We start from the raw sequence: 58,251 nt of genomic DNA on the forward strand, positions 1-58,251 counted from the left end.
TGCTCACACTGGCCTCGCCCCCTAAGGGACACCCACCCCCTCACTGCTCACACTGGCCTCACCCCCTAAGGGACACCCGCCCCCTCACTGCTCACACTGGTCTCGCCCCCTAAGGGACACCCGCCCCCTCACTGCTCACACTGGTCTCGCCCCCTAAGGGACACCCACCCCCTCACTGCTCACACTGGTCTCGCCCCCTAAGGGACACCCACCCCCTCACTGCTCACACTGGTCTCGCCCCCTAAGGGACACCCACCCCCTCATTGTTCACACTGGTCTCACCCCCTAAGGGACACCCACCCCCTCACTGCTCACACTGGCCTCACCCCCTAAGGGACACCCGCTCCCTCACTGCTCACACTGGTCTCGCCCCCTAAGGGACACCCACCCCCTCATTGTTCACACTGGTCTCACCCCCTAAGGGACACCCACCCCCTCACTGCTCACACTGGCCTCACCCCCTAAGGGACACCCACCCCCTCACTGCTCACACTGGTCTCGCCCCCTATGGGACACCCACCCCCTCATTGTTCACACTAGCAGTCTTCCTGTGATACAGGGGAACACAGAGGTTTCCAACCTGCTGCTGTCAGGCACTACAATGCGTCACCCCAGCGTGCCCCTCCCCCCCAGCGTGCCCCTCCCCCTAGTGTGCCCCTCCCACCAGCGTGCCCCTCCCCCCAGTGTGCCCCTCCCCTCAGCGTGCCCCCCCCCCAGCTATAACATGTCAGGAAGCAGCACCTCTTTGTAATTGTATTAAAAGGGGCTGTCTGTCTGTTCAATTTTCCAAACCACTGATGATTTATTATTTTTATTCTTAATATAAAATATTTCCTACATATTGTAATTCTCTGTATTTTAGGACAGTGGTTCTCAGCCTTTTTTCGCTCCACAACCCAATCTTTACCATGCGGCCCTATATAAAGTAGAGGTCTAAATTAACGCTAAGATCAAGCACGCAGTGCGCTCTGCAATTTACACCAATCAATGCCTATTTCACAAATCTGATTGGACGTGCCAGTGAATTTTAAATTAAGCGTCTGTGGTTTGGCTTCTTGGATTGGTTGACTGTTCACTGGTTCTCGCTAAGCATTTGCAGACCCAAGATCCATTTATAAGTTAATTCTCGAATTGGGGCTGGGAAATCTGATCGAGGATCAGCATATAGCAGCTTGCATTTCTAACTCGGCCTCGCGACCCTTTCAGAACTTTTTTTCGTTTCAGGACAAAACCAAAGTTTTAGGATATTCTATTCAGGCTGTCTATTTGCACCATGTTTACCTGTTTGTACTATGTGTTTGTATTATTTGTGTGTCTATTGTTCACTATATGTTCACCTCTATTTTACGCACTCGACTGAATTTCCCCCAGGGCTAATAAAGTTATACAGATTTCACATTTACGTAATAGACTGGTGGAACTGTTCCTGGATTCCCTGGTTTAAGCAGTTAAATCACTGTGTTTACTCTGGAATCTGAAGCCAGTTATCAGTCACACGCCCGTGTCCAACCTGCAGAGCCCCACCCCCCCACCTGACGCTCTTGACAGGAACACATCACTTCATGTGACTTTTACAGCCTTTCCGTTTATCGCTCTGCCCAAACAAACAGTAGATTATTTTCACCGAATTAGCCTTTAAAGGTATGAGGGCAACACCCCACCTGGGATTGTCTCCAGATGATGCCGCGACCCAGGAGGCTGCTGGCTCCGTCCCATTCGATGATGACGTTTCCACACTGTTTCTTAGGGTTGGGTGAACCGAAGCAACCAGAGTTATGGATGTTTGATTTGTCTGATTTTTTAAAGGAGAATGAAGTGGAGAAACTGACAAAGTTACATTACAATTATTTAGCTTCTCTTTATTCAAAGAGACACACATTTTTTGAGAAAGCAGAGTTCCTGGAGCAACTGGTGGTGGTGGGGGGGGGGTTAGCTGTCTTGCTCAGGGGCCCAATAGCAAAATCACCCGGCTGACTCTGGGATTTGAGCCAGCAACCTTCTGATTACAGACACAGCATCCTAAGCTGCAGAGCCACATGCTGCCACTGCTGTTAATAAAAGATGAAATCCTCCAGGCGCATTAAAGCCTTTGCTCCAGACTTCAACCAATCAGGACCTACGCAGCTCAGAGTACAACGGCAGAGGGGCCTGGACCGGGCCTGGTGATGGCGTGCGGCTGACTGACACCCGACACGGGCTGCACGGGGCTGGGGGAGAGCATCTGGGGAGCAGGCCGTTGGAGGAGGTGGGGCAGGTTAGACGGCTGACGACAGTATTAGGAAGGAGTCAGCTGGACAGCAGATTGTACCAATACTCAGGTGACTCAGGTGACCAAACTCATACATCTGACTGTTTTAACATGGATCAAACTTAACTTTTGACTCATCAAATAATTTATGTGGGTACTGTTATTGCACTCCGCTTCCACAAGCCGTGGTCAGGCCTCCCCCCCCCCGTGTAATGAATGCTGGCCCTTTAAGAGTCCCTGTGCATGCCCCAGAACGTATGGTGAAAGCCTTCGTCTCACAGCGCGGGCCACAGAAACAGCCTGTGTTTGGGGCACAGCTTCTGCACTGCTCCTCCTTACCAGGCCGTCACAGGCAGCATTACGGTTTCCCACCATAAACATTTTATAGCCCAATCCCTGCTTTCCGGAACAATGGCACACACTTAAGACTGTGCCCTGTTCACAGCCACAGAAGCGTGTGAACACACAGTCACGCACTGCTGTGTGATGTCAGTTCCAGTACAGATATAAATCAGGTGATTTATCTGCCTGACGGCAGATTTAATGATAGAAACGGCCCGAGACAGTGAAACCCAGACAACCACACGCCAGGAGACTGACCAGAATGACTCTCCACTGCATTTTGCGTTTACTTAAGATGCTTTTATCCAAAGTGATGTGGGCGCGGACAGAGCTGGCAGCCAGACGCCCAGAATTCTTTCTCAAGAATATCTTCTTATCGAGTGTGACCTTCTTTTGATAACAACCTTATTGTGATAACTTTGTTACTTTGTGTGAAATATTAACTGATGTTAGCTGCGCCTACTTCTACAGTGAGCGTTGGCAGCACAGGAAAGTCCTTAAATGGAGGAGCAAATGTATGTAAGCATCTGCAAACTGTCTGTCTCAATGTACCGTATTGCTTTCCCGAATGACAGAAAATATACTTTACCATTTTAATTGCAGTGTTTATTAATTATAACCTTGCCAGAAGAATATGGCTAAATTTAGGGGGGGGGGGGTGGGTGGGAGCACAGATATTTTTATTTTTCCATCGGAGCTTTTTGTATGCTCTGTAATTTCATTTCTCTGGAAAAGCTAGACTGCTTCCCACAAACAGCAGGAAGGGCATCCGGAAAACACAACAGTGTGGAAATGTGACACCACAGGAAAAATAAGACATAAAAATAATCGCGAAAGAATGAACAAGAGCATTTTGAGAAAAGGGACACTTTTGGGGAGGGGGCAGACAGCTTCTCTGGGACATGGTGCAGGAGGGTGTCTCTTGTTGTAGTCGTCCCCCCACCCCCCAAAACCTGACACTGACCTGTAATAAAATGCCTCATTAAAGTGAACTGCATGCCATTGGGGGCCTTTGCACAGAGACCTAGTGGAAAAGGCAAACACAATTAAATGAGCTGTGGAGCACCTTCCTCACCCCCACCCCCAACTCAACCCCCCACCCAACCTGCCATTCTGAATCAGAAACATCAGTGCAACCACAGTGTATGATCTGGTTTCCCGTTCGAGGTCAGACAGCGTACCAGCTTTAGACACTGAACAAGAGCCGGATGGACTGCCCTACTTCTTCAGTGCAGCATTTAAACACAGAACAAACTCTTCAGCCACATGAAGAATATATGTCAACATCAAAGGTTTACAAAAAGTAGCAGACGGTGGCAGGCAGTGCGGCTAAGAGAGAAGGTGCCGGAAAGCTCTATGCACACCAATCTGATTTCTATGTAAATAAAGCACAAGGACACAGAAGTTCTTGTCAATATGCACCTTTATTATGTAACCATGAGTTTGATGGACTGTCTGAGGGCAATGTGACTGTCAACGTTTCACAGACATTTCAAGTTAAACCTCTCTGAAACAAAATAAACGACAGGGTATTCATATTTCTTGCACACAGACAAGCACATTTCATCAGTCCACAGGATGGAGAAAACGAAGAACTCATTTAATCAGATTCTGTCATTCTGCTTTCCTGTGCCGATAAGTAAATGTACTTAAAGCTTAATGGTTAAGTTATCATTCTTCTAAAAAAATAAATATTGGCAAATCTGAAACTTTAGACCAGTCTGCAATGGTCATGAATTGAACCATCCAGCGAGATCAGAAACGACTTTGGTCTGGTACCTGGCGGCCCTGGCGGCCGTACAGACGGCGCAGAGGTGCTCGTTCCAGAAGGACGTGACGTGAACCTGGTACGTCCGCTTCCAACTAAAGTAGCGCCTGTACGCTGAGGGGTTCCTGTCCAGGAACTTTAAGTACTTGGCCAGCATCCTGGGGCTGCTGAAGTCATCCACATGGATGAAGGCACTGCCTGGAAGGAACTTCTCATAGTTCCAGCGGGACGGTCCCAGGACCACCGGCACTGCGCTTGAACCCAGGGCATTGTGCCACAGCTTCTCGGTGATGTAGTCTGGATGCTGAGAATTCTCAAATGCCAAGTAAAACTTGTACCTTGAGACGGTTTGCACCACACTGTCATTCACCAGGCTCATGGCATCGCGGCCGTAGACGTCGATGTTTATGTACCTGCTCAGCCTCCAGTAGAAGGCTATCCGAGCATGGTCCTCATTCCAGTTGCTAATGACCCAAGCCAGAAGCTTGTTCTTCTGTGGCAGCTTCTCCGGTTTCGAGGTTTTCTTGCGCTGCAGAGAGCCGTACGGCATGAATATGTCAGAGCCCAGCTTGTAGGACATTGTCCAGTTGAAAATTCCCTCCAACTCCTCCAAGTTGGAGGTATGACTCGGCGATTCAAAGTTCATCCAAATCCACTTTTGGGCAGGTGGTCGGGGATTCTGGGGAAGCCTGCTGACGTTGCCCAGGATGTCCCTGTGGTGAATGATCACGGCCTCAGCTCCCGCGTAAAAGCTCCTGTTGGTCGTCACTCTGCACCCCTGGACCCCGTACAGGGCTGCACAGTCAGGCATCTTGCACTGGCTCCCGAAGGGGTACCACCACAGCAGGACAGTGACGCCAGGTGGCCCACCTGTCTGCAGGCGCATGTGAGGCACCGGAGGTGGCAGGTTCTTGAAGCACAAAACCAGAATAAAGAAAATACAGACGATTGCCGCCACAAAGAACTGCGCATAGCTCGTCCTCATTACCAATACGCGACATTGCTTACAGGTCCCGATAAGCCGCTTCCCGATGTTATACGAACAAAGTATTTCGTTGCCGATTTCGACAATTTCCATATAGTCCGCCGTCGGAAACCATTCGGACTTTGTCTCGCAACTTTTGCGGATCAGTCTAACAAAGTCATTCTCGCAAAGCACCATGCGACGGCAGGACGGTATCTTTGAACAGTCGGAGAAGATCCGGTAGAATTTGTGTATGCTTTTAAAATCTCGTTTTCATTAAAAAATTAAAAAAACGAGAGTCGAAATAAAAAATAGTGATATCTCACTGACAGAGCTGAGTGCACCATGCCGGAGCGGCGCTCCAGGTGCGCAGGTACCGTATCAATCCCGCTTGTCGCCGCCACGGCGCCGCTAGATGTAAGTGACAGCAGAGGCGATGGGCGAAAGCTATAGGCGACCTGTTTGTCCGGATCATGACGTGGCGACTCGGGTTACGTCTATAAAGGACTCTTTGTGATCACAGCAAAATGTCCTGGACGGGATTTCATCACGTTCCGCGGTTCCCCGCTACACCTTACCCACCCACTAGACGTCCGAAAGTCGTGCCCATGTTTGTTTGCGAACTTCCCGAGCGGCTTGGCCACTCTCACAGCCGCCGCTTTCATTAATTCATGAAGTCCTTCTGAAGTTGCTCATGTCTATTCGCCTGTGGCAAAAACCGGTCATGTCGCGTTTTTTCTTGCATAAATTTGTTTGCAAGCCGTGAACTGCGTCTCATGTTTTTTAAAGAGTTAAATTCCCCATATCTCCTTAATATTTAGTGTTAAATCCTGCGCCCCAAGCTTGTTTGTTAACTCCCCCACCCTTTGCCCGTTTTATCACAAAGGGTGGAAATTTTTCAAGGGAAACCCCACTGACTGTCCAAGAGAAAAGACGCAGAAAGCGCATTGGTAAGAGCCCACATCTTCAATGAAGGGGCTCATTAGCATTTTCTTCTAATGGACTGTAGTGAAGGGAACCCTTTTTGGAATCTTTTACACTTTCAACCAAATGAGGAATGGTTTGCTAACTGTTTGTCAATAGTCTGCATAGCAACCATCCTGCAGCAAACTGGGAAGGACACAGGCAGCATTGATTCCCATCTGCAATTCCTCTCCCGCCCTCGGAGTGTGGTCTGGGCTCACTGCGGCCCTTTAATGAGCGACTTGTGGTACGTTTCGGGAGCTTGGACTCTCTTCGGAGCCTCCAGCCCACAAACATTCCCAGCATCTGCAGACTTGAGCCAAAAATGCCCAGAGTCACAAAGGTTTATTCCAGCGTTTCCCAATCCGGTCCTCAGGGATCCGCAGACAGTCCATGCTTTTGCTTCCTCCCAGGTGCTGCGGGGGAGCAAAAATGTGGACAGTCTGGCAGGGAGCAAAAGCGTGGACCGTGACTCTGGTCCTCAGGGAACAACACACTGTCCACATTTTTGCTCCCCCGCAGCACCTGGGAGGAAGCAAAAGCATGGACTGTCAGCAGATCCCTGAGGACCGGATTGGGAAACGCTGGCTTAGCCTAATAACTCCTGTGCTCAAAGGGAGACTTAATGATATTATAACAAAACTTCGGTAGACAAAAGACGAGCATGCTTAAGGGATGTAAACGTGTAACCCTTGCTTGCTGAAGTCCTTAAGAATAACTATGAAAGACCACAAAATATATTCATATTGTCCATTAACGGTTTTCTTAAAACACGGAAAGAAAATCACAAAGCTTGATGAGCTGAAAAAAACATAGTGCCTGGGTGAATTAGTACTTTGATTCGATAAGACGATGCTAAACAGACGCTGGTGCACTTTGACAGGCCCGTGTTCCCCTAGACAAGGAAGAGTCAGTATGAAATAAGTTGTTTGTAAATGCATCAGTTATGTGATGTGCTACAGAACAGTCACAGTGCCCTACAGAAGGAGGTCCCACCCTTTAATGATCACTCTGGTTTATGTTCTGCAAAAATTTCACGCACTATAATAAAAGGTGTCGACTGGGGGCTTGTAAGTGAACAAAGATAAAGTCCATCTACCCCAGTCCATATTAAATCTGACAAGTTATCTGACTAGAGAACCCAGGGCAGCTGTAACAAATTATTCATTATTGTCTTGTGTATCGATGTTGTCTTATGCATAAAGCCGCTTTTCAAGTCTTGGGCAAATGCCATTTCGTTTCATTGTGTGCCTGCATAGTTTGAAATGACAGTGAGGTTTGACCTGACTTGAAAAGCAGCTTTTAGGAGAGGGCACACATCATGATGGCAAACACCAATAAAAAACAGGGAAACCCAGAGCTCTGCGTACACTGTAGGAAACTTTAATCCTCACAACACTCACAGGATGTGTGCAAGTTTGTGAAAACATGACAGTAGAGGTTAAACACCAGTGTTTACGTTTGGCCAACACTTGTAGCTATATCACGGAAACAGTTTATTCACCAAATGTCACTGCGGTGAATCTGACACATATGTATGGCCACTAGGTACTTGCCTCTCACTTTGGTTCTAGGTAACATCCGGAACGCAATAACCAGAACACTTAAAGCCAATGCTAACTATTTCATAGAAGAGTGACATGATGATTGTATTTCATTCCACAATTACAGGTTAAGAAAGCATCACGGACATGACATGATTATTTTGCAGATCCGGATTTCCAAAAGATGAGCGCCGTACAGCCATAACACTACACCCGATATTCATATTTGTGAATATTACACCACCGAGCACAGGGTCATGTGACATGGTGAAACCTTCACAGCTCAGGCGACACTTTGCGGCCGACTGCAAAGGAGCCGGGACGAGCCGCCCGTTCCACATGCACTGTGGGGCACAGTGCCAGCTGCCCGAAGGTGGGCACGCATGCCAAAGTCACATTCTCAGTGCAGTGCCCACGTCCTGCACCATAGGGACTTCGTATGGTCTGATGGGTATGGCACTGGGTTCACAGGACGCATTTTAGTGGAGTGACTGTGAAGTCTGATGCTGATCTGGAGACAATGGAGGACTAGATTTGGGTCACATTTGCATGCCTTGACATGTTACCGCCATTTCCTACAGCCCCCGTGGAGCCCCCAAGCTCTAGGGTAGGATATTGTTACACGGCTCCACGATCTCAAAGAGGCGGTAGTGAGCGCTGGTCCTACGGGCGACATCGAGGGCCGTCTCCCCGCTGCTGCTCTTCAGCTGTGCCTGGATCTGCCTCTGCATCAGCAGCAGCTCCAGTGTCTGCCGTGCGCCGCTGTTGCCCGCTGCTAGGTGCAGTGGCGTCAGGAGCCCATTGGTCTGCGCGTTCACTTCTGCCCCCTGCTGGATCAGGTAGGAAGCCACGGCAGCGTTGTTCCAGCGGCAGGCGCTGTGCAGCGGAGTCCAGCCATCCACCGTCCTGGCATGGAGGTCCGCCCCGTGATGCATCAGGCACTGCGCCACCTCCAGATGGCCACTGTAAGCTGCGCGGTGTAGGGCCGTGTACCCATCCTCGTCGCGGCTCTCCACTAGGGAAGCGTCGGCAGTAAGGAGTCTCTGGACCGTGGCCAGCTGAGGTCATGTGACAGGAAGTGACACAAGGAAGGAGTAATCAATGTCTGAATAGTGTTACTGGGAATTAACCTGTTTTTCTTTTTTAATTCATTGGAACAACCAAAACTGTGGGTGAAGTACGCTCTAGGATCAGGGTGCGAGATGAAGGTATGAGGAGGGAGGGAGGTGACCACTGCAGTTTAGCATGGCTCAGGTAATGGGGTCTCCGTTTGCAGGGTCCCCTAGCCTGTATCCAGCCACCATCCATTGGTGAGTGTTGGTGGTGTCCCACCAAGAAGAGGCCTTTAATGGCAGTCCCTGTGCATCGTACGCACCCTGCCCAGCCTCGCGATCATCACAGGTGGCTTAAAGCGAACAAGACGGCAAGATACAAAGCAGCAGCGATGTAGCTGCGCTTCAGTCTGCCTCCAATAATCAGTCTTTGAGAATCTTCTGATGCACAAAATAACACTGCGGTTATGCTAATGGCTGTTGTTTGGGGCGGACAGAAAGATGTTCTTTGTTATAAACTTACAATATGAGAGACAATGTGAAAATCATGAATAATTCACTCTGTCCTCAATCAAGCCCACGCAATGACAATAAATCCTGTCTTAAGCTTGGTGTATCTCTGCTTTGTGAAGGTTTCTTGTAGATGAGTCACATTGAGTTGGGGTCTAGCCAATGGGTTCAGTAGACACTTTTATCCAAAGCAACATATATTTTATTAGAAAGCAGGATCAGACCATCCATGGAGCTGCTGAGGGTTAAGGGTCTTGCTCAGCGGTCCAATGGTATAATGACTCTGCCAAATACAGGATTTGAACTGATCAGACACAGAGTCCTAATCCGCTGAACTGCGCATCACCCGCATGCTGCCAGCAATTGTTGCCACGGATGAACTGAATTGCTGAACTGAAAAAATAAGCCTGGGGATTGGATATCAACACTCTGAAAAGCATGCCATGGGGTCACCCTGCCCCCTAAGATCAAAGGCCTCTTCACTGCTAATGGTCAGTCGTGGTCTGTTAGCCTCAAGATGATTAGGGCGTATGGCTGAATGTTCGCATTCCAGTGCCTTTGTTACTACACCGCTGGCCATCTTTAACTCCAACTCTAACCCTAAGCTTTTCCTTTATGTCCGCATGGTGATCACATGTGCAAATGAGCTCCATGGTTTAAATTATTCACTTCGCACACTCAGAGAAAGTAGACAGATGAATAATCACAATACCCAATCTGAATCTCAGATTAAGATTGTTCCACTTTCTCACTTTACTACCTCTCCGATTACATGAACATCCTCATCTCCACTGCATCACTTATTTACTGCTTATTTAAAGTCTGCTTCTTCATATATCACACTGTCCTATCTTTTATTGCACTTCTTTGTCCTCTCTTGCAACTGTCCAGTCCCCTGCAACTGTGGCATCAGAATTTCACCTCCGAAACATGTGGCAATAAAATATGCAGTAACACACTCTGCAGAGAGGTGGCACATGCAGGACTTACTCTGTTCCTCTCGGCCGCCCAGAGCAAAAGATCTCCAGGCCTGGCCTCCATGCTCTGCTCCTGCTGCTGGTACCACTCCTCGCCGCACCTGCCCTCACGCTCCTCTTCCTCATCCTCCTCCTCATCGGGCCACAGGCTATGGGAGCCAACAGGTATGCGATGGTGGTGCGTCTCAAGTAGCTCCAACTGGTTGAAGTCTTCGGGGAACTCCATTGGGACGTGGCTCATGCCCTCTTCTGCCAGGCGTTAAGCAGCGCTTGGGGTCAACGGGGCAACAATAACACAGAGATACATTGTAGGTCAGTGAAGAAGGAGGAACTTCCATAGCCTCAGGGACAGTGTGCCACAAATCAGGAGATGGGGACTGCCACCACAAACCTCCTATGATTTTCAGTTGTAATTTTGTTCTTTGGTTTTATGAATTATTTGATTTATTCTACACTGGCACAACGGCTAACAGCGTATATGCGCTAATAAAAATATCATCTTAATTTGACTTTTTGTTTTTAATTATACACACTCATATCACTGCCCGCGAAAATACAGGCGAAACACAGCAGTTCATTTAGACAACAACAGAAAACCGGATCTAAGGGGGATTTAAAAACTGCCTGAAATAAGGTATGATGGTGGATTTATGCATAAAAATAATTTTAAGGGCGCCGTCTACTTAAACGGGTTTTTTTTCTTGCTTAAACGCCCAGTTACGTTACGCCAATACCACTAACTTTATCAGCCGAATACTTCAACGTTCACTCACAAATTCTTCACAGAGAAAGTGATGCGATCCAAGGCAAAACAGATGTCTATGTTTTAAATCCACGACATTAAAAATATACTGCCGGTAATAGACAGAGCCGGCAAGAAGGCCCCAAATTCGAATCCATGTACCGTTTACGATAGTTACACGGGGAACTGCTGCCGCTGAAATTTGGATTACTTTGAAAGACTTAATTATTTACTGAAGGCTGTCATGACAGAAAAATTGATTACTACAGATTTTTCTCTACCATAAACGAGATACTCGCCAGCGACAGCTCCCACAAGCGGCTCCATTCATCGGTTCCCTGGTCCTTGTAGGAAATGTAGTCCTTTCGTTTTAAAGCGTTGGGAATCTAGCAGGCTAAGAGAAAACAAAAAACTACAAAGGCAATACCGGAAGTTAACCCGGAAGATGCAAATTGATTACTTCCGTAGGAGGGAGATTTCACATGTGTACAAAACTAAGGGCTGAAGTGGAAAAGGTAAATAGTAATTCAACACTTGACTGTCGCAAAGTAAGGGAACAGGATGCTTATGGAAAGTTATCATTACGCGAATGCATTCTATCGAATGCGTGAAAATAGCACATTATTGTATTGATCCACTTTTACTTTGAATGGAAAGTAACTCAATGGTTACATTAGCTATAGTTCGCATGAATATCTTAGCCTTTCCTGTTTTGTCAAAAGTGCAAGGACGTTTTAATTCCGTTAATAATGATTTATGTAATATTTCATTTGCATTTTGCATAGTGACTTTATATTTATCAGAGTGGCTATGTCGTCTTAATCAGTTTTCATAATCATCTTTTCGTTTTATCGGGACCTGTGTACGCACAACTTATTCTCGTCGTAATCCAACAATGAATAAATACTGTTGATGAATGTAGTGTTGGGTTAAGTCATCAATAAAATCTAACTTCTTTTCCCCCAAGAATACATTTTCATTTGAAAAGCCCCGACTGGACCGTAGACTGCATAATGACATCAGGAAACACTCCGTGAGTCAAACGCACATCAGTGAAATACCCTATTAATGCGCGTTTCCAGTGCCTGAATATTCTGCTTTTCGTGCAGGGATGATGATGACACGTTCAAAATCCTCATAGCTACAGACATCCACCTTGGCTACATGGAGAAGGATGTCATTAGAGGCAACGACACTTTTGTGACATTTGACGAAATCCTGAAACATGCAAAACAGCATGAAGTAAGCGAGAAAGCAACCATCTGCGTTTTTCACTTAAATATGTCAGGAGACATGCTTCCAAAACCTCTCCTTAAACTCATCGTAGCCCTGCTGTAAATACGTAGTGTTTCAACACCCAACAGTTTAATTAAACTGTTTAACCGGTTTCCGTAATTATTAAAAATTCTATATTAGTATACTAATTATATAATAAATAGTTATGTTAGGCATCCTGACAGTGAAATAATATTTTTGGAATGACTGCCTTAGCTGCAGGACAAGCAGTGTTCCCACTATGCCGTGGTAAGGGTCTGTTTTTCTCACCTGGCTGTGTGACAGGTGGATTTTATCCTGCTGGGGGGTGACCTTTTCCATGATAACAAGCCCTCCCGCAAGACCTTACACAACTGCATAGCTCTGCTGAGGAAGTACTGTATGGGTGACAGACCAATCAGCTTCGAGATACTCAGCGACCAGGCTGTCAATTTCGGCAACAGCAAGTGGGTTTTTGTTGACGCTCCCTGCCCTCACACCCCGGCTCATTCTCTACCCTCTGCAAAGCCATTGTGTCCTTTAAAATGCAGCATGCATCATATTCCCATTGGCCATATCGTGTCCTGTTTCATTGTTACGGGTGACGCAGATTCACTTTGCCCTACTTACCAAATGTCTTTCTCTAGGTTCCCTTGGGTCAACTACCAAGATGAGAACCTGAACATATCCATCCCCGTGTTCAGTGTGCATGGGAACCACGATGACCCGACGGGGGTAAGGATCCATTGTCAGTTTGAATGTGAGAAATCCTATATCTGATTGGCTCGAGGGACAGAGTGGGCTGGGCTTAGATTTTGTTGAGACCTGTCAAGGAAGGAATGGGTCTGAGTCTGTTGTCCTCTCACCCCCAGGCGGACGGCCTTTGCGCCCTGGACATCCTGAGTTGTGCTGGGCTCGTCAACCATTTCGGCCGCAGCCAGTCTGTGGAGAAGGTGGAAGTGAGTCCAATGCTGCTGCAGAAGGGCACCTCTAATATCGCACTGTACGGCATCGGTGAGTCCGCCCCCCCACCCCCCCATAAACGCCTGCTGAACCTGTTAGGAATGAAGCTCATTCTACCAGATACAGTTCCCTGAGACTCTCTGCTAGTACACACTTGACTCTTCACCATCTGCGTCATCGTGGGATTTGTTAGTGCGCATCTCTGGGGCCGGTTTTGTCCGCATAGCCAGCGGTCAAGCTGTGAGGTGGCTGGGAAGTTGGTGGGTAATGAGGTCGGCTGTGCCACAACCCGCTGGACAGAGCTCCCAGGTCTGCCCCCTTACTCAAAAGACATCCAGTACTTGGACTTTGCCCCAGACGATTGGTGAGGAGAGTGGGTGATGCCCTCCACCCTCTTCTGGCCGATTTTTGGTTCTGCTCGGCGGATCCTGCTCTCGGAGGCTCCGTCCACGGCCAGCAAATCTGACTTCTATGCTAATGCCGTCTTACTGTTTATGAAACTGCAGCACCTATGGCTAATGCTGCATAGGTATCTCAGCAGGTTTGCCATTAGCGCTGTTTAGCCTAAGAGGCTAATAGGCCTGAGAGGGGGAGATGTAGTCAGTAACTTTGGACGGCATTTGTAGTCCTGAGCTGTGTGCAGGTACATGCTGGGTGTCTGCTGTGTTCCCAAGCATCCCCCCATAATCCTCCCAGGTTCCATACCAGATGAGCGGCTCTACAGGATGTTCGTCAACAACCAGGTGACTATGCTCCGGCCACGCGAGGATGAGAACTGCTGGTTCAACCTGTTCGTCATCCATCAGAACCGGTGAGACGCCTCAGGCGAGGCGAAGCCCGTCCCTGTGCGGTTTGCGGAGCGGAGTTGTGTGCTTTAGTCCACAGGAGGCGCTGTTTCAGCGTGACGAGGCACAGCCAATGCCCACCGAGGTCACCTCTGTGTGTCCCGGCAGGAGCAAACACGGGGCCACCGGCTACATCCCCGAGCAGTTCCTGGACGACTTCCTGGACCTGGTGGTGTGGGGCCACGAGCACGAGTGTCGCATCACGCCTGAACGCAACGAGCAGCAGCTCTTCTATGTCACGCAGCCTGGGAGCAGCGTGGTGACGTCACTGTCACCAGGGGAGGCTGTCAAGAAGTACGTAGCTGTCACCTGTATCTGCTGTGGGGGCGGGGGGGTGCAGACCATGAGTAGAATGTGGACACGCACACATGTTCACCCACACGCACACATGCCGGGCCTGAAGAGGCTGGGAGCATGCAGGATAGCCCCATATCAACCCACGCTGCCAGTCACATATCTCTGAGTGTCCCCTTAGTAGTTTTGGATTAAACAAAAGCAATGTACTCTTTGTAAATACCCCGTCAGAGCTCTCAGAAGAAGGAAGATGCAGAGATGAAAGTGATCTGATCACCTGACTTGAATCGCGTTGGAATGAAATGAAATAGAAAGGTCATCTCTCACAAGGATTTTGTTGCCGGTTCCCCAGCAGTGCTGGACATTTACATTTATTTAGCAGAAGATCAGAGAACAGGGTGAGTCACTCTCCCCGAAGTAGTTGGGGTTAAGGACCTCGCTTAAGGGCTCAATGGCCGCGGGATTTGAACCAGTGACCTTCCAATCACAGGCATTTAAAAAATGGATTTAATTAATATAATTAAAATGTCTTTCATTAATATAGCATTAAGACTTTGTTGAGCTGCGAAAACCGTTAACATTTTGACGAGTTTAGGATTTAGCCTGCTAATTATTCCACAGGTGGTGTTTCTCATTCCTTTAACATTTTTCCTTAATTGCATGAGGCACTGAGGGCGATTAAACTCTAATTTAAAATGTTCAAACACACCTGACTGGTGCTGCATCCGCTCACCCACCACACGGCTGAGATCAGGAGTCTCAGACCCTGTGCTGAAGCTGCAGCTCGTGACTTCAGTGTGGGCTTTCGTGTTGTGTTGGGGTCCTCAGAATGGAACCGCACAGGGACATGGCGGCGCGATGTTTCAGGGCTGTTTCTAGGGCAACGGACAAAGCAGCCACTGCATCTACACGCCTGACTTGTTTTGTGGAAGCGAACCAAATTAAAGCCGCGCGCGTGAGCAGGTTCGAAGATTCAAAAATTCGTGCTGCTGCTGCTTTCATCAGATGCTACTTTTATCTGCGCTCTGCTTTCACACGACCCGCGGCCTTGGGCCCCCACCACGCCCCCCCTCACCTCCATTGCTGCGATTTCGGTCCCCGGCTCCCGACAGGCACATCGGGCTCCTCCGAGTCAAAGGCTGCAAGATGAACCTGCAGAAGATTCCGTTGGAGTCTGTCAGGCAGTTCTTCATCCACGATGTCGTGCTGGGAGACCACCTGGACTTGTTTAACCCGGACAATCCCAAAGTCATGCAGAAGATTGAGGCTTTCTGCCATGAGAAGGTCAGTCGCGCACACAGCTACACACACGTGTAATATCGCCAAGCTGCTTTGTTGACATGAGATGTCACACTGATTCAGGGTTAGACAGATGCCGACAGGTTGATTCGTAAATAGTCAGAATGAAATTCCACACCTGTCCAGAGTAAATAGATCAAGGTCAGTAGATTTTATGTAAGATAACAAAATTGCTGCATTACCTGACAAGCTGCAAAGGCAGGAAGGAAAGACTTAATTTTCATACAAATCAGACACCACCGGTCTTCTGCAGCCACTTCTCTGCCTCGTCTCCTGAGTGTCTTTTTGTGTTTGGATGCTGCCGTCTGCTTGATCGCCCCTCCTGGATGACACTTGGACTGGCGCTCGGCCTTTTTGAGGAAGCGGTTCCGTTCGCCGGTATGCAGCCGGGTGCGGTGTCTTTCGCTGGTGCCTGTTGATGTGAAAAGAGGCTCGGTTTGCTTTCAGCTGGGCCTCAGGTCTGGGCTCCGCGCCACCCGAACTCCCCGCATGCCAGCAGCTGCCGTGTGTTCATTAAATAAGACGGAATAATCAGGTTAAGGGGGCGGGGCCGGATGGTGTGACCACGTGACAGCCCAGGTGGCCGGAGCCCGTGGCGACAGTGGAGGAACAGGCTCCTGGGAGAACTTCCAAAGGTCTCCTCTCCGTGAAGGAAGCCGATATGAGTCTGGCCTCGAGGATCGTTACTTATCTGGCTTAGACAACCGTTCTCTGATGGAGCACAGAGGGAGCGCTGATGCTAATAGGCATCAAAGTCTTCAAATTCCCGCCCTCCCTCCATAGGCAGGTTTACCATAAACCAGTTCGTTGAGCTGAATCTGACCAGCACCAAGCTGTAGGCTGTAAAGCAGGGCTCTTCAAATCTGGCCCTCGAATCTTAGTTAGGTTAGGTTAATAATGACTGATTCTGATTGGCCAGAGGCTTCACACCTGGCTCACAGGTAAAGGAAGGCGGGGCTCAGACCCCGAGGACCAGGATTTGAATAGCCTTGGTTTAAAGGATGGTCAAAATGGTAGCAGATCCTGTGGAGGGGGGGGGGTGACACCTACCCCACCCCCTCATCAGAGGTGTCCAGGTGTGCAGGGATGCTTGTGTGTTCTCAGGTGGAGGAGATGCTGGAGCAGGCTGAGCGAGAGCGTTTGGGGAACCCTCTGGTACCAGAAAAGCCATTGATCCGGCTCAGGGTGAGTCTACCTGCAGCTCTCCTGGGTCACAACACAGACTGGAGCCGGAGCGATTCCAGCTACAGTAAGGAGGTGTCTGAATGCCTGAGGGACTAAAGTGACGGGTTCACACTGATTCTGTGGTCGTGTCAGAATGCCGCGCTGGCTTTGCTCTGCAATTTTCCACTGTGAATTACACATCCCAGTCGAGGCAGAATGGTTGAGTATGAATCCAGAATGTTCTCTTCACACTTCATCCCAAAGCAGACACGTTGTGAGATGGGCTCCTTACGTTCGGCACCCGGTCAGACATCATCCTCACACCTCAGCCACGGGACGAGGCCCGGTTCTCCACCCACATCTAGACCTCCCTGTGCTTTGGCAGGTTGACTACACAGGAGGGTTCGAGGCCTTCAATACTACGCGCTTCAGCCAGAAGTTCGTGGACCGCCTGGCCAACCCCAAGGACGTGGTCCACTTCATCCGGCGCCGGGAGCAGAAGGAGACCAAAGGTGCTGAGTGGGAACTTAGATGTTATCTGCTGGGTTGAAATTCTCTGCCGGTTCAAAGTGGACAGGGATGGCATGTGATTTTTGGCAGGATTCTGGGACGGTCTTTTTCATTAATTAATCATTTGGTGTTTTGTAATTCTCTTTCACTCCTGACTTTCTCACACCATTTTCCCGCAGATGAGGAGAGCATGAACTTTGATGATCTGCTGAGCCGCTCGTCGGCGGAGGTGCTGCAGCTTCGGGTGGAGGACCTGGTGAAACAGTACTTCGAGACGGCGGAGAAGGTGTGGCTCACTGGGAACTCCGAGAGGGAGGGTGATAACATCTTCCTGTCAAGGGGAGGCTTCAGAGGCGGGGGGGTCGTGCTGCCCTGCTCCGCGCCTCCTGTGGCACGCCGTAAGAGCAGCGCCTCCTCGAAGGCAGACTGCCGTGGGAGCAGGGCCCTCGCACTGCGCTCCTGTAATTTCCCTGCCTCACCGCTCACTGCAGACACAGGGAGGCTCAGATAAGTCAGCGGAAATGAGGCCTCTGATATCTCACAGTCCCAAATAAATAAGCATTTATGACACATAATTATCCAACCCCCTTTCACTGGCTGGGGGTGGGGGGCTGAATAAAAGCAGAGGCAGAAAAAGTATTAAGTGATAAATTGGAAAAAACTGAGGGAACTGGGAGCCAGAGAATAGGATCATAGTTAATAATGTTGGATTTCGCTTCCTGTAGTCCGGTGTGGTTCTGGTCCGGCTCCGCCAGCTTTAAGTATTTATTGGGATGGCTATCTGTGCTTCTGGAAGGATCCCGCGGGCTGATAAGGAGCCGCGATCAGTCGCTCTTTTCGTCGTGCAGAGATGGCGCCGGAGATGGTGACCACATAGATAGAGAGCAGGAGTTCAGGGGAGACGGAATATCAGAGCAGCACAGAATAGCTTTAGATCTATTAAGTAAATTAAAATAGCTCATTTTAAATCACCCTCACAAATGAGAACATGACTCTGGGGGGGGGGGGGGTTGATTTGCTACGTGGTCTTGATCCTGGGTCCTAATTCCTGCTCTTCTTGATGAATACAGCCGGGGGGGGTGTATTTCACAAGCCTTACTGGCTCCATGCTTTGTTGACCCACACTAAGCTTTGATAAGAACATTAAGAACTTTGGAGACTTTCGACTCGTGCTCAGTGCACTTGGTTGCTTTTCTCGAAGTTTTATCAACAGAAATTCAAGTGAGCTCACCGTCGCCCAGAGCCATTTTGTAAATAAGACGCCGCAGTGCAGTCAGCCAGTGACCTTACCTTCACAAGCCCCAGATACGTGCTTCCAGATACGCTGGGATGCTGAGGTCCTCGGCCACGAGTCCGTCCCTGTCCTGCACCCATCAGATGGGAAATTGAATCAACAGGTTAGCTCTAGGTGACGTTTTCGGTCTGGCAGACTCGATGTTCAGACTCCAGGTAGTTCTGGAAGTACGTCGGTCATGACAACATGAGAAACTGCCAGTGTTTTTGCTGAACAGATCCCGTACTGCATGCAGTGGTTAGGTGCTGAGCACAGAGGCTGTGAATCTTCCTTCATAAAGGCAGATCCTGCAGCACTGGAATCACTGACTGTGATGTGTGACCTGTACGTGCCTGAATGCCTGAGCTCCAGTACTGAAAAGTTAAGGTGCTGGTATAGTCTATGCAGAGAGAATGACGGTGCTTGCTGGGCAGACAGCGTGCTGTGTGAGTGCAGACGCTCCGACTGTCACGTTTCTTTGGAGACATGCAGTCGCCCTTGGTGTCATTTCTGGTTGTCATGGCAGAAAAGCCCCACCTTTCTGGACCTTAATTTGAGACCCAGTAAAGTTAGTTTTGGATCTGCCTTGTTATTCTTCATGCAGAGATGGTCAGACATACATTCTCCATGAGGATTGAGGGGGGGGGGGGATCAGTGAACTTGCCCTTACCTCTGAGGCATCCTGGACGTATTTTTAGACGCTGGCTAGCCTCCCCTCATTGATCTCCAAGCCGCTGTGAGCTTCCTCTGGGACATTGAGTGATGTGTTTGTCCTCAAACTTGGTTTTGATGTGTCAGGAGTGGGATTTAAGGCCGCATCTTTGAAGTCTTCCTTCGTTCTCTGCGGATCGTCCCTAACCCTCTATATTGTTTTACTTTCGCTTTTCTGCCAGTTGATGCTTTGCCCCTTTCCCCAGGGCTTTGCTGCAGCTGGAGGTCGCTGCCTTGTTAGCCGTTAACCTTGGCTCCTCTGTAGATCCAAAAGGACTTAAGAGATTTCCAGGAGCACCAGCGCGCTGCCTCTAAATGACTTTTGGTGGGTGGAGGGCTTTTCTTCCTCTTCTTGATCAGGGATGCCAGCTTTCCCCCACAGGTGTGCATCTCTTTCTCCTCCCTCAGTTCCCCCAGTCGACTTCCTTTGATGTTCCCAAGATTGTCTGCTTCTCCATCACTGTCTCTGTGGCCGGTACAGACTGAATGACTTGGGACATCAAATTTTTGCCCCAGGGGTGACCCTGCATTTTTTTTTTATTTCTTAGTTAACTATGCCCCCTAGAGGCTAAATTTGGCATGTCGGATGATTTAGGCTGGGGCGTGGGTGGCCATTCTTGTCCGCAAAGGGCCAGTGTGGCTGCAGGTTTTTGGGTCAGTTATTCAAACCCAAGTGTGAGGACGACTCAGCCAACTAATCCTCTGATTAGTAATCTAATGAAGGAGGTGCAGTGAAAGGCTGCACAAACAGCAGCTCTTTGGATAAGCCTGGCCAGCCCTGGGTTAGGGTGCAAAGCAGTTTAGTGAGGATGTAGGATTTGATAAAGCATATTTGTTTATTCAAGGGAATTCTTTATAATGAGAACAGATCTGTAGCAATACGAACTTTCAAATTAAACATCAGTTAATAAGGTGCTCTTTGCTAATGAGAGATTGCACTGTGATTGTCATCCTCCAGTGATACCCAGGAGAGCTGGTTAATCAGGTACGGGAAAGGTTAGCATCTTACATAATTAAATCAGTCTTGCCTCATGCTTCTGTATCCCACCACACGCTCAGCCTGCTTAAGTTAATTTGTCCTTGTGAACCTTCTGAACTCCACCTCTCGCCCTTCCCAGAACGTGCAGCTGTCGCTGCTGACGGAGCAGGGCATGGGCAAGGCGGTGCAGGAGTTTGTAGACAAAGAGGAGCGGGACGCCATCGAGGAGCTGATCAACTACCAGCTGGAGAAGACGCAGCGGCACCTGAGGGAGCGCGGCGTGGAGGCGATGGAGGATAAGATCGATGAGGAGGTCCGTCATGGGGGGAGGGGAGGAGGGTCAGGGTGTAGCAGGGAGGTGTGGTAAAGTGGTGAACACCCAGCGGGACTTATGGATTGAATCCCAGGGTGATGGTCTCAACCAGAAGGTGGGTAAGGGGATGGTGTGACCAACAAGGGAGACATGGAGGATCAGGGGACGCGGCTTCCTAGAAGAGTGGGCGGGGCAAGGGGCACGGGGAAGCGGCGTCTGGCGGAGCAGGTGGTGAAGTTCACAGCCAGCAGGTCATTTTCGCTGGGCTGTTTCTCTCTTTTTTTTTTTTTTACTCCAGTCTGTTCATCGCTGTGCGGAATGAGAAGAGAAATTTAATGAATGCAGCTTCTCAGAAGCTTAGATACACAGAGGTTGCATCCCCAATCCCCCATTCCCAAACAGATACAGTGTCTCTCTTAGCAATCTGTGCTATTCAGAGAGGCTCGTAGAAGCAGACCTCTCAGAGAACGGCATCACTGTTATGTCCAATTTACTCTGTAAGTGCCTCCACCCGAGCGTACCTCGGGAGCCTGGTGCGTGCGAGGCTGCTGGTGCACGCAGGTGTGGGAGGTGAAGACGCTCGTGTTTGTGCGGAGCGGGGAGTGACGGTCTCATTCCAAATGCGAGTGTCGTCGTGCTCCGGCATCACTGTGATTTTCCACTATAAGAAGTAGCATTTCCGGGCCGAATTTGTGGAGGGGGTCACACACACCTGGGAGGAGGTGCAAATCTACTTCAGCTGGTAGAGCTCAACGCGTTGATTTGGGGCCCGTAATGATCGCAAATGTGTGGAAGAACAGACCCCGCTGTGTTGGGGGCCGGGAGGTTCGGTTGCTGTGTGCCTCTGATGCGGCACAGACGACACGCGGATCGGAGTGATTTTGACCGTGATTGTTGGTGCCAGACTCTGAGGTTCGGCTATCGCAGAAACAGTCCCCTTTCTGTGAGTTTCAGTCAAAACAGTTTTTAGATCCAGTCAGGAACATGTAGCGGGAATAGGCAGCACAAAATAAAGCAAAGGCACTCGCAGAACATTAAAGAAAACCTATAACTAGGACCTGCAGGGGTGACTGTTTATGGAATAGATACGGCTTAAAATTTAGAGAGTTTACAGAGAATGGGCTTGATGAACAAAATCGTCAGCAGCAGTTCTGTGGCTAAAAATGCCTTTTTATTGAGAGAGGCCAGAGGAGAACAGCCAGACTCATTAAAGGTAAAAGGAAGGGTACAAGTGGGAAACGCAGCTCTGTACCACGGTGTGCTGTGAAATGGCTGCGTTACCAGCCTGAACGTGGCACTGGAGGCGACAACGGTTCTGATCCGCTGGACTGCCTAATAAAGTGGCCGCCCAGTATGAATTAAAATTTCTGCTGAAAACAGAAGCAGGGTGCAGTGTTTGTGACGAGCGCCGAAAACGATTTAGCATCAGCCGGAATCTGCCTTCGGCGTAGAAATGAGATAAACCAGCATCTCTCTGCCAGGGTGGCTTGTTCTGAGCATCCTGCATGAATGAATGTTTTTGATGAATGTTCTGGTAAATGATCCGAGTTTGGATGCATTGCAGTTCGCTCTCTGAATGATGCCACCTCGCTGATGAACATTGTTTCGTTGTTTGCGTTCCAGCGCTCGCGGTGGCCGGATCCTGCCAGGCAGCGACTCGCATCGCGTGGTTAAGCCAGCGGTTAAGGCGCAGTCAGCCAGAAAGGCGCAAGCGTACGATGGATAGCATCCATGTCGCGTGTTTGCGGCCCCATATACACGCTTTCCAAGCGCTTCATCAGAATCCTTTTATTCGCCGAGTACAAAGCGTGTGACGAATTTGATTCGGTGCCAGTGGTGACAAGAAGCATGTAGTTATAGGATGTAGTAAAACACAGTATAAAATCAAGAAAATACCATCAAGATAAAAAATACAATACAGAATCAAAATATAACGGATATGGAAGCTATTAATAAAGAGATATACTGTAGAAATTGACGTGTAATAGATATAAATATATTAATAAACAAACATGTAGATGTATAAATAAAGGTGACAAGCGCTTTTCTCAGGGGAAACTCTTGACCTTGAGTGATGTGATACAGTCCCTATGGCAACAGAGGAGTTTGAAGCCAACTGTAGTGGGGGGGGGGGGGGGCATTACAGGGTGAATCTCGCATACATGCACTCCGCCCACACAACCACATCCCTGGTATTTGCTCTCGGGATATTACACAGTCCCATTGCTGGTCTCGGTGATTTCTTAAATCCAAAACAAGCGCACTCCCTGTCCCTATTATTAATGTTATTTCAGTCCCTTTCCTAGGGCTGTGGGAGCCGTCGGAGGGACGCAGTCTCTCCTGGGCGCCTGTCCATTCCAGCTGAGGCCCTGATCTCATTAAGCTGCTGTACTGCTGACTGTTTGGGTAGCATCTCCTCCCCCTTCCAACGCACCTCTGTCTGAGACCTGCATGGTCTGATGGGAGAAGGTGCAGGTCTTGGAGGTGGGGGGGGCAGGGGGTGTCATATGAGGAGTTCTGAAGGACACTTATGAGCCCCAGCCAGTTCAGTCCATAACTTTTTCCCTCCATGGTGTTATTTTATTTTTTTATGCTGACCTTGCAGTGGGGATTCGCGTCACTGCTGCAAATTCACTGTCACCGTACTTCATTTATTTTCCATTTAAAAACATCATTCGTAGGAGCAAAGCCAGGCCTTGAAGCATTCCCCTTCTGAAGAGTGTCCTCTTATCTTGAGGCATCAGAGGAAAGTTCAGAGCTGCCTGAAAAGTTTTACTGGCTTGTGAAATTTCCTGCAGGATGTAAGCCGGTCTGTAGCCACCAAAAGGATGTGAACCCCTGTAACACTGGGTCAGGAGGTGCTCTCCGCCCTCATCTTTCGCTCACTCCACTGTCGTCTTGCAATCAGTGATTGGTTGTGCGGCAAAACTAACAAGAAGGAGAGCAGAATGTCCATCAAGGAGGGCAAGTAGGGTGTAGCAAGCTGAAGAACCACTATTAAGACCAAAGACAGTAGCATTGCTAGCGGTAGCTGTATTCAGCAATCACCTGGTACCTTGCAGGGATTTCTTCAGGACAGCAGCAGAGCTGAAGACATAAGTACTAAAATAATGGTGATGATTGCACCGGACACTCAGTCATTTCCCGTAGTGGAGGCTGAGGGATTTCCATCAGCTCATTCGCCACTTAGACCAAGTCAGAGCTGCATTGCTGACGTGTCACTGCCTGCTTCATATGATGTGGCTGCTGAGCACATTCATGGGGTGTTATGGATGAATGACAGCAGCTTCACTGCGTTCACTGCATTTCCGGAGCTCTGAGGTTAGCTGGTTACCAGTAATAATATACAAAAATATATTGGTTATCGTGTTATTCTCCCTTGTCTCACTTTCGACAAAAGCATCTCCTAAATCAATGCAAAACGTATTATAATTAACAGATGAGTGTGAGGTTCCCTCCCATAATTAAAGGTTTTCAAGACGGTTATGATGAGGTTTGTCGCCCAGACCCCTGCAGGTTGACTTCAGAGAATCGCAGCATCATCCTTACTGAGATTCGCCGAGATCCGTTTCAAATGCAGAACGTGCTCCACACTGTCAATTAGGCTTGCGGGTGTGTGCGTTCGCTTTGTCAGGCTGTGCAATTAACTGGATATTTCGTTATGTATTCATAGTTGAGTTTAGCGCTAATGAGCTTTTTCAGCGTGTTGTTCTGGGCTCAGCCCAGCTCCTAGACGGGGGGGGAGGGCAGAGATTTACTCTGATGAAATTAAGATGCAGATTAAGTGCAGAGCTCGCTAATGATAAGCAGCTGAGTCTGTGAGGTCGATGACTGATGAAGTGTCGCTTTGTGGAAACAAAGGCCCTTGCAGCCGACTTGACCGAAGATGTTTATCAGATCCCTGTTTTTTTACTCTCTGAGAACCTGCCAGCTGTTTCTAGATGTGATCTAGGTGTGTTGGATTTGAGTGTGAGGTAGCCGAAGTTCACCGGTTCGAACCCAGCCTCAGCACGTCTGCGGGTCCGTGAGCGAGGCCCTTAACCCCCAGCTCCCTGGGGGCCCCAACAGGTGGCTGCCCTTCGCAGACGGCTTACTCTAAAAAGAGCAAGTTTGGGGAGGCGTAAAGAGAATTTCCCCACGGGGATCAGTAAAGTATCGATGATGATGATGATGATGATGATTACTATCGTGAGTAGGTACCTGTCCCGCTCACAGCTGGGGCTTCATGTCTTTCTGTGCTTCTGAAGGTTCGCCGCTTCCGGGAGTCGAAGCGGAACACGGCAGAGGAGCAAAAGGACATCCAAGAGGTAGGAGAGGCTGCTGTTCTTCACTCCTGGGCCGGTACGGTCCGCTCCTGCATGCATCTGCTGCACGTGTGACTCATGCACCCTAACTACTCCAGGCCATGAGCCGAGTGAAGGCTCACCGCTCCCAGGACCAGCCGGATCCCTTCCTAGACGACGATCCGGACATCTCTGAACTGCTGGACTGTCCCATGGAATCTGACGACGAGCCCCCCACCCCCCAGTCCTCCCATGGAAGAGGGAGGGGTCAGGGACGCAGGGGTAGAGGTCAGAGTTCGGCTCCAAGAGGGTCCTCCAGGCGAGGGAGGGGTGAGTCCCGTCCTTGCAATCAACATTAATCAGGACGGTTACTGTGTCTCCAGCTTCTCCACCATCATGGCAACAGCATCTTGACTGTGGTAGAATAAAGGGACAGGATAAGATTGGAAGTTTCTAGAGCTCTTACCAGGAGCCATTAAAGGGAAAGCACTATAGTACAGGCATGGGAGGTCAGGTGGGCATAACCAAGGGCTCTCAGCTTCCCAGATCTGTCCATAGCCACATCTCCTGGGACTTGTCCATGAGAGCCCTGAGGAATGGAGATTCATTTTGGATAGGTCATCTCGCACACTGAGGAGGTGTAAGGATTACTCCGGCCCCTATCTAGTTCAACCATGATTCCACAGACCTTCTCACCCACCCATCCTAGCTGAGGCTGCTGGGAGAGTCAGGTCGGCCTGCATGTTCTTGTGGTGCTCTGAGTAGGCCTCCAGGTGGACGTCGGGTCGCGTGACCTTGCACACAGGCTACCTTCCTCACTTAAGGCAGTTCCATTCCAACACGGTTTCAGCACTTGGTCCCTTTAGTAAATATAGGCTGCACTCCACCTTGGGCAGCACCAACAATGTGGGTGTTTTTAATAAAGTACATCAGCCACTTTCCTTCCATGAAAGAGCTCAGCACGTCACAGCATCTCTGTCCCAGACGGCCATTCGGGAGCAGATTCCCCCTTTTTCTGAGATGCTGAAGCTCCCTTAGATCCTACCATCTCTTTTTAAAAATGAAAGATACCACCGTAGACAGAATTTTGTCATCATCATGTATTCGGGTCATGCAGATCATCAGCCCCACGCTTGTCAGTGCTGCCGGTCCACGAGCTTCTGCTGACCAAATGCAAATAGCTTTGGTTCCAGACTGTCCATCTTCATGCCACACAGGACTTGGTCACTTCCACAGTGACCACAGCTCCGGACCGGAGATACTCCACGGTTCATTTGCGTGGCGAGTCACGGGTGCGAGAGAACCTCCAGGCCAAGTTGGTGCACGTCCTCGAGGGCCTTCAGGCCGCGGATGTCAAATATCTTATTTTTCTCCCATCTCGTTTTCAAGGAGGTGTCACAGCATCGGAGCCGAAGCCGTCGGGCCGAGGACGGGCTCAGAAGACGGCGCTCAGCAGCCCCATGAAGAACAGGTCCATTGTGGACGGTGCGGTCCTGCGATTCACCCCCTCCCTCGCGTGCATCTCCTCCTCCACCCACCACAATCAGAGTCACTCTGGCTGTGATTAAATAGACTTTTAGTGTTGGCTCAGTCGTTTTCCTCCCCTGTGACGTTTCCCGCTGGCGTTCATCAGTCCTGTCCTTGCCAACTTCAGGGGCATATTTCTGTGAAAACCGTTGCCATAGAAAAACAAAACAGAATGAATGAGCAATAATTAATTGGGTGTTTCGAATTTAGACCTCAGTGGTTCAGAATTCCGGCCCAGAAAAAAATGCAGCTCAGATCCCCATCCATCCCCACAGCCCTTGTTTTCCCAGCCCTCTTCTGTGTTTCACTGCCTAATTAATGCGGAATGCGTGCTCTCTCCTGCACGGCCAAGCTGGTCGGTCTCATCGGTTTCCTGTGTCTGACAGCCTTCCAGGTGGCTTCCCGGAAGTCGACGCGTGGATCCGCCCAGACAAGCTACGCTGACGTGGTAAATCTCTTCCCGAGCCTTTGTGGATCTCTGTGCCTTGTGGGGTCTGAGTGGCCGCGCTTGAAGGCTTTGCAGGCCTCGGATTAAGATGAATCCTGGCAGGGGTTCGCTTTTAATCATCGGCCTTGTCACACACCTGCCAAAAACCAGCAGCCCAGTGCCATACTGTTGCCATAACATTTTTTTGTTCTTTTGGTGACATTTTTCCTACATCAGGGATAATAGAGGAACAGACAGTCCTCTCTCAGACCAGCTATGACAAATTGCTGTAGTAAGACCATTATCTAAGGGTCTGTTGAATTATTTGTACATCATTAGCTTCAGAACAAGGTGACCTTGTTTTTTATTAATATTTAATAATCCTAATCGTTGTGAATATGAAATTAGATCTTCTGGTCAGATGGACCAAGTTCTAAGTGGCAGCAAGAGGGTCCATAAAGTTCTCTGTCCTTCCCAGCAAGCACCCGGCAAAATAGCTGAGCTGCTGCGTGTTTACTATTCCCGACCGTGCTGAGAGAGGTGGCCACACGCGGCATTTTGGAGAGATGCTGGACCTCACCTGTGGTCTTCGCAGTGCTGGCCTCATCTGCTTGTCTTTGAGGAGAAAAGCCTGCTCAGGAGCTCGTAGCTGGTTAGGTTCTGCTCAGCCAAGCGGCTAAACACTCGAATAAGGTGTTTATTCCATGTCCATCGACCGGTGAGGAGGCCTGAGGGGGTGGTTGTCTGCTAAGCGCTGCAGGACTGCTGTGTCATTTTCCTGTTAATTCGCAGAGGAAATAACAGCTACATGCAGCCCCCGTTCGCTTGGATGGCTTATGGCGGGCTTGGGTCTGATACAGCAGGCCCGGAAATCACTGTCAGGGCTGAGGAGGTCCAATGCAGCTCGACCAGTGAGCAGTGGCCCACATAGCCTGTGTGGAACCGAAGCAGACAGGCAGGAACGGGGGCCTTCTGTCTCTGAGATGGACGGGATGCACTCAGGTGGATGCAGAGTAGATGTAAATGGGCCGGACAGGTATCTCCAGGGGCCCAGTGATTCGAGGAGAAGCAGCAGTCCTCTGGTGAATGTTAACAGCCTGAGTATAAGGCCCAAAAGAAGGTGTTCGGGCTGGTTTATACTCGATGCTCACGGCACGGACAAGTGGTGTTGCTGCTCATACTTGCACTTGGGGTGGAGGATTAAAAGTTATGTCCACCAGGGGGGCATCTTGGTTGGCTCCTTCATGTTATGTAATCTTACTTTTATGTGTGAGGTTGTGGCCTAATTTGTTTTAGACTCCATGCCTCCACAAGACAAAATATAAATGTTTTAATGAAATATAAGCAGGTCTGTCGAGAGCCTGATCAAACCCAGCTGAGATTTCGCGGCCCTGCAATGTGAGAATTGCATATGCATAATTTGTGATGTTGATATTGGTATCGCACCTCACAAGCTCTGCTTTGCATTTTTTGTATTGTAACATTGCATTGCCGCCTTAATTGTCTGTAGTCTGTGGGGAAAAGAAGCGTTTAAGTAAGAATTTCAGTGCTTTGTACATTTGGAACTGTTTTGTTGGCTTAGATTCAACTGAGAATCAGAAGAAATTTAAACTCTCTAACTTTTGAAGACATTGTACACCAGCACAGACTGTTTTTTTTTCTTGCCTCTGAACATATTCTGTTTTGAATATTTTCCAGCCACAAAAAATAAACAGATGCCACTTTAATACCATCTGTACCGTACATAAATGACGGTAAATAACAGGTGACCATACTGCCCCCAAGAGTTTTGGTGGTATTGCAGTAAGAATTACATGCGTAGCTGCACAGACGACGTGTGCAATGAACGCAGAATGCGTGTGGCGGCCATGACGCGTAGGCGAACGCTTTGCGAGTGTCAGGTCTAAACGTTCCTCTGGGCTATGGATGTTTGATTAGCAGTCTTGGGGGGCCCTGCTCCTGATGATTTCCTGTATTGAGCATGTTGCTGAATCTGCTTTACGGATTTTTTTTAAAACGAGCTCCCATTTCGTGTTTTTTTTGTTTAGGCCTAAGCCTAAATTGTCTTTCGTATGCGATGTTCAATGGGCTGCGATCTCTGCTCCGCTGTGGTCAGCATGCGGGAGTCTGTCACATGACCAGTGTCAACCCCAGCCCCGACCCCACCAGTGATTATCTCTTAAACCCCTCCAGATCATCGACGACGACTCAGACGAGGACCTGTCGTTCGCGAGATCCTCCAAGCTGCCTCAGAGGTAGGTGTGGGTGTCACCCGAAGGTGGAGGACAGTCGTTGGTGTTCAGATCACTAAGTCCCTGGCCATTTCTTTGGCCCTCCCCCCTTGCCGAGTTATTCGTACTCATGCTGCTTGTCAGAATTCACCCTCGAGCTCTTGGGTCGTTCTTTTATCCGCTCGTGCCAGAACTGCATTGTTCTGTTGATTGCCTCTCCCTCCTATTTTTATCATCCTTCCGTTATCCTTCCAGAAAGTTCTATCAGCCCTTCACACATTTCTCTAGTTATGGAAATATAAAAAAAAAATAAAAAATAACACCACAAACCCGTATTGAGGTAAATAAATGTAATGACAGAATGCTGTAACTGCGCAGATTTAATATTTATTTGAAATGCCAGTTTCTGCCTGTGCATTTTTTGACAAGGAAGAAAACCTGGGAATCAGAGAGTTTATGTTTGTCTTCGAGCAGAGAGGTGGAATTTTAAGCAGAAATATGCCTTAATTTATGGTAATGCTCTTTTTTAAAGAGCTGGGAAGGATTAAGAAAACTCCTGAAATTCCAGCAGAAGCCGATTTTCGTTCCATAGTGAACTGGCAGCATCACAATGCATAGAAATTCTTTCCCTATACTGTTAACAAAGCTGTCTTTTAATTTACATAAGGCCAAATTTTAATCCATTTCTGCGATCAATAACAGAATAATTTCTGTGTCGCATATATGAGCCCCCAAAGCACATTACTGTCACTTGTCACACATCAAGTCAAAGGCCATCTGAGGCTCAGTTCGTCATTTTGAGTAATTTTGGGTTCATGTTGATACAACTAGTGCACTGAGTATGAAGACTGTAAAACTTCCATCCATCATTTTTCTGTTTAGCCTGTTTAGCTTGTGGGGGGGGGGATATATGCAAATATACATACATACAATCACTTATTCCTGAGAGAACATGCAAAATGAATCAAAACCAACCAGTCAGATGTCTTGGGCCCGCCTCCTCTACAATCTGATTGGTTATCACTCTGAACCAATCATTTTTCATTCTGCCCTCAGAACATTTTGGTATAAGTAAATCTCCCACAAGCTCCACAGAGCGGCGGCAAGATTCTAACCTCCAGTCGTGTCTCTATAAATCTTCTTCTTTAGCCTTAAGTATAGGGGCTGACCTTCATAGCCTTGCTGTACTGTCACATGACTCGTACTAATGGCTAAACGGATTGGTTTTAACTAATGGATCTCACTGCCACGGTTCATGTGCACCATGCTGTTCCTCATGCAGGACCTCCTCCGCTCCCCGGCCTTCGCAGAGCCAGAGCCAGACGCGCAAAGGAGTCTGCTTCGACGAAGACGAAGAGGATGAGGTGAGGGGACTTCGCTCTGTATACTGCTGGGGCTGATCTCCAAACCAGGAATCGTTTTAAACTTGCCTACGATGTCCCTCTCTGGCCCCTTCCTCTCTCTCTAGGAGGAGTTTGACCCTTTTAAAAGCTCCAAGAAGAGACAGAGATAACGCAGCCAAAGGACCTCTCCACTCAGCTCTCCGACTCCATTGATTTTTCTCTCCATCTACACATATTTTTTTGATCTTTTTTGACTTTGATATTTTGTATAATTGAACACTTCTCTTCTTCCATTAATTTCAACTTCTGTTGTTACCCCCCCCACACAGTTCCTCGTGTAGTTTTTTCCACTTAACACAATTTATTCAGCAGCATGCAGCCGTTTGCTTAAGCTTCAGTTCACAGGATTCCGTTGTATTCTGCTCCCTTCCGGACTGGACTGTGTCACTTCTGCAGATTATCTGGAAAATCCTGCCCTCTGATTTGAAAGTGGATCACCATAACTAATGAAGATGTAGATCCCATTCAGCAGGGTGTATGGTTCATCTTCCTGGGGGGGTGGCTTAGTCCTCTGAACTATGCGATTATGTCATTTTTCTTTTCCCAGCCCTTGTGTGGATGTGGAAGGAGGCAGGTGGGGGGGCAGGTCATGTTTGCATCGACGGCGTGTATAGGGGAGCGTTGCTACGGGAGACGTCGGTCCTGAATCTGAGTCACAGCAGTGGGCATTAGAACAAACACCGCACTTCTCGAAATCTGTTACTGTGCCTTGGGTCATTATATCAAGGATAAAAACGGGTGCAGATCAGCGGACAATGGGCGTGTTTTAGAAGGCAAGGGATGGTTTGGTTACCTGCTGTTACCGCCAAGGTCAGGTCTACCATGTAAAGTAACTAGAGACACAGAATTACAACACACGTTTTGCATTTACCTTTGAACTCAAGCTGCTCATGGGCCTCGCAAACCGTTTTCTGCTCCTCATTGTTATCCTAATGTACAGGAAATAATCCCCTTACTCCGTCCATCCCTGTGCGACGGGCGCGCCGATGGGCATCCCCGTGTACTTCCGTTGCCTGGGCTTTAATCCGGCGCCTCTTCGCGTGCGTTGATACGCACCGCAAGCCCGGTGTGAACAGTACGGGAAAGCGACGAGCGTCGGACAGCCCACGAAGACGCGGAATGTAATTTACACTTCACACACATATATATATATGCGCGATTTTTAGTGATGCACAGATGCGTCTCTCCTACGTGCTTCCGTGGCAGTACACCGGTGACCCTTTCACCTGAACAGAGTAGGATGATTAACGTTAGTCTTATGTAAAGATCCGTCTTCTGTGCAGTAATATTAATGAGGACAATTTTATACTGTTATACATATACATTTTATACATTAGTTCAGCTAATCACGGCTCTGACGGGGGAAAAAAATATAACTACAAAATCCATACAATAACCTTCACAAAATGGCCCTTCTCTCAGTTTCAGTGTCAGCGTACGTAGTCTGTGCGCTTTGCCTTTGTAGGAACATCATATTACTTTTAAAGCGGATGTCCATTTTCCCGTCCATAGTTTGTATTCGGATTGTGTATTTTAAACCCGGTTTGCCTAAAACAAAGGAATTCGGGGTGCTGGGTAATTTAACATGCTATTCTCGAAGCCAGTAGTCACTTCATATAGCCGTCTTCTGCTGCAGATCGGATGGTATGCAAACTGGAGAATATATCGGGTATTTAAGTAATAATTGCCATTTAAGTGCATATTTTCGCAGTCAAATTCAACGTGATCCAACTATACGGCAGTTATGCCCATGCAGAAAAACGGTGGAATCGCAACTTCCTGCAATGAAATACTTGCGAAATCATCAATTAAAGCAATTGAAAGTCCTTTCTAGAGTGGTCGCATTTTATATAACACATAAAAGCTGCAGGCAACTGTTTATTTTCTTTTTGAAGGTTGAAGCGTTAAATCTTTAAATAACCGTCACTGGCTGCCTTTTGAATGCTTTTCTTCACGTTTCGAAACTAGCTAAAGATGAACGCAATTTTGCGAAATGTATTTCATATCGCTTGTAATCATCTCTTTTTAAAGCAGATGTAGTCTATAAATAAGTAACATCACTGTAGGATGCAATGTTCAAGGCTGAGAAACTATGAGCTATTTTAGCTCTGTCAGAGTTATGCGCGATTTACAGCCCGTGGTGTATAAGCTATGGGTCCCCCATAAAAGCACCAGTTACCGTCCAGGTTGTCTGAAACTATTAGGCCACTTTCTGGTCTTACAGGTAACGGTGTTCACCTGTCTTCTCCCCCCGGACGCTCCTACTGGCCACATCGAAAGAAAGGCTTTGTAAAAACTGGTTATTGACTTCGGAGGTTGAAAGAATTAGCGCCTGGTGCACGCTATTCCCAATTCGAGCAAGAGCTGCTTATTAACGAACAATTATTGACGTCGCTCTAGTTTACAATTTGCTTTCGAACACTTTAGTACTAAGTCTTATTTAACACCTGAGTGAAAATAAGACATACATCCATTTTATAGAGTAAAATACTTATATAGAGTAAATGTGTGCCCGGTTTGCCCTATACTGTTAGTATAAAAAATTTTTTTTTTTGGGGGGGGGGGATTAAGCATTTAAATGCATATTTCGACTGATCGGTTTTCTATCGCGCCCACGGGTTTCCAGGTTTATAACAAGTTACAAAAAATAAACACAATATGACGAGAAATGCAACTCTACAGCGGGAACATATCACAGAATTCAAAATTACTACATTTTTCTTCTATAAACAACATTGTTTATTTATGTATTTTTCCAGTAAGACCATCATATATCGAAAACTAAGGTCCACACAATAAGCTTAATTATCTGCATATTTATTTATTTGTCAGCTCTTCTCTAATAATTAAACTGACAGGAAGTGACAATTTGCATTTCTGCGTTCAGGTATCAGCCAATGGAGATGTGAGCTGATATATATACGGGTTAATTTATGTATGTATCTGCGCTCAAAAAAAAAGCTTGCGAACTAAAAGCTGAGCGATGCTGCGTGCAGCCAGTCCGCCGCTGAGACGCCGCTCCGCGCCGAGCCGCACCTGCCCCGCTCCGCTCACATGGACAGCCACGCGACTTTAATCCGAATCGAGGAGCGCATTTTTTGCCAATCGCAGACATGAGGAGCACATGCATGTGGTTGTCTTTTACGTGCATGGCGACTAGCCTTCACACATCCAAAGCCCGAGTGTACAACGCCTCTTTTTTGGGGGGGATGTTCGAACCTCCCGTGAACCGCTCCGGTTTCCTTACGGTGGATGAGAGTACTTTGGCTGACTGGCAGTTTCTTATAGGCAAAAAGAAATACGGCGCAGAGTCTCAGGATCCCACTGTGAAAGCTCTTCTAATCATCGCTTATTCTTTCATAATCGTAATCTCCCTCTTCGGAAATATCCTCGTTTGCCATGTCGTGATAAAAAACAAAAGGATGCACTCCGCCACTAGTTTGTTCATCGTTAACCTGGCTGTAGCTGACATCCTCATCACCTTGCTCAACACCCCGTTCACTCTCGTAAGTAGCCTATTGCTGTTGTTACAGGACAGGTATGTCTCGTTAATATGCATGAACTTTTCCACATGCAAGTTCAATATCAATAGCATGTGGTCGATTGCACGGTGATGCAGCTCATGCCTTTGTGACTGTACGCGCACTCGCGCTTCGGCTTTGTAGGTCCGTTTTGTCAACAGCACATGGGTCTTCGGGAAGGACATGTGTCACATCAGCAGGTTCGTGCAGTACTGCTCCCTGCACGTCTCCACCCTGACTCTGACGGCCATCGCGTTGGACAGGCGGCAGGTGAGACGCTTTCTTCAGAAGCGGTCGTGCGCAATGCTCACACCGAGTTTATTTTAATATCGGTTGCACAGTATTCATCTTCTTGTATTAAATTAGAGGTTAGTGCAATGAATTAGAGTTCTGTGAGGGCATCCACACGAGATAAACTATCGATTTTAAGTTATAAAGATTATAGTTGTGACCCACACAAACCCCTCCGCTTATTTCCTCATTCCCCTTAGTCTCGGATAAATAACTGTACTCAGAGTGGACCAATAGTTATAGTGCCGCTCCTCTCGTACCAAAAATCCCATCTGGCACTGCGGATATCTGGGGTAACTCTCAAATTCCCGTGCCGCGGACTTTCTGTTTTCACCTGGCTTAGGTGCAGAAAGTTCAGCGCGTAAATTTCAGGCCACATTATTAACTGAAAAACGCGAATCGGCAGTCTAACTACAAACCCGCGCGATAGACTGACGAGGAGGGCCTAGTGAAGCATTGTTGCGGCAGTAAATTTTGTTTTCTGCTCTAGATTATTCTGCACCCTTTAAAGCCTCGGATGTCTCCTGCTCGAGGTGTGATCTGGATCGCGGTCATTTGGCTGATGGCCGGCTGCTTCTCCCTCCCTCACGCCGTCTACCAGAAGCTTTTTACTTTTGTATACAGGTGCGTATGTAGGCGCCAGGGAGGGGCGGGGGGCGGGCTGCTGACAATACCAGCTTCAATCAGGGACTTTGATGGGCTCATCTGGCCAGTTTCTCCGCCAGTAAATCTAAAAGGAAACCCACGGATTCAGCACAGGCACTGTTTATAACCCAGACCAACAGTTTTTCCAGTCATGAATACAGACCAGTTCAATAATAATAAAAAATCCCATGTTTGATCTGCTGTAATTTCTATATATGTTCTATTAATGAGGCAGCCCAGCAGTGTAGAACTGTCGCCTCACACCTCTGGGACCAGGGTTCAAGTCTCTCTGCCCCAGCTCTGCGTGTATCGAGTTTGCATGTTTTCCCCATGTTGTTGTGGGGGTTTGTCAAATTGTGTGTGTGTGTGTGTCTGCACATGTGTGTGTGTGTGTGTGTCTGCACATGTGTGTGTGTGTGTGTGTCTGCGCATGTGTGTGTGTGTGTCTGCACATGTGTGTGTGTGTGTGTCTGCACATGTGTGTGTGTGTGTGTGTGTCTGCGCATGTGTGTGTGTGTGTCTGCACATGTGTGTGCTCTGCAGTTGCTGCCCCATCCTGGGTTATTCCTTCCCTTGCTTCTGGCCTCGGTGACCCATCAGATGCGTATGGAGGACAGACGGCATGAATTGTAAAAAAAAAAAAAAAAGAAAGAAAAAGAAGAAAAGCATTAATGTGATTCTGCCAGAGCCAATAGCTTCTGACATAATAGCTTCTCTAAGACAAAACAAGTAATTCAATAAAACGTGAAGTGTGAATACACACCACTGATAATTGCTTGGTAACGCCGGCTAGCTTTGCATGGCCGAGACACCAGGAGCCCGAGTGAGTGACCGTCAGAATGGCATGCAGCTCAGGAGCGCCTCCCTCAGGATGCTAACAGCACAGGCCTGTCTTATTTGTCACCTGATGGCCTGGCGCCTTCGTCCGAGGCTCTTTTTCATTGGAAGAAAGCTTTTCTCACCGTGCCTCAGCTTCATTTTCAGTATGTAGATTAAACTCTAATCTGATTGCCCAGTCTCAGCGATGCCATTGTCAGAGGTGATGCAGAAAACACTTCTTAATTGTACTGAAGGGGTCCTTCAGTTTGAAACGGCGAGTTACCTAAGTACCCCCCGGCTGCCCAAAATAGTCCTTCTCCAGCGTGAGTGGGGCCTGGCAGCTGACTCACTGCGTGATGTAATGTGTTTGGGGGAGGGCACCATTTAACCAGATACACCTGCAGTCCCATTGGCATCTGGCCAAATGCATTGACTCTTGTGAGCTCCATTTGGAGCTGTGGCCATCTGTTGTGATTGGCTGCAAGATGGCCAGTCAGAACATGGAGTGACACTGGTGTGTTTGCCTCTCTGCCAGTAAGAACATCCTGCGAAGTCTGTGTGTGCCCAATTTCCCCGAGCCTTCCCACCTTTATTGGAAATACATCGACCTGGCGACCTTCATCCTGCTCTACGTGCTGCCGCTCTTCATCATCACGGCAGCCTACACCACCGTGACCCGCCGGCTGTGGCAGCGCAACGCCATCGGCGACGTCACCACCGAGCAATACTTCGCCCACCGCAAGAAGAAGAAGAAGACCATCAAGATGCTGACCGTGGTGGTCGTGGTCTTCGCTGTCTGCTGGTTCCCGCTCAACTGCTACGTGGTGCTGCTGTCCAGCCAGGCCATCCGCAGCAGCAATGCCATTTACTTCTCCTTCCACTGGCTGGCCATGAGCAGCACATGCTACAACCCCTTCATCTACTGCTGGCTCAATGAGAACTTCCGTGCCGAGCTGAAGTACCTTCTGGGCATGTGCGGGAAGCGGCCTGGGCCAGCCCCTGAGAATCAGCCCCAGTCTGGGACTCACTGCCACCGCACTGCCTGGCCCGAGAGCCGAGGCTCCTCCCACTCCCGGCCCAAAGACACCCATGCGTTCAGGTTCACTTCCCACAATCACTCTGGCAAAACAGATATTCTCTCTGTGGAGCCAATCGTAGCAGTGAGCTAACGTTCAGGCCCCGTCTCCATCACAAATACTCCCTTTGTGGAACCAATCATGGCAGTGAGCTAATGGTTAGGCTCCGCCTCCATCACAGATATTCTTTCTGTGGAGCCAATCGTAACGTTGAGTTAACGATTAGGCCCCGCCTCCATCACAGATATTCACGATCAGTGGTTGAAGCTCATGTGGAGCCCTAAGCAAACACCAGCACCTCTCTAGTACTGCCATCACATTACTGCTCTATGTCGGCACAGTAGAGGGTACAAGTGCTTCTTGGAGCATGAGGAGCATCTGAAATTGTCTTGCTAAGTCAGCGCCACTCAGAAGATGGAGCCCTAGGTGCCTGATTGGTTGACTTGTGTTCGGTGCATCCTGTAAATACCATTAAAGTATTCTAAATAAAACAACAGTGTACATGTCTGCAAATCTAGAAATTTGCTCTGAAATAGCAGAAGCAATCCAGCCTCGATGTGATCACTGATTCCCAACTTTTGACTTCATACATTTTTTAGCTTAGTGATTTCAGGCATTAATGATTTCCGGTTCTGTGGTTGTGAATCATAATCCCCTGAGGTTGAGATGTACAGCTTGATTTCACATGTCCATGACGCTCCAATAAAAACCATCATACTCACCGGATGCCTTGTGATGTGCCTCGGACACTGCTGGTTGCTTTGGAGGGTATTTGGAGCTGTAAAGGAGTGAGACCACCCAATGAGACACCCCTTCCCAGTTACATTGTGTTCCTGGGTGGCCTGCTGTCTACTCACAGACCTCCAATTCTTAATCAGTTGAACATTAAGAACCTTTTTCCCCTATTTGTTTCATTAGTATTCATTAGTGCAGTTTAGCTTTTTCATCTCTACAGACGTCTGTTTCAAACACACTTTGGTTCAGTTCATTTTCGTGTTAAGAATTCTTTATTTCTCAATTTCAAGACCCCAGAAAAACTTGACAAGGTAAAACTTCCCTACATAAGGTTTATATAACCTTGATAAGATTCATTATATAAAAATGACACTTTAAGCTACTTATTTGTGTGTACATGTTACATAACAGCCCATTGACCTGCACAGGCAGTCCTATGGTTAGGAATGTCAGACTTATAGACCAACTCATGCTTAAGAAAAGGCTACAATAAAGTCTATGATATTAAAAATTCAGGTTAAATACAATGATTCATAATAACGGACACAATTTATGATGCTCGTTAAAACACTGCACGGTTTAGCATTTAGTTGGCTGGAATCCACTCCATATGTCATACCATTGTAGTATCATTACTATATCCTGCCTTATTTCTCTGACTCACTAATTCGACTTAAAGACAGACTTACGGAATGGATCTCATTTGTATCCTGGACACTGCCTGTATCGGAGACCTACGTCTTGAGAACCTAAATGGAAAATCTAGCTTTACTAGGTGCTAAACTGAATTCAGAAAGAGACTTAGCCTCAGAAAGCTCTGACTGAGCAGCAGATAAACGCCCAAAGTGGGGGGGGGGCACCTCACTTCCACTCTCAGGGCTTCACATGAACACAGCTGCACACCACCCTCCATGACGCTGCCCAGGTATCAGGAATAACAGCAGCAGGGGGACATGGTGGCTGTCTTGCTGCTTCATCACAAAGGCATGGGGGGCACACACACACATAAGACATGGATGTCCACATTGGCTTAACAATCTGACTCATTTTCTCTTATTCCCATAACTGCACAACATTGACCACTTTCACCTTTGAGACCTCCGATGCTGTTTAATCACTTTAATGAAGCCTGCTCAGATGATGGGAAAGAGGACTATTTAAAGCTAATTTAAAGTCATAAAATTCTGTTATTACCACCAAAATGGGAAGGGGACCTATACTGTTTCATTATCAGCTCCTCTCTGGTGACCCCTGACGACCTCCTAAGGCCACACCCCCTCAGATGTTTAGCCAATGAAACATCCCACTATCTCCAATGGTAATACAAAGGTCACTGCATTAAGGGCTAATAGAGATGACTAGATGGATCAGTGTCCAGACTACACGAAGGTAACCAGTGTTTTAACTGGTCAACACAAAAACTGAAGGTAACCCAAGCAGAGAACTTCATGTGTACTTGCTGAATAAAGCCGTACACCTATTCCTGGGTATGCCAAAATAAAGATAAACCATGGCTTACATAGCCAAAGACCATAGAGAAATAAATGTCAGTCTACGCCCCCTCATCAGTCTAGGAGCAACTGCAGGAGGTGAACAGCTGTAAACCCAAATCCCCCTCTTTTTGAACAACAGATGATTTGTGAACTCAACAAGTTCCACTGTAGAATCAACACCAAAGTCTGCAGGCCAGACTCCATCTTCCCCAGCCTACCGTCACGTGTCTGAGACTCACAACGTCCATCCTGCAACGTTCCCACTATAAGCAAGAGAGACAACTATTCAAAATTCTAAACCCACACAAAACCTGATTCGGTCACTCCCTTCTCACTAAAATACTATGCAGACCAGCTCTCTCCTGTATTCACAAAAATATTTGACGTGTCACCACAAGTATGTAAACCTCAAGCCAGCGACAGACTCTGGTCTATACCTACTACAGCTTTCTTACAAAGCTAATATGTCTGCAGTTGATCCTGTAAAGAAGATGGTGCACTTCATTCTGGAACATTCCGACTTCCCCAGAACATGCACAAGAATCCTGTTCATGGACTTCAGTTTAATCCTTAATAGCACAGTTCCTGCTCATTCCCAGGACAGACTTTCCCAGCTCAAACTGTCCATCAATATCTGTAGCTGATCACTGATTCTCTCACAAACAGGAAGCAGCCATACCTCCGACTCTCAGGCCATGAGCACTGGAAGCCCATGTGGCTGTGGGCTCTTACCCTCACTTTCCTCTCTCTGCTGCACCAAAAAGCACTATTCAGTCAAAGACCTGAAATTTGCCGATGACACAAATTTGGGGATGAGTCAGCCTATAAACAGGAAATTGACAAGTTGATAGCATGGTGCTCCACCCCCCTCATGCAGTGTCGCTCCTCTGTCAGCACAGTGGACTCATTCAGGTTCCTTGGTACAGTCATTTCCAAGAACCTGAAATGGGAGAAAAGCATCAACCCCATAATCAAGAAAGAAACTGCTTTCTTATGCTAAAACAGCTTAACTACTCAACCTGCCCCAAAACTTACAGTGCGGATCTATGCAGCTGTTATCCAGTACACTCTTGCATCTTCCATCAGTCTGTTATACTGTAAGGGGGCCCGCTAGAGATCTTGGGCCCCATGAAAGCATATCTTACTGGGCTCCCTACCCACATCAATCCAAATATTTTGGGCCCCGTTACTCGGAGGCCCTTTGAATCATTTAAAATTGTCCCTTTTATGGCATCCCTCTATATTGCCAGTACTGCCTCGGACAAACACACACTGCAAAGAGTTGTCCAGTCTGCTGAAAAGACCGACGGCAGGAGCTGACCTCTCCTGCAGATGCTGTCTGAGTCTCAGGCCATATTCTCATGGAGACCCTTAAAGATCATGCATAATTCCTCCCACCCCAGCCGCTCTATTCCAAAGACTCCCTTCATACAAAAGACTGAGGTCCATCAGAAACAGTTCCTCAAATCATCAGAAAGGTTGCTTCCTTGTGGCAATCTAACTCGCAAACAAGGTTCTGACCTCCATGGGACATGCATACTCCAGTGTTTCCTCTAGGTTTACGGGGGGGGGGGGGGCGGGCAGACAGACACCGACATGATTCATGATGTTCATGTGTTTATTTTTTATTTTTTTACAGAGAGCACAGGAGAATTGCAAACGCGCAACCGTGCAGAGACAAAAATGACAAGCTGTCGTGTAAATAAGATAAATAACACAAGGCTATTTAGTTTGTTTAATAAAAGGACATTGCAAAGACCTGTTCTATAGGAAAGGTAACCTTAAATGACTTCTGTTGTGATCTGACGCTATATAGAAAATAAAATTTAATAAAATTAACTTGACCTTCAAGGAGGGGCGGGAGGTGCCGTTGGGGGGCTGGGGCACCCCCCTAATATAATGGTAGGGAAAACACTGCACTCACTCAATTTTGTAGTCTGTTTGACTACATTTTTATTTATTTAGACTATTTTGTGCAACTCCAGCTTCTCATTTTTCAGAATGATAACATCGTCTATTGTATCTTATTATCCTATGCTTTTTCTATTATTTTGTATACTGTTGCAGCAGGACTTATATACCATGCCAAACTCCGCGTACATGCAAATGTACTTTACCATAATAAAACTGTTTCTGAAGGATGATTGGTATCGAAATAACCAATTCCAGCCATAACAAAGATATTTTTTGCTTTTTCACGAAGTCATAAATTTTCAGTGATGAATTTTGTATTACCAATGTCTGATTTTTAAAGCTGATGTTCTTCCAGCGACGCAACACACGGAGCAAATGACTGGAGGTCAGGCGTTTGGCAGAACAAAAGAGATTTTATTGAACTTGAACAAACAGGGACTGGAAATTAACAAGATCACGAGGGATCAAATAAGATGGTTAGACCAGAGCCAGTCACAGGGGGAGCAACACGAATGACTGGATTGGGGTGCACAGGACTGGGAAGTACATATATACTAGACTAACGAAGGAGCTAACAAGAGGCAGCTGGCAATGATTAACACGAAGGTTAGGAACGAGAGGTAAGACAAGCAAGTAACAGGTGTGGCTTATTAGGGTCACGCTAAGGAGACAGGGGGTCAGGTGGACTTGGCAGGCAGGATTTGACACTGGCATGCGCAACGCTTGGCTAGTTATGGATGCTCCAGATAATGGATTGCGATGCATGCTATTTGACCACTGAACTCTCGGGTTCTGTTTGATGTGGCGGAGTTCCTTCCACATAATCACACTGCAGACATTACTCAGATTAGTTTAATTAAGGTGATTAGCACTAAGCACTTGGCAGTTTGCTTCTCCACATCAGAAAGCGACATCGCTGTGAGCCACTTTAAAGTCTACAGGGGGGTCTCAGCCAGTGTCAGAATTTGTGACAAACAGACTCGCTGCCGCTTTTCTATTCAGTAATAGCGTTTTTACCGAGAATGTAACTCACTGCTGAAGTATGCATAAAATAGCCATACACAAAGCTTCAGTCTTACTGTCTTAAAAACGCAGTACATACTTAGCATGCTCAGTATTATTCAGATCTCTCAGTAAAAAAAGCTTGGGGATGTGAGCAACACTAAGAGCGTAACATTTCAGATCATTTGGTTTTTAAACATAAACGCACAGCGTCCACATTTCCTGCTAAAGGCGTGACGACGGGTTTCTTCAACATAAAAATGAGGTAAAGCAGATGGCGTGCAGTTTTTCAGCGTTTAAAATTCACATTTTCAATATTTTCACCTGATTATCTTTTTATTGTTATGAAATTGACATCCCAAAAGCATTTTATGAAGCACACGTCATGAAACGCTCTGGATTGGATAGTCACATGAAAACGTTTAAGACAGACGGAGAGAGCGCAACTGGAGCATATCTTTCCACTTAGTATTTTACCCACCCTTCGTGATCGTGTCGGATATACACACCTTACTTTGTGTGTTTTGCCCGTTTACACTGCATGTAGCTCCTCTGCACGCATGTGGTTGTTATGACAACCATTTAATGCCATCAGCAGCGGGGCGGCTACTTTACAAAAGTCTTCTGACTGGATGAAAATATTGCATTCATGTTTCTGAAATTACACTAAAACCAGTATCTTGGTGAAAAATGAGCGCAAATTACTTAGGCTACAAGTTCTTTCGTTTTTTTCAACGATTAAAAGACCAAGGTGTTTACCAGAAGAGAGGCTCTTGCTCCCTGTATTTAAAAGGTAACAGATCGTTTAGTAATCATTATTTCGTCTTGTGTAGTATTCTGAAAAGCGGAACGGTTTCAGTTTTAAATTTTGGATCCGGCATGAAAAAGATGGACGTCTGATGGTCCTCTGATCGCACTTTGCACGTCATTTCCATTCTAGCCGCGTATTATAATCGGTTTGTCGGTTTACATTTATGATGAGAGAATCGATCGTCTTCATGGCATTGCTGGCCAGGCCCCTTTATGAATTAAAAATGCAATTCCGCCACAATTTCCTTGTCCCATTCGCCAAATAATAAAATGTCCTCAACTTCCCTCCAAAAAAAAAGTTTTAACAATGGGTTGTCCCTTTCCCGCATCAAACGCAGGAGGAATCCCTCTAGACTTGGGAAGAACAGGTGAACACAAGCTGTAGAAAGAAGGGGATTCGGGCTCTCAGGCCAGGAGGTGTGCAACACTACTGCTACCCAGAGGCTATTATGATCAGTATTTTGTGTCAGGGTCTGTACCGTCAATCCCTGCCTTCCGTGTCTCCTCCCCGTTTGGCCAGCAGGTGGTGCTGGCCATGCTGTTCCCCTCCCTGTTGCTTGCCCCTTAAGCCCCTAGTGTGTTTCCCTTGTCCCCCGGCCTGCCGCATACCTCAGTGAGCTGAGTGTGCAGCTTAAACAGAGTGCCGACTGGTCATAGGTTTGAGGCTGGCCTCTGCCAAACTCAGACTTGTTCATCAATCTGCCAGACAGTGTGATTTGTCACTCCACTGAATACATTTCCAGAGTCCAGTAGCAGTGTGTTTTACACCATTTAATCAGATGCTTGGCACAGTGAAGACGACGTCCTACGAATTTACTGAGCTCTTCAGAATGACTCATCCTTTCGCAAATGTTTGTAAATCTGACTACATGGCTGGGTGCTCGATTTTATATACCGGTGGCAGTGGGTCTGAATGAAACACCTGAATTCAGTGATTAAGAGGTGCGTCCCAGTACTTTCATCCATATAGCGTATGATCAGGGGTGCAGGAACCGGGGGGGTGCACGTGTACGTCCAATATTTAGTTTAGCTTCATTCAACCCTCAAAAAAAAATTCTTTTTAATTTATTAATAATAATAATAATAATAATAATCGATACTTTATTGATCCCCGTAGGGAAATTGTCTTTACGCCTCCTCAACTTGCTCTTTTTATCATAGAGTAAGTTGTTTTTTATTTATTAATTTATTAAGTTGTGTCCACCAATACCAAACTCTATGCCATTCTATATGATACTTACAAATCAAGTGATGGTGGGCAGTGCGTGAAGCGGCCTGGCACTCACTGGTGTGCAGTACCAGTACCCAGCATCAGTCCTGGCTGATGTGTCGCCCCAGGCAGGTGTTACCGCGGCGCCCCCCTTTTGAGGCAAGGTGAAATTGTCCCCCCGCCCAGAAGGCAGTGCCCTGTACGGTGGTATTAAACACCCAGCCAATAACGGCACCTAAGCCACATTATAATTATCTCAACCCAAACTAAACAGCAAGAGAAAATACACCTGGCTAGTATTCATGCAGAAAAACATCTCATTCAATGAGCACTTCTCTCACGTGGTACGTGATGTTTCCTATATATGGACGTGAACAAATTTATTGGTACCTTTCCACAAAAAAATAACACAATTGGAAATGATGGAAGATGGAAACTGAGAAGCATTTTATTTGGCTATTATAAGATCTGTGGATGGTTCGGGCAGGTGCACAACACATTTAAAAGAACAAGTGTACACTATATTGCCAAAAGTATTGGGACTCCCCTTCAAATAATTGAATTCAGGTGTTCCAATCTTTTCCATAGCCACAAGTGTATAAAATCAAGCACCTAGGCATGCAGACTACTGCTAAAAACATTTGCGAAACAATGGGTCGCTCTCAGGAGCTCAGTCAATTCAAGCGTGGTACCGTGATAGGATGCCACCTGTGCAGTAAGTCCATTTGTAAAATTTTCTCGCTCCTAAATATTCCAGTCAAGTGTTAGTGGTATTATAACAAAGTGGGAGGCCACGTAAAATCACAGAGCGGGAACAACGCATGCTGAGGCGCACAGTGTGTAGAAGTCACCAACTGTCTGCAGAGTCAATAGCTACAGACCTCCAAACTTAGTGTGGCCTTCAGATTAGCTCAAGAACAGTGCGTAGAGAACTTCATGGAATGGGTTTCCATGGCCAAGCAGCTGCATCCAAGCCTTACATCACCAAGTGCAATGCAATGCGTCAGGTGCAGTGGTGTAAAGCACACTGCTACTGGTCTCTACAGCAGTGGAGACGTGTTCACTGGAATGACAAATTGCACTTCTCTGAGTCTGGGTTTGCTGGTTGCCAGCAGAACGGTACTTGCTTGACTGCATTGTGCCGCATGTAAAGTTTGGTGGAGGGGGATTATGGTGTGGGGTTGTTTTTCAGGGGTTGGGCTTGGGCCCTTAGTTCCAGTGACAGGAACTTTTAATGCTGCGGCATTCAAAGGCATTTTGGGCATTTTCATGCTCCCAGCTTGGTGGGAACAGTTTGGAGACGGACGGCCCCTTCCTGGTCCAACATGACTGCGCACCAGTGCACAAAGCAAGGTCCATAAGGACATGGATGAGCAAGTCTGGTGTGGAGGAGCTCGACTGGCCTGCACAGAGCCCTGATGGTATGTCATTAAAATTCAGGTGCCCCAGTACTTTTGGCAATATAGTGTCTTTATGAAAACTGTTGTAGGTTATTTCTCTTTTCCAAACAGCAGAAAACAATTTCAAACTTTCCCTAATAAATTTACCTGGGAGGTAACTGGCGTTAATTCTAGATATTTATTAAATGAGGAATTATCCTCATTTACCCTCGGTAATTACTCTCATTAGTGATTATTACCTCTGTCTTTTTTCCATTTTTCCTCCTCTTTTCCTTCCCTGGGCACAGGAAGATTTGGTCTTATTCACGTGATAATGTCTGTTTTAATTAGATACTGTTAATTATATCGCGCACTATTGCGGCACTTAAACACACCGATATATGATATTTAATAAGATCAGTCATTTAATAAGCTTTTTATTATTTTGAAATAATAGTGTAAGATAGTATTTGTAAATAAATATAGTCATTTTTTTATTTTCCCCCCTTCCCTTTGTACCTCTTGGGGAGCCCTGAATGGGCGTCCCTAGTATTTGCATATATTGCCTTTGCCATGAGGCAGCCCTGCCAGCACCTCATTGATTTTCTCTTCAGAATACTGGTGCCATTCACTATCTGGTACTGAAATACAAGGGGAGTACTGATACCCGGTACTGCATAACAATGGGAAGTACTGGCACCAGGTACTGAGTACCAGAGGGAGTACCTGCACCAGGTACTGAATAAGGGGAGTACTGATACCCGGTACTGCATAACAATGGGAAGTACCGGCACCAGGTACTGAGTACCAAGGGGAGTATCGGCACCTGGTACTGAATAACAAGGGGAGTATTGATACCTGGTACTGCATAACAAAGGGAATAACCGGCACCTGGTACTGAATAACAAGGGGAGTATCGGCACCTGGTACTGAATAACAAGGGGAGTACCAGCACCTGGTACTGAGTACCAAGGGGAGTATCGGCACCTGGTACTGAATAACAAGGGGAGTACTGATACCCGGTACTGCATAACAAAGGGAATAACCAGCACCTGGTACTGAATAACAAGGGGAGTATCGGCACCTGGTACTGAATAACAAGGGGAGTACCAGCACCAGGTACTGAGTACCAAGGGGAGTATCGGCACCTGGTACTGAATAACAAGGGGAGTACTGATACCCGGTACTGCATAACAAAGGGAATAACCGGCACCTGGTACTGAATAACAAGGGGAGTATCGGCACCTGGTACTGAATAACAAGGGGAGTACCGGCACCTGGTACTGAATAACAAGGGGAGTATCGGCACCTGGTACTGAGTACCAAGGGGAGTACGGGCACCTGGTACTGAATAACAAAGGGAATAACCAGCACCTGGTACTGAATAACAAGGGGAGTACCGGCACCTGGTACTGAGTACCAAGGGGAGTACCAGCACCAGGTACTGAGTACCAAGGGGAGTACCGGCACCTGGTACTGAATAACAAGGGGAGTATCGGCACCTGGTACTGAATAACAATGGGAGTATCGGCACCTGGTACTGAATAACAAGGGGAGTATCGGCACCTGGTACTGAGTACCAAGGGGAGTACGGGCACCTGGTACTGAATAACAAGGGGAGTACCGGCACCTGGTACTGAATAACAAGGGGAGTACCGGCACCTGGTACTGAGTACCAAGGGGAGTACCAGCACCAGGTACTGAGTACCAAGGGGAGTATCGGCACCTGGTACTGAGTACCAAGGGGAGTACCGGCACCTGGTACTGAATAACAAGGGGAGTATCGGCACCTGGTACTGAATAACAAGGGGAGTACCGGCACCTGGTACTGAATAACAAGGGGAGTACCGGCACCTGGTACTGAGTACCAAGGGGAGTACCAGCACCAGGTACTGAGTACCAAGGGGAGTACCGGCACCCGTTTTTCCTGATTTCAAGAACTGATTGTCAGAAAACTTGGCAAATAGGAGACCCAAAGAGCCATCTCTCCAAATGTCCAAAGCCAAAGACCACCTTTGACTTCTCCCTCTGAACTTAGGTCTGCCTGATACCTTCCATCCACCAGCTACCGGAAGGATTGGTGCCTTGGGTACTGAATACCGCAACCCATCCTTGAGCCCGCAGCGTTGGGTTGTGTGGCCCCTGGGCAAAACGTTCGCGAGGCCCCCCCACCACCACCAGCACCACCACCACAATTCAAGGGCCCTTGGCAGCCAAACGCCCTCCCTATAGGGTCAGGGGCCCTTGTAGGCAGAGGATCAAAGAATGTAGGCCCTCTAAAATAGACAAACGAAAATACATTGTTGATAAGCGTTGCAAATTGTTTTGGGCTAGGGGCCCCATGGGCCCCCTGCACCCCAAGGGCCCCTGGGCAGCGGCCCCGCTGGCCCGGTCCGTAATCCGTCCCTGGGTATGAGAATCAGGTCCTTGCAAAGTAACTAAAATACGGAGGATAAAGCACTTCGACTTCCAGCCACCTTCTAAATCCCTGTAATTTGAGTTCATTTTAAATTGCGCGTCGAGCTTCTGGAAGCGCTGCTTTTTAAAGATACTTCCCAGAGAAATGGCTTTCAACCTTAAAATTACTGTCCGTGTGGCGTTTGAGAAATTACCACATTCATTTAATACGCTTGGCGACTTTGCATTTTTTTCTCGACGTGAACTGGGACGGGTTAGAAGTAAAGTATTAGCCGTACAAGACGTTGTTCTAAAATGGGCGCACTGTCCAGTTCCCATATCGCTTCTCCTTATTGCGTGTACAGCATAGACTACATGCAGACATTTAACAGTATGCCGAAATAACGTTTTTGCAATTACCTATTTGGAGACTGGAGATCTATCTAAATTACCCCAGACCTGGGTATAGGGATACCCTCCTCCAATAAGTCGATGAAATGTTGCGTTTAGTTTTGCGCACGTTATTGGTAACATTTTACGCTGAAATAATTAACACTCACCCAGAGTTAAATGTACCCACAGATAGCCCTATACATTTTTTCTAAAGTATTATCCAAGCAGAAGCACTTAGAAAATGGGTTGATGGATGGATAGTCCTGTATTTTGCAGAGTAATAAACTCATTACTTCGGGGACTATACTTGGTGTTATTCAACTGATGGGCAAATTCTTTTATTTTAAAGTTTCTCTTTCTCTCCATCGAACCCTTTAACTTTCACTAAATTGTCATGTCGATAAACCGTAGATCATTTGGAGAGACAGGTTAATTGCAACAGCACCTTTAGCTGCTGACATTTGCGGATTGTTCTCTTTTTAACCGAAAAGTCGAAGCATTTAAGTGTGAGTCAAACTCTTCACACTGCACAGGATGCAGGTCTGCGGTATAAAAAACCTCGGGAAGCGGATCGGAGAGCCGCAAATCCGGCTTTAGAGGCCGGTTTAAAGAGGAAAATCGGCGATATGGGATAACGCTGAACCACCATCCACCAGGAGCCTGGAAAAGGTGGATAAAGACGAGCAGGGAGGTAGTGAAACCCCCAAAAATACATATTTCGCATTCACTACCATTTTTACGCATTGTTCCAGTTAAGTGTCTTGGTATTTTTTATTTTAGTTTCTAAAAGGTATGGTCAAGCACTAGACCAACTACGTTTTCTGCAGCTCAAAGACTCGTATTGTACAAATTTTTGGCCTATTAAAAATGTTCTAAGTGAACATATTCTAAGTGAACAGATGGAGTGCACTATACAGCAAATGTCTCCACTACAATTATTTTCTGCGTTTGAGATTTAGAGAATATTATAACGTCGGCGAGATGCTCTGCATTGTGGAGCCCAATAAGTGCACTGAGCATGCTGGAAGATATCTGTAAATAGCCCTTGTTGCGTTAATATCAATAATTGTGTTTCCGATTATCGTGTGTGTCCTTGCCTGAGTCTTGCGTGAACCCTGTCCGATCCTCACGTGTCTATAGTTATTAGGTAAACTACCCGTCGTGCGTCTGTCTTACCATCCGGCGTTCAACCTCCCACATTTTTGTTGACGCGTGCCTTCGGGTGGTCATAATTTTTTTCTGTAGTATCTTAAAGGGCTTAATAAACGGCCATATTCTTCTTCTGCTGCCCCCGCGGCTCCTTGGTTCGCCTGACGTTACGATACTTTTTTGTCTCACTTTCAGGAAGATACCAGAGTGCAAGCAAGAGAGCAAGAAGCTGGATTTCTCATCAAATTTGTGTTTAAATGGGAGGCTGTGCATGCCAATTATTTATTAAGCGCAGCACCGCAGGGACGCCCGTGATCAGCAACAATCAAAATACAGGAGAGGCAATTTCATTTCGATTAACTTTCAAAGCAGCTCTTAGGGTCCCACAGTAGGAGCCCATTTTTTACATTTAAATTTTATTTACAGCTTTCATTCCCATACAAAATATTATATATATATATATATATATATATATATATATATATATATATATATATATATATATATATATTATATCCATCCATCCATCCATCCATTTTCCAAACCGCTTATCCTATTGGGTCGCGGGGTGTGTGTGTGTGTATATATATCACTAACACACTGCATCGCTTCTTTGCGTTGACATCAGAATGCACTCACACACAGCAGCATCACCACACAGTGAATTCTAAACATAGGGACTGTATAATGTTGGCCTGCTGTGGCTTAGAGAGAGAAATCCAACAAATGAGCACATTCGCGGCTGGACCTCAATATTTAACGCATCATCAACGCAGCCGAAATCCCAATTACCCCAAAGCATAAATAAAACTAACCATAATCATCCAATCCGTCGTGAATTAATATGCAAGGGACACGCTCCCTTCCTCACTACTATAGGTGCTGTACCACTGTACGTTTCACGATTAACATCCTACAAATTCAACCTTCTGCACAACCTAGAAAACATAGCGAAGAGGCTCAGGTTTAGCATACAGGTCCAGGGAACGTTTCCAGCTACCACAGTAGCACAGGCAGAATTCACCCTCAGTACATTTTGATTTAATTTAAAATTCACAGTTTCGAAGCTCCCAAGGTCTGGAAATCTGGCCATGAAGTTGTTCTCGAAGCGGATGAAAGTCCTACAGGTGTATTATGGAGGTGCCTGATCACAGCAGACCAGACAGCATTAAACTTTCTCCAGGTGAAGTTTATTTTGGGAGAAAAAAAATCAAGATAAACACACAAAACGTACAAATTTTCAATGAATTATAAAACCATCTTGTTCAAGCACGTTCAAACATGCATAGACACCTAGGTAGGGACCAGGAGGGATTAAATACGATTTGGTCTAAAACACACTCAAAATATGCAAATACGTCCTACAGGGACCAGTCCAATACAAACTTGTATCCTATCTTCTAATCCTAAATATGCATTTCGCCTTAAAGCAAGACACATCTTCTCCCCACTAACAACCAATTCCCTTACCCAGTAGCTAGTGTTGCACCCTACCACGATACAAAAGTATAAAACTTCCCAGAATTCAGCCTGGATCTTAATTCCGGAATTAATTTCTTTTTGATGGGACCCCATCTGGAACCGATCAATGAGGACTATAGTTTACATAATGAAAAGAGAGCCTGCAGAAATCAAGGCACGTGTGGAGATTACAGAGACCGAGCCGAAAAGAGGAAGATTGTTAGGACAAGAAAGACGGGTGAGATGGAGAGAGGCGACCGTACTGTGAAACTCAGGACATTTGAAATCATGTTGCATGCACATGCACGGACTACACACGAACAAAGTCTCTAACTGCTCTCAGAACTCTGAGTAAGGAGCTGGTGCATATGCATGTGAGAGTCAGAACACATTTCCTGAGGTCACATGGTTTCATGATGGGGGGGGTGGAATAATTTATAAAAAAAAAAGCCCAAACAGTTCCAGTTTCGCATTCGAGGCACGTCCACAGGTGCTGGCGGTCCAGCCAATCGGTGCATCTGGATGACGATGTTCCGAGCTTATATCCGAGCATGCAGGCCATTCGTCTGCAGAACCTTGAAAATAAACCAGACCAGACCAGCCAAACACCCACCGGGCCGGAGAGGAGGACGAGGATGACCTTGGGTGCTGCCCCAGAAAGTGGCACTGAGCTGACCAAGAGCACGCTGGCTGCCCCCAGGCGAGTCCAAGCACACAAGGGTGCAGTGTCCATTAATTATACACAAAACTGAACTTATGGGTAAAAAAAATAAAAACTTGGAAAAGGTATTACAGCATTTAAAAAAACAAAAATGTTTTTCAATTGGTGAGTCACTCACCAAAAATGCATCCCACCCCCTAAAACAAGCACCCCCCCTAGGGGGATTCCACCAAGAGTCGGAACAGACCCTGAGCAATTTCACACAGTCGTGAAGTTTAGGTTGCATCATCTGGGGAAGAACAACAGTCATCGCCATGGAGACCGATCACTCGCACCTCTTCCCGCTTGTCTTGAGACCGTCACTCTGGAGCAGCGCTGACATTTCTGGGGGGTGTCGGGGGGGAGAGAGAAACTTTTGTCAGAGAACCACATGCAATAAACAGATTAGACAGGACAGGTTGGCATCCACAGGCCGCACGACACTCAAAGTGACCGACTGTAGGCAAAAAAACATTAAGGGACTTAAGCGGCAACTGTTGGGTAAATACAGTTTGCTAATGTCACATGACTAAAGTCAATTATTTAACCCACCCCCGCCAGCCACCCAAAAAAATCAAATATGTACCAAGGACTCTTTGAGGCCAATTGAATTATTATTAATTAGTTTGAATTAGCAGACTTTTCCCACCATCGCCAATTAACAAGCGAGGGAGATGTGAAACCGGCATCTTCTCGAAAAGTGGTGAATCTGAAAGCAAAAGTGAAAGACAATTGAAAACAGCTTCGGTAACATCTGCTTGCGGGAGCTTCTGGTCCCAAAGGGTTGAAAAATGAAGGCACTGGCAGACAAAAGAAATGCATCTGTCCAGTAGGTGGCACAGCAGTTAAGGAACCTGTTGAGAATCTAGGAACAAAGCTGTTGCATGCAAATGCAAAGAGGGATCCTGCTATTACACAAGAGTGACATGTGATTCAGTTAAAGGTGACAGACAGGCAGCACCGTGGTGGAACAAAATGTGCTTTTTCGGAGTCACCACTCAGGTGCAGCAGACTGGCAGAATAAGAAGTGGGGGGGGGGGGGGGGGGGTCAGGGTCAATGGCCAATCTACTAGGAGGCCCAAGTGTCAAGGAGGCTTTGAATATATCAGATAAAAATTCTAATTGGAGGAAGAGTGCAGTAATCAGCATATGAAATGTTATCAGATGCTCACAGTCAGTCGCTTACAGAAAATAAGTTCTGGTCGGGGGGGGAGGGGCGGGCATCGGGGCGCAAACTGCAGGAAAACCCCCACCCCACACAAGGCCTGTTAAAGTGCTTCACTCCTGATCCAGAACTCCAGCTGTTAGACTAAGTGCATGAAAATGCTGCTTTTCAAGCCGGAATTCATGCACGGAGCTGGAAGCGAAAGTCATGCATCTGCCGGGCCGGGGGGGTGAACCCGCGTGACATTGCTGACACTGAGGGCATTCGGCTGCATTCAGGCTGCGCCCTCTGAATGGGAGAAAAAGCCGGCACCCCCCCCAACCCCCCCAGTAGTGACATTTAAGCACATTACTCTTATTATCGCTATTTTTAATGCTGAGATGCTAATAAGTAATAAGCAGTAATTATAAATTCGTGCCGCCGCACCGTTTCCATTTCTTAGCTCCGAATGGATCCACTTTACTGATCCCTGAAAAACGCTGAAACCCAGAAAAACTGGGTCCTGTGTGAGGCTCACCCTTCATGGCCACGGCGTCCCTCTCGGCGAGGCGCCTCCACCGTCCTGAGCCGCGGGCCGGCCGGCCCCTTTCCATCCACGCCATCCACCCTCACCTGGCCGAGCGCCTGCAGCAGCCCCTAGCGTGTCGCACTGCTCCCCCGCGCCCTGCAACATCTCCAGGACCTTCAGCCGCTTGTAGGACTTCAGCTCGCTCAGGTTCTCCTCCAGGAAGAGCAGGTAGAGCGACAGGTCATCGTAGGCTGGCCCAGATCCCAGGTCAAACACGCTGAAGACGGGCAGCATCCGGGCAGCATCTCATAGGGCTCCAGGAAGGCGGCGCGACCCCTGCGCGCTGGCTGCAGGACCCGCGTACGCGATGGCGGGCACCAGCATCAAGTACACTGTCAGGTTGATGAGGCTGAGCAGCTGGAAGATGCCTACAGCCACCAGCTTGCACTGCAAGGCAGGGGGGAGGCCAGTGTCGTTCTGCAGGACGCCAGTGCGGATGTCGCAGCTGAACTCGTCCGTAATGCTGGCCATGTTGATGTAGTAAACCAAGTAGAGGACGGCCAGCAGCAGGATGCACAGCGCCAGCCCCCGGCAGATCAGGTACTTCACCAGCAGGCTCCTCGAGGCTCTTTTGGTCTTCAGGTACTGCTCCACCAGCGGATAGCGGAAGCCCTCCGTTAGGTCCGAGGTGCTGCTGCGAAAGCGGAGTGTGTGTGTTTATCAGCTAGTCAGGCTAAAGGTAAACAAGGAGCTGAAGACAAAGTTGCAGTTTCAGGTGGCACCAAATCACCAGAAGGTGCAAGTGCAGTGATCGCCAGGGCTTTAGATGATGGGTGCTGGCGTGTCAGTACTAAACGGATGTTTAGTTTAGTACTGAGTTTAGTGAGCAGATTAGCGACGCCTATAAGTTAATAACCTGTGGACAACTGGGAGTATCTTTATGTTTAATCAATGTTTCTGACTTTAAACTGCAGGAAATACCAGCACACCACTGATATCTTTTTACATTATCCACAATCTCTCCTCTTTTAAAAGCATGTTGTGGCTGCTGATCTGTCCCTTCCTTCACCGCCACTTCAGCGCTTATCGCTTATGATTTCCCCCCCCCCCCCCCCCCACACCTCCATGATTTACCAAAACAGGAGCATGTCAGCTGCTCCACTCACTGAATTTAATAACCACAAGAAAACCCCAAATTTATACAGACTACTAACCTAGAGGGCGCCACGATAAGTCTGTCATTGATATTTTAGACATACTACTGGTCTCACCAAATTGTGCCGTAAGTAAAACGTTCATATGAGCTGGTGTATTTCACCAGTCATCTAAAACCCTGGAGATTATTGCACATGTGACAGTGTGCAGCCCTACTGCTGTTAAATGTGTGTGTGTTGGTGGGGGGGGTGGGGGGTGGTAGAAATTAAACCTTTTTATTTGGGGTGCAGGGAACAAACCCAGCTACTAGCATACAAGACCCAAAACACAGGTCATCTGATCCTGCCTCCTGTAGGTCAAACCCAGGCTTCACCCCCACACGCTTTGTGAGGTCATACCACTCGTGTAATTACAGACGATCTCCATAGAAACAGCGGAATGCAGTGTAACGCAGCCAGACACTGCCAGGGCCCAATCAGAGTCAATTTAATAAAAATAAAACAACAATATGAGGAAGGCAGAGCGGGAGTGCTGCTGCACTGGAGCTGCGCAGGACCAGCGTGCTGCCGATGCTCCGTTACGAAACACAAAGCAGTCCCCCGCTACCTGTTTTGACTTCGGGCTCCCTGCACTACACCCACGTGGGTCAAACTCTCCCCTGTTTGTTAAGGCTCATTAACTGCGAACATAAGGACTGTCTGCTACCATCAAATGACACAGCGCCCCCACAGAGGTCCTCTTCCACCCCCGACACCCAATCAGAAGCCCGACTCAGAGTCTCGTTTGGGTCTGGTTGATCCCATCATCCCGCACCCCAGCTGGGGATATGATCGCATCCCCTTAGAAGAGTATGGCTGCCTGCCCACGGTGTGTAAACGCACAAAAACACAGTAACGGTGAGGCAACCGGCCCCCACGACACAGCGACAATGCGCTACTGTGGTACTGTGATATGGTGATGTGGCCACCCCACCCACAGGGGGCGCCGCAATCACAGCAGCACTCCGATCCGTCTCTATAACCCCACACCATCAGAAAGACTCCATGAATACACAGGGGGGTTTGCATTTACCTGCGTGGGTCCCCCGGCGCCTCGCTGGCCGCCAGACTCTGGGCCAGTTTGATGGCCCGGTTGTAGAGCGATCCAGCTCCTCCATGATGAAGGCCAGGTCCGAGGTGAGGCAGGGCACGGCCACAAAGCGCCAGAACAGGACCGGCACGTACATGAGGACGGCGACCAGCAGGAGGATGTAGGGAAAAAAACTGGAATGATGAGGGAGAAGAAAAGCTTGAGTCAGAAGAAAGGAGAAGAAAGTGATAGATGTGAAATCTGTTTAATTAAAATTGATTAAAGTGCTGGTAACCACTCCGACAGACCCAGTCAGCGCCCTGCAAAAACACGGAGGCACCCTGACAGACGGAGTCTGAGACATGCGGCCTTCAAACCACACGACGCTGCAGGCAGACAGAGAGACAGAGACAGACTGCGAGAGACAGACAGGCAGACAGGGAAACACAGGCAGGCAGGCAGACAGACAGGCAGGCAGACAGGGAAACACAGACAGACAGGCAGGCAGGCAGGCAGGCAAACACAGGCAGGCAGGCAGACAGACAGACAGACAGACAGGCAGACAGACAGACAGACAGACAGACAGACAGACAGGCAGGCAGGCAGGGAAACACAGACAGACAGGCAGTGAGAGACAGACCACACATATGCCCGACAACCCCCCGCCCCGCTCTCTCTTCTTGGGAGTATAATGCAGTGTAAGAAAGCCAGCAGATTCTGTGTGTTTGGCGTTGGGAGGGGGGCTGGCTAGGCTGCTCTCCTCTAGGTGTCCAACAGCTTTGCTTGTTTACAGGGAGCTTCTCCAACTTAAAGACACCAGGCAGCAACATGTGGACCCGTCTGCCGCCTGCCTCCCCTACATGGACCCCAGCGTGAAGCAGAGGGGCGCCAATCCGGCAGCCAATCACGCGCAGGGAGGAGGGACCATGTGAAAGACCACGACAGCTGAACACATAAGAATGACTCTGCAGTTCATTTCTTTAGATCACGTGACTTTCCAAGCACCAGGCAGTGGGAGGGGGGACAGGGGTATAAATAGTGGAGACCCTGAGAAGGAATCCCCCCCCCAAATGTAATGCATACCCATGCCCCCTGCAGGGCAAACCTCACGTGGGTGTTACTTTGTTCAGTTCGGCAGCAGACGCTTCCCTAACAGGAGGATCTGCTCTCAGCCCCCCGAGGACAGCCTGTCAGGTCCAATTAGGCTGCTCTCCAGAGGCCCACAAAAAGGTCACGTCAGGAGGGGCACGAAACGCATCATTAGGAGCCGCGGAGCACAGTGATCATTAGCGGGCAGACCGCTAATGGCACGACAGGCTAAGAGGCTCTCAGCGGCCATTGGCGCTGCCTCCGATTCCATGCATTCATGCCAATTTGTACACACACTGACTGTGTGGCTCCCCGAGGGCCCCGCCCATCGAGCCGTAGCAGGTAACAAATGTATCCCATCACTGTTAGAACGCTACTTAAATAGAGAAAAAAAGACCCATAAAAGGAATGGAAACGAGGTTTAAGCTCAATTCAGCCACTGTGAGGGTGTGAGCGCTGCCTGTCAGCTGCCCTCCTCACGTGTCATATCCCCACATTCTTCAATACAGTGGAGTGTCTTAGAGGAACGAGCCTAAAGCTCCCTTCTGCCACCCAGTGGCCAAAGATGGGCACGACAGCACAGTGCCCCGAAACAAAACATGTGACTCATCCCACGGCCCCTAAGCCACATACTATTCTTACATTTTACAGATAAACATTTTACAGTAGCTTTACCACATTCCTCAGGGTACCACAGCAAAGCCCCTGCCTCTACATCACGGGTGAAACCCACAGTCCGACACGTTAATAAAACCGCTCAGGTAACGAGGGAGATGGAGAGAACGGCAGGACAAAAAGGCAACTTCATTCCTCTAGACAATACACAATGCCGCGCTTTAACTTTGCATCTTCTGCAGAAAACAGCGGATTTTATACATGGATATTTAAAAGAGAGTGACTCACTTCCGCGGAGTCAGAGGGGAGGATTTACTGCGTCGCATTTGGGTAAACAAATCCAGTGCAGAGGGGTGAGGCTGTTGGAGGATGGGGTCACATGATTCAGACAAGGTCGAGCACAAGGTGGAACCCCGGGCCGAGCGTGGAGGTACGTGCAGAGGGGTAAATAAAACTGCACTACACTTCCACCCCAACCCCCTCCTTCCATGCATCCATCCGTCCATATACCCTAGTCAGGGTTGCAGTACCTATTCTGGAATTTAATTTTCCATTTAACGCGTGTAAATCCCAACATCCACACACAGACACAATAAATCAGCTGCAGTCATTGGGAAACTCACACCAGGCCCTGCAGAGCCTTAGGTCCTGTGTTCAGAAACTCAGAGCGGCTACCTGCACTAATACTGCCTGTCCTAAGCTCTGGAAGTCTGCCGGCACGTAGGCCCCCGCCTATTACCCAGCAGTCTTTGTGTGTGCTAGCCCCTCCCACTTTCAGCTGACTATAGCCCATCAGAAACAACGTGAGGTCAAGGGAGACTCCCCCCCCCCCCTTCCTCCGCCATCCCATTCCCACACAAACAATCCCTGCAACAGTTACATGGTTTTACAGACATAAAGTGTATGAAAAGTTTACCTGTGGCAGTTTAAAACTATACGAGCATTTTTACCAGCTGGTGAAATGCAGATAACGGCACACAAACCAGGATGCTATTTTTACAAATCATTCCTCGCACGTTCACTTCTAAGTGCTGAATAAATGTGGGTATTTTCATTCTCCCTGATGAATG

At 47.7% G+C, this 58,251-nt stretch overlaps 5 protein-coding genes and 1 long non-coding RNA gene across 8 annotated transcripts in view; 2 read left to right on the forward strand and 4 right to left on the reverse strand.

Annotated features, from left to right (window-relative positions):
- Positions 1–3,995: 3,995 nt before the first annotated feature.
- On the reverse strand, positions 3,996–6,315 carry LOC125712285 (4-galactosyl-N-acetylglucosaminide 3-alpha-L-fucosyltransferase 9-like). The gene has a single exon (XM_048982185.1). It carries the CDS (start codon positions 5,518–5,520, stop codon positions 4,321–4,323), a length of 1,200 nt encoding a protein of 399 aa, XP_048838142.1. The 5' UTR covers positions 5,521–6,315; the 3' UTR covers positions 3,996–4,320.
- Positions 6,316–7,646: 1,331 nt separating this feature from the next.
- On the reverse strand, positions 7,647–11,485 carry ankrd49 (ankyrin repeat domain 49). Of its 3 annotated transcripts, none has more exons than XM_048982253.1 (3): positions 11,392–11,485; positions 10,382–10,637; positions 7,647–8,887 (listed from the first exon to the last, which is right to left on the reverse strand). In XM_048982253.1, exons 2-3 carry the CDS (start codon positions 10,607–10,609, stop codon positions 8,432–8,434), a joined length of 684 nt encoding a protein of 227 aa, XP_048838210.1. In that variant the 5' UTR covers positions 10,610–10,637; positions 11,392–11,485; the 3' UTR covers positions 7,647–8,431. The 3 variants fall into 3 exon arrangements, with proteins under 3 accessions (XP_048838210.1, XP_048838211.1, XP_048838212.1); XM_048982254.1 differs by having other exon boundaries at positions 11,142–11,465; XM_048982255.1 differs by having other exon boundaries at positions 11,410–11,443.
- A 79-nt stretch (positions 11,486–11,564) lies between these two features.
- mre11a (MRE11 homolog A, double strand break repair nuclease) lies at positions 11,565–31,054 on the forward strand. Its single transcript, XM_048982116.1, has 20 exons — positions 11,565–11,625; positions 12,078–12,143; positions 12,220–12,352; positions 12,671–12,831; positions 13,012–13,099; positions 13,237–13,378; positions 14,024–14,138; positions 14,281–14,466; positions 15,579–15,750; positions 16,870–16,950; positions 17,315–17,441; positions 17,619–17,725; positions 20,542–20,715; positions 24,963–25,022; positions 25,118–25,328; positions 26,388–26,483; positions 26,912–26,973; positions 29,146–29,207; positions 30,466–30,547; positions 30,652–31,054. The coding sequence occupies exons 2-20, from the start codon at positions 12,124–12,126 to the stop codon at positions 30,694–30,696; spliced, it is 2,124 nt and encodes a 707-aa protein (XP_048838073.1). The 5' UTR covers positions 11,565–11,625; positions 12,078–12,123; the 3' UTR covers positions 30,697–31,054.
- A 2,175-nt stretch (positions 31,055–33,229) lies between these two features.
- Positions 33,230–37,633, forward strand: gpr83 (G protein-coupled receptor 83). The gene is made up of 4 exons (XM_048982165.1): positions 33,230–34,092; positions 34,252–34,377; positions 34,889–35,022; positions 36,398–37,633. Exons 1-4 carry the CDS (start codon positions 33,700–33,702, stop codon positions 37,029–37,031), a joined length of 1,287 nt encoding a protein of 428 aa, XP_048838122.1. The 5' UTR covers positions 33,230–33,699; the 3' UTR covers positions 37,032–37,633.
- A 9,434-nt stretch (positions 37,634–47,067) lies between these two features.
- Positions 47,068–47,451, reverse strand: LOC125712339 (uncharacterized). Its single transcript, XR_007383274.1, has 3 exons — positions 47,400–47,451; positions 47,272–47,335; positions 47,068–47,143 (listed from the first exon to the last, which is right to left on the reverse strand). It is a non-coding gene; the product is annotated as an uncharacterized LOC125712339 (long non-coding RNA).
- A 5,808-nt stretch (positions 47,452–53,259) lies between these two features.
- LOC125711998 (pannexin-1-like) overlaps positions 53,260–58,251 on the reverse strand; it is an 8,099-nt gene continuing 3,107 nt past the window's right edge. Inside the window, 4 exon segments of the mRNA XM_048981571.1 lie at positions 53,260–53,382; positions 53,384–53,948; positions 55,481–55,547; positions 55,550–55,738. Coding sequence (XP_048837528.1) covers positions 53,260–53,382; positions 53,384–53,948; positions 55,481–55,547; positions 55,550–55,738 — 944 coding nt within the window.

The sequence above is a fragment of the Brienomyrus brachyistius genome, chromosome 17, assembly GCF_023856365.1.
Source record: "Brienomyrus brachyistius isolate T26 chromosome 17, BBRACH_0.4, whole genome shotgun sequence".
NCBI classification, from domain to species: domain Eukaryota; kingdom Metazoa; phylum Chordata; class Actinopteri; order Osteoglossiformes; family Mormyridae; genus Brienomyrus; species Brienomyrus brachyistius.

Coding starts and splice junctions, on each gene's coding strand:
- LOC125712285 (XM_048982185.1), bottom strand. CDS start 5,520: ATGGTGCTTTGCGAGAATGACTTTGTTAGACTGATCCGCAAAAGTTGC.
- ankrd49 (XM_048982253.1), bottom strand. CDS start 10,609: ATGAGCCACGTCCCAATGGAGTTCCCCGAAGACTTCAACCAGTTGGAG. Junction 8,888..10,381: donor GGGCGGCCGAGAGGAACAGA/GTAAGTCCTGCA, acceptor ACATGACCTCAG/CTGGCCACGGTCCAGAGACT.
- mre11a (XM_048982116.1), top strand. CDS start 12,124: ATGACATCAGGAAACACTCC. Junction 13,379..14,023: donor TATCGCACTGTACGGCATCG/GTGAGTCCGCCC, acceptor TAATCCTCCCAG/GTTCCATACCAGATGAGCGG. Junction 26,484..26,911: donor GAACAGGTCCATTGTGGACG/GTGCGGTCCTGC, acceptor TGTGTCTGACAG/CCTTCCAGGTGGCTTCCCGG.
- gpr83 (XM_048982165.1), top strand. CDS start 33,700: ATGAGGAGCACATGCATGTGGTTGTCTTTTACGTGCATGGCGACTAGC. Junction 34,093..34,251: donor TCAACACCCCGTTCACTCTC/GTAAGTAGCCTA, acceptor TCGGCTTTGTAG/GTCCGTTTTGTCAACAGCAC. Junction 34,378..34,888: donor TCGCGTTGGACAGGCGGCAG/GTGAGACGCTTT, acceptor TTTCTGCTCTAG/ATTATTCTGCACCCTTTAAA.